This window comes from Phasianus colchicus, chromosome 21, assembly GCF_987193195.1.
Source record: "Phasianus colchicus chromosome 21, bPhaCol1.hap1.1, whole genome shotgun sequence".
Classification (NCBI taxonomy): Eukaryota; Metazoa; Chordata; class Aves; order Galliformes; family Phasianidae; genus Phasianus; species Phasianus colchicus.
The window spans coordinates 71,788-141,431 of NC_143456.1; the positions used below are offsets into that span (position 1 = coordinate 71,788).

The window sequence follows — 69,644 nt, forward strand, 5'->3', positions numbered from 1 at the left end:
TCCTCCTCTTTTCCTGCGATTAGCAAGTCATCCACATACTGGATAAGGGTGATTTCTGGAGCTGGTTGATATTCTTGTAAAATCTGTTCTAGGGCTTGTCCGAATAAATTTGGGGATTCGGTAAAGCCCTGTGGTAATACTGTCCACCTCAACTGTTGTTTCCTCCCTGTGTCCGGGTCTTCCCATTCAAAGGCAAAATAATCCCGGCAAGACTCATCTAGAGGGCAGGCTCAGAATGCATCTTTTAAATCAATCACACTATACCATAAATTTTCAGGGCCTAATTTGCTCAACAGGGTGTAAGGATTAGCAACTACAGGGAAGCGAGAAATGGTTCTTTTATTTATTTCTCGCAAGTCATGTACCAGGCGATACGTGCCATTAGGCTTTTTAACCGGCAATATGGGAGTATGGAATGGGGACATACAGGGTTCCAATAACCCTTGCTTTATGAGTCTTTCTATTTCTGGCTTTAGGCCTCTCCTCCCTTCCAGCGAGATGGGATACTGTTTTATTTTTATAGGGATCTCAGGATCCCTGAGCTTAATGGAGAAGGGGGGTATTTCTAGACGCCCTACACTTTCGGTTGTATACCGTACTTCAGGGTTAATCCTTTCTTCATGTCTCCGCCCCCGTTCGCCACCCCGCTCGCCGTCCTTTGTTCGCCGGACCTGCAAGATTCCAAAGTCCCGCTCCCCGCGGCCCCTCCCCCTTAGCCGCCTTAAGGGCTCCAAGTATCAAACCCCACGTTTTAAGTTCCATGGCTTTCTGGTTGTTCATGGCACGCTGGCACAGTGCCGAGGTGAGTGAATCCCACCTGCATGAATCTAACACTTGTTGGGAAGAGTCCAGCTCCCTTTTTTTTTTTTTTTTTTTTTTTTTCCTTCTAAAAGCGACAGCACCGCGGCGATCTCCTTCCGTGAAGGAGTATTTTTACCGCAGTGCTCTTTACAAAACTGCAAAAGTACCTTAATCATTTCTTTCTTAAATTCCCTAACATCCCCCGAACTTAAAGGTACCGACATAAATCCCATCTGTGGATTGGAACCCCCCATAGGTACTTCTCGCAATGGATATAGATTTTGTTGACGAGCCCTTCTCCTGGTTTAGGGACCCGAGTTAGGGTCTATTTCCTGATTATCTGAATTATCCTGGTTATCTACCTCGGGCTGTGGAGGGGGAGGAGCTGTCGGTGGTGGTGGAATATATGGTGGGGGTCCCATGGGGCTATCCTCCTCCTTCCTAGGTTTCTGTTTCTCAGTCTTTCTGTCTGCCTGGGATAGTTTAAGGATCGGGATTGCTGGTCCCCCTGGGCGTGTAACCCAGACAGCTGCATATTCACCCTCTTCCTGACTAAAGGGTGTCTTAGCATTAACACAAAAGTTTAATTGTTGCTATACCCAATCTTCACTGGACTCAAATTTTGGCCACCGGACATTGGGGCCAATCTCCTTATCTCCCCATACTTTCATGCAATAGTGAATCATCTTAGTCTTCCTCCACATTTCTAACCTGAATGCTAGAGGGGAACGTTTCATGGTCACAGGGTCCTTACTCTTTCCCTGTCCCATCTTCCGGAGTGCCTTCACTCAATCGTGTGTGCGTTTCACTCACTTCCCCTCGTTTGTGGCTCACGCCTTCGCAGGCAATGAGAACCGCACTACTAGAGGGTCCACACTCGCTTGGGTTAGTCCGAGCTACCGGCCCCCTCTCACACACACACCACTCGTCACACTCCGGGAAACCCGACCCCGACCGAACGGAAAACCCTTGCCAAAACGGCAATTACTTACGCATCCTGCGTCTTCGTCCGGACTTTTGTGCACAAAATTTAAGGGGTCGACCGGTCCTTCCTTGCCTCTTTGCTCTTAAATTTCGGATCGTCGGTAGGAGTCAGGCAGGGAATCAGGAGCGGGGCCGCCAGTTCTGGCGGGGCGCCTCCCCAACTCTCAGAATCCAGCCACTATTCCTATCCGAGTCACGGCACCAATTGTTATCGATAAAATAATGGACCAAAGGTTAAGGAGCCAATAATTGAATTTATTGATTATAATGAGCAAAGAACAAAGAGGCAATGCAGCGCTGGGCGACAGGGGACTCTGCGTTCCACCAACTGCCGCAAAGTTTTAACCCGTACGCGGTCCTTTTATGCAGTTCATCTTCAGTATTCGCGTCCTCCCCCGCATTCCTATTGTGGCGTACTCTGCGCATGATCTGGCTGTTGCTAGGGGGTCTTATCTTATCCTGCCTTCTGGTGGTCGTATGGGCCTCATACCCTCTCCTTAACCCCGACTGGTGGTTTCCCTTTTATGGTATGCAAGTTTCCTGCTGTGTGAGGAAACAATTGTTGTTCCTGCATGGCTGCTAACTTGCTGGCTGATTGATACTCAATACAAGGCAAAGGTCATCCTGAGCAAGGCAGGCAAACAGGGGGAAGAGAGATACAGCTCGGGACAAACATTCCTACTTTTTAACACTGTAGAGCTGTTCTGTTACGATAAGAAACTCTTAGCAAAAGAAAGACAGATTTAGCAAACATCAAAGAAGTTAGGGCCTCTACACAAGGCCGAATTGTCTCACTCCATGAGAAGGTTGGGGTGTGAAGGCAGGCACCAGGATACTCCCCTGCCTCTCTCCCAAGCTTATCTTTGTATAAAGAAGGACAAGCAGATATCCGCAAAATAATGATCAGGTGTGGAATAAGTTAATTAACTACAGATTTACGCTTAGGCAGCAAAAATTTATGTTTGTCCAGTGTTTTCATGTTTAGTGAAGCATCGAGAAGATTGTGAACCTGAAGTATTCAGCCAATGAGGAACCAGGGGAGTAAGAGATAAGCGTCGGGGAATAGGGAATAAAAGATGTAACTGTTTTCTGTGGGTTCTCCTGCTTGCAGGAGGCCTGCCATTGCAATTGCAAATAAAATCTGCTTTATCAGAGATACCGTCCTAGAAAATTATTTGGATATTTCCTACACTGGAGAGCACTTGGAGTCAATACACTGAGTGTAGATGAGCTGTGACACTGGGATGGCACCTCGTCCCAGTTCAGTCCCTGCTTCCCACTTGGCAACAGGCATCCCCTCCCTGGCTCAGAACCCAGCAGTGAAACCATTTCTATGCTGCTCAGCTGTGGGTGTGAAAATGATAACACGGTGAAACATCCATGATTCCCCATCACACAGCCAATTTTAATAAAAAAGAGATTATTCCAGCACAAAGAGAAGGCAGGTTTTGGTGTCAAAAAGCACAACATACAATAGCCAAAATGTGAGTACTTTGTATTGAGGGCGGTCCATACCTCTTGTGGGGGAAATTATGTGGAAAGGAGAGGGAAATAGGCTCAAGAAAGCAGCAGGAATGCAAAGTGTGTCTCTGGTGCCCACATTTGGAAATGCTCCTCTTTAAAAGAGCAGCACAAATGTTCTGTGGTTTTGTGTGTCTCTGGAGTAGGGATTTTCTTTCTGGACTCACAATATGTCTCATAATTATCGAAAATAGGGGTTTATTTTAGTTAGCAATTTGACTAATTGTTTTCCATAAAAGTACCGTGCAGTTTATAAAGGAGAGGACGGGGGGGGGGGGGGGGAGAGGAGGGGAAAGGCTCCGTGCGGGCCTTCCTGGAATGCGGGCTGGTGGCTGCCCACAGGTGGGGGAGCGGTGTGTCCGGGCGCGTGGCGGGGCCCAGCGATGGCTCTGGGGAACTCGCTGAAGATGAGCAGCTCTGCGGGCACCTTGACATCCTGCTGCTGGCGGCGGTCGTGGAAGTTCAGACAGTTCAGCCCCACGCGGATCGCCTTCTCAGGGTCGTCGATGGGCGCGGACTGCCGCCCTCCCGCCCGGGGCAAACAGTGCCGGCCCAAGGCCAGCGCTGTGCGGGGCGGGGCTGAGCGCGGGGTGATCACCTGCTGCAGCTGCTGGCTGCGCTGCTGCCGGTACAAGTGGGCTTCTTGGCCGGCTGGGCGCGCTGCTGGCTCGTGTTCAGCTGAGCGTCGATCCGCACCTCCGGATCCTTTTCCTTCAGGCAGCCTGTCAGCCACTCTGCCCCAAGCCTGCAGCGATGCCTGGGGTTGTTGTGACCAAAGTGTGGGACCCGGCATGTGCTGTTATTGAGCTTCATACCATTGGCATCAGCCATCGATCAGCCTGTCCAGACCCCTCTGGAAGGTCTTCGTATCTTTAGGCAGATAATAGGAGGATGCAAGAGCTGAGAGGTAATGGGAGGGAGGGGAGTATCCTGCTCTGCCACCAGGAGCCTGGGAACCACAGGCTGTGGGTGCCGGCACAAAAATCCTCCATCCATCACCACAGGAGCTGCAGTTCTGGCTGCAGCAGCAGGAACTCAGCGCAGCCCTGCAGAGAGCGGTCCGGCAGCACAAGAGGAAGATGACAGCTGTGGAGTGTGAGTGCCTCAGCAGCCTGCAAGGAGCTGAGCGGTGCTGGGGGGAGGAAGGTGTGGGAGTCTTGGGGAGGGACACACAATGGCAGCATTAGTGGCAGGATCAGCTGCTTCCTCCTCCATTCCTGACACCATGCACCGGTTTCCTTTGAGAAGCACCCAAGAAGCCAGATCTCATTGTCACATCTGTGGGGTTCCACAGAACACACAGACATGGGGTAAGTTTAGGTTGGATATCAGGACAAACTTCTATACAGAAAGGGTTGTTAAGTGCAGGAATAGGCTCCCCAGGGAGGTGGTTGAGTCATGTGTTTAAAAACTGGATTTGGTGCTCAGGGACATGATTTAGAGGGGAGTTGTTAGAATTACAGTAGTATAGTCAGGTCGTAGTTGACTCAATTATCTTTAAGGTCTTTTCCAACCAGAGTGATTCTGTGATTCTATGGGATGCTGTGTGTTGGATTGCTGTTTATTGCAGAGCACCAGTACAGGGCAGGACTGGGGACTGGGAAGATGGGGATGGTGAGGGCAGTGTGCGGCTGTAGGCTGCTCAGATGGTACCGGGAAACGTTTGTAGCTGTGTGGAGGTGTGCGTTTCTCCTGCTGTAACAGAGATGGAGGGGATGGAGCTGACTGAGGGGCGGTGACCGGAGGCAGCACGAAGGCGCCGTGAGGCGGCCACAGTCAGCCCGGCCGCAGCACAGACGGACGGCACTGCGGCTCCCCGTCGCACGTAAGGCGGCTCTCGTTCCCTCCGCGAGGGGGCGCTGTGCTGCCGGCGCGCTCTGACAACGTCACGCAGCCGTCTGGCACTGGTGTGCCTTATGGCGCCGCGTCCCGCTCCCAGCACTGCGTGGGCAGCGTGCACGAGTCGCCATGGAGCCTTCTGCCCTCGGAGCCTTTCTTCTGTGCTGCGATCTGCTTGTTTAATAGCCCTGCTTCCGCTTACACAGCAACCGAATGGTGAAACTGCATCAGAAAAACATCTATCAGATGCAAAGCCGCTACTTGATGCCCAAAGGAAATATGAGTGCACAAAGTGGTTGGCCTTGCATTTCTGCCAAGGATTCAAGAAGAGTGGAAACTTTTTTTCTGATGCCTGGGTCGTAGTTTGTCCACTGATATCTGCTTCCATGAAGGAGAGAACGAGTGGAGCGCTGAGGAGCAGCTGTGTGGCAGTGTCATGCTGACCTTGCTTGCCTGGGCAGTGCAGTGCCGTGATGTTCCAGATGTGTAAGAGTCATGTGCAGGGCGAACATAGGCACTGCTGCTCCTACACAGGGGCTGGGCTCACTGACAGCAGCATGAGGGCAGCAGTCTACTTCTGCTTGTAACCTCAGCCAGGCTGTCACTCTAGGGATAGAAAAGGCATTTCTTACCTACTGGTTCCTTTATCTGCTTGTGCGTCCCTCTCTCGTGCAGAGCTGCTGTTGTGCTGCAAGGCAGCCCTTGTTGGTGCAGTGCAAAGCAGGCGGGCAGTGTGTGTTTGTGGGCATTCTGTAGTGCTGTTCAGGCACTGGTCTCAGACGGGGAAATCATGTGCTTATCGTCATGCTTTACAGTCGCAATGACTTAATCAGCACCATTAAATTACCATCAAGTTCTGATAACTGTTTGCTAGAAAACTAATGCTCTCTCTGGTTTTTATTGCAGTTGCCAGCTGCTGGTGGACCTGAATGTGAGTGTGTTTGTTTGCTGTACCATGCTGTGCCAATTTTCTCCAATTAGATAAACGTAGGGAGTGTAAGTAGTGCAGGAAGAGCACTGTCTGTCTTTTTATTAGTGGTAAATTTGTAACTTCTTTCTGTTTCCTCCTATAGAGGACAATGCCCCATGTATATATGCTTTTCCTGCTCAAGAGATAATGAAAATTCCAAGAGAATGTTAGCTCACAGAGGAAGTATTTTTCCAGATAAACTCTCTGGGCATACTGCTCCCTCCTGGTTCAACCCACAAGGTTTCACCCATCCAGTATTTATTCCTGTGCCTGTTTTCCAAATCCCAGGCTCCATGAAGGTCAGCACTGTTTTGCTGTTGAACTTTGTTGGAACAGAGATGGATCATAGAAGGCAGTGTGATTCCACAGAGATCCTGAGCAGGAGGCAAAAGAAACCTGTTTGTGAATGGCCATCTTGAGCCAATCACAGCACGCTGTGGTGTCTTGTGGAAACACAGGATGGTTGATGTGCGAAGGGACCTTTGGGTACATCGGGTCCAGCCCCTGCTCCAACAGGGCCGCCAGAACTGGTGCCCAGGACCACATCCAAATGGATTTGGAGATCTCCAAGAGGAGACACCACAACCTCTCTGGGTCCCTGTGTCACTGCTGCAGCGTTTACACAGCACAGGAGTGCTCCTGATGTTTGGTGGCAACCTCTGGTCCTGGCACTGGGCTCCACTGGATGCAGCCTGGCTCTGTCCTCTCTGCCCCTCCCTGCAGGGTTTGATGGTCATGAGTGGGTTCCCCCTGAGCTCCCTTTCTCCAGCTGAGCAGCCCCCTCTCTCTCAGCCTCTTGTCGTAGAAGAGATGTTCCAGTCCCTTCACTGTCTTGGTAGCCTTCCATTGGACTCTTTCCAGTATGTCCAGCTGTCTCTTGTACGGGGAGCCCAGACCTGGAACTGTTCTCCAGGTGCAGCCTCACCAGTGCCAAGCAGAGCAAAAGTAATGGTGCAGAATAATGGTCCTTGCCTGCTACAAGAGAAATCAGGACTAGGGCTATGATGGGAGCACACTGCTTTATGATTATATGGAGAACTGCTAGGAAGAAGGCCTGGTGGGCCTGAACACAGATGGCAGGTGGTCCAGCTTTTGTTTCACTGGAAACCAGATACACCATGGGCAGCACTATGGAGATATGTTCTCCATGTAGTTGTGCCCCTGTGGCTTCTTTCTGATGTGCTTGGGAAGTCCCACTAGAATAGACTGCTGCATGAGACGGAAACCTGATACCACACCACTTGTGTGGGTGAAGTTTTACTATCATCTTTTACGTTTGGTGTTTTTTTTTTTTTAGTTCAATTCTGTGTGTGCATTGGTGCGAGTCACAGAATCACAGAATCACAGAATCGTAGGGGTTGGAAGGGACCTCCAGAGATCATCGAGTCCAACCCCCCTGCCAAAGCAGGATCCCTACACCAGGTCGCACAGGTAGGCGTCCAGGCGGGTCTTGAATATCTCCAGAGAAGGAGACTCCACAACCTCCCTGGGCAGCCTGTTCCAGTGCTCCGTCACCCTCACCGTAAAGAAGTTCTTGCGCACACTGGTGCGGAACTTCCTATGCTCCAGCTTCTGGCCTGCCTTTGCTAAATCCTTTTCTTGTGACCTTAGGCAACAATCAAGGGGATGTCAAGTTTCAGTGCTGAGCAAAAAGCGCAGGCACTCAGGAAGGCCATAAAGGGCTTTGGTAAGCTGATCTCCCTCCATGGGTTAACTTTTATTTTTTCCCCAGCACCGGAAATGGCTGCTCTGGTGGTTTGATAGAGGGAAGTGTAGCTGCTTGCATTGCTCCACTGCACAACTGCCCTAAAAATCATTGGAAACAGAACTTCATGTTCCAAAATGCAGCTGTTCTAGTGGTGTGGGTCCTGGCAGCTTTGTGTGCATAGATGTAGTCCTGGGGTTGTTGAGAACTGGTTGCGTAGGGGACTGGAGGTGGCACAAGATCAGAGGGCACTTTTGATTCTTGTGCAAGCAGCTTGACTAGCTTCCATTTGTTTCTTGCACAGATGAAGATGCCATCATTGACGTCTTGACCGAACTAAATGTTTCCCAATGTCAGCAAGTTCTGATCACCTATAAGAGCACTATTGGCAAGGTAGGTGGTCTTCAGAGACGTGTGTCACTTGGGTGAAAAGTGAAAAACGACCCAATCTCTATAAGAGAAAGCTCAGCAGAGACTTTACCTGACTAAGGTAAAGTTTGTTTTTGTTCAGTTCAGAGCAGTTGTTGATGCAAGGAGGGTTGGAGCCTGAAGAGAAGTGGTAAACAGCTCAGTTCCTTCTGTCCTTGAAGGCCGTACCTTCTGCCAACTTCATTCTCCTCTCTTGGCCTTCTAGGATTTGATTGATGACTTGAAGTCAGAGCTGAATGGGAATTTTGAGAGGGTGATTCATTGGGATGATGATTCCCATCACCATTTATGACGTGCATGAACTAAAGAGGGCTGTGAAGGTTTGGGAATCTTCCTTTTGTATTGCTTAAGTTTTGGCCAAGGACTTACTGCTTTGTTATTTATGTCTTCTTATTTATTATTAACTCTTAAAGAAACCTGGTTGTATGTCACAAGCAGTTGCTGGTAGCTTGGTGATTCCCTAGGGAGCAGGAACAGATGAAGGTTGCCTGATTGAAATTCTGGCTTCTCACACCAATGAAGAGATTTGTCACATTAATGAGAACTACAAGCTTCATAAGTAGTGCAAAAAGCCAGGCCTTATCCTACTGTCTGACAGTCAGTTTGTGTATGTGCAGGCAGGTGTGAAGAGGAAGGAGTCTGGGGAGCTTTTAGGTGTGACACACTGGCCAACTTAGCTGTTGCTGTTTGTCTAGAGAGAAGCTAGACTAGAATTTCACCAGCAACTGAATTGGTGTAAATAAAATGGGGAGGAACATTCTGTCTGTATGGCTCTCTTGTCAGTTTCTTACTGTCTGTCCTTCTTAATTGGAGGCTGTAGCACTAATTATGATGGCGAGGAGTGCTGCGGTGATGCTGAGAGCCCTGGGCACAGTTCTGTACTTAGCTAGGTTATGGCTGGTAGATGTTGTGGGCAGCACCTAGGTGATGGCCCTGCTCCTAATGGATACTCTGTGTTCTTGCTAGAATATGGCTGCTCCCTTGAGGATGACATCGTACCTGACACATCTTCGATCTTTCAAAGGGTGCTCGTGGCCCTTGCAACGGTGAGCTAAGCTGAGAGGAGAAGGGGGTGAATCTTCCTGTGGGCACAACTCTGCACTCAGTGGTGAGGAGCTCCAGGCTAGCTTTTTCTCACCCTGAGTGTCCCATGGCCTGCTCCTCAAACCCAGCTTCTACAGGGAGGGAACTCTGACTCTGGGTGTGCATGAGTGCTGTGGGCTCTTCTTTAAACAGAATCACAGAATCACTAAGGTTGGAAAAGACCTATAAGATCATCCAGTCCAACCATCCACCTATCACCAATGGTTCTCGCTAAACCATATCCCTCAACACAACATCCAAACGTTCCTTGAACACCTCCAGGGAAGGGGACTCCACCACCTCCCTGGGCAGCCCATTCCAGTGCCTGACCACCCTTTCAGAGAAGTAGTATTTCCTAATATCCAGCCTGAATCTTCCCTGGCACAGCTTGAAACCATTCCCTCTAGTCCTATCACCGGTTATACAGGAGAAGAAGCCGACCCCCAGCTCGCTACAACCTCCCTTCAGGTAGTTATAGAGAGCAGTAAGGTCTCCCCTGAGCCTCCTCTTCTCCAGACTGAACAATCCCAGCTCCCTCAGCTGCTCCTCATAAGGCCTGTGCTCCAGACCCCTCACCAGCTTTGTTGCCCTTCTTTGAACACACTCCAGGGCCTCAATGTCTTTCTTTCAGTGAGGGGCCCAGAACTGGACACAGTACTCAAGGTGCGGCCTCACCAGAGCTGAGTACAGGGGAACAATTACTTCCCTACTCCTGCTGGTCACACTACTTCTGATACAAGCCAGGATGCCATTGGCCTTCTTGGCCACCCAGGCACACTGCTGGCTCATGTTTAGCCGAGCGTCAACCAACACCCCCAGGTCCATTTCCTCTACACAGTCTTCTAGCCACTCCGCCCCAAGCCTGTAGCGTTGCTTGGGGTTGCTGTGGCCAAAGTGAAGGATCCGGCATTTGGTCTTATTAAACCTCATCCCATTGGCTTCAGCCCAGCTATCCAGCCTGTCCAGATCCCTCTGTAGGGCCTCGCTACCCCCAGGCAGATCGACACTTCCAGCCAACTTGGCGTCATCCCCAAACTTACTGAGGGTGCACTCAATGCCCTCATCCAGGTCATCAATAAAGATATTGAAAAGGACAGGCCCCAGCACCGACCCCTGGGGAACACCACTCGTGACCGGTCGCCAGCTGCATTTAGCTCCATTGACCACCACTCTCTGGGCCCGGCGCTCCAGCCAGTTCCTTACCCAGCCAAGAGTGTACCTGTCCAAGCCACGGACTGCCAGTTTCTGCAGGAGAATACTGTGGGAGACAGTGTCAAAGGCCTTGCTGAAGTCTAGGTAGACTACATCAACAGCCTTTCCCTCATCCACCAGGCGGGTCACTAGATCATAGAAGGAGATCAGGTTGGTCAAGCAGGACCTACCCTTTGTGAACCCATGCTGGCTAGGCCTGATCCCCCGGTTGTCCCGCACTTGCTGTGTGATCTCCCTCAAGACAATCTGCTCCATAACCTTCCCTGGCACCGAGGTCAGGCTAGCAGGCCTGTAGTTCCCCGGGTCCTCCTTACAGCCCTTCTTGTAGATGGGAGTCACATTGGCAAGCCTCCAGTCTTCTGGTACTTCACCCGTCAACAAGGAGCGCTGATAGATAATGGCGAGCGGCTCGGCTATCACCTCCGCCAGTTCCCTCAGCACTCTCGGGTGAATCTCATCCGGCCCCATGGACTTGTGACAGTCCAGTTGGAGTAGCAGGTCTCTGACTGTTTCCTTCTGAATCGTGGGTGGTTTAGTCTGCTCCCCAGCCGAGACTAACAGGTCAAAAAGTGGAGTATCCTGAGGATAACTGGTCTGACCTTTAAAGACAGAGGTAAAGAAGGCATTCAGGACCTCTGCCTTTTCCTTATCGTCTGTAGTCACATTCCCAGCCTCATCCAGTAAGGAATGGAGATTCTCCTTAGTCCTCCTCTTACTGTTGATATATTTGTAAAAGGATTTCTTGTTTCTTTTTATCCCAGCGGATAAACAGCCCAGTAAGATGGGTTGCTGCTCATTTCAGAAGCCCAAAACACATCTGAGCTGTGTTTCACTGTTTGTAAGTTTGTAAGCTGCGTTCCCTTTGAAAGACTCCATTATCCATGTCCAGCAGCTGTTCCTGATTTGGAGTTCTCAGGAGTTGCTTCCAGTAGATGCTCTGGTGAACTGAGTCTTCTATCCTTGTGTCTTTGCAAGGAAACAGAGACGAAGAAATGTATGTGGATGATGCCCTTGCTCAGCAAGATGCTCAGGTGTGTAGTAATATGCTTCCCAATCTATTCTCGTGCATGTGATGCATGGTGAAGAGAAGCCAACCTGTGACATGGGGATGATGGTTCTAGTCTTGTTTGTGAGTCTCTAAGGAGAGATCTCTAAACAGGCTGGTTACTTGGCAGGGGCAGTGACATTTTGGTTGTGGGTTGCCGTGCCTGGTTGCTGCTTGTTGGAAAATATCCATGATCTAGACAAGTATGGGCCAGCAGTGCTCTAGCTCCAAGGAATTAAAGATCTCCTGTACACCCAGTCTTTTCCATGAGCCTTACTTTGTCATCCAAAATGTCTTTAAGTGCCTGTACTAAGCGGGGGAGAAGAAATGGGGAACAGATGAGGTGCAGTTTATGTCCATCCTCTGTACACGGAGCAGGTATCACCTACTGAGATGTAGGACCCCTGCACAGTGTCCTGGGCTTTTCTTTCCTTCCTTGTTTGTGTGTGATGCTTTTGTAGGAGGTCTGTAGCTGTTCAGTAGATGTGAACTCTTCTGAGGCAACAGGTGTCTTAGAGAGAGCTCCATTGCATCCATTCCATTCAGGCTGTTTTATTCCCTCCTGAGACTGAAAGTGACTTCAGAAACCTAAGTACAACTTGCTGCTGCTCAAGCATGGAAATCAGAGATCATGAAATGTGACTGCCCTTGGGGCAGGGGACAGAGGAGCTAAGAAATTTGATTGGCAGCACAAAGTGCTAGGTCTTGAAAATGGTAATAGCTGTGATAGGCCAATTAGCAAGACTGTTAACAATGAGAATGAATTATTTTTGTGGATGGTCCTGATTTAGCTGACAGTGCTGCAGGAATTACTGATCTTGCAACCCCATTACGCTGGGACCCCAAAAACTGCATCAAGACCCCAAAACTGCACGAAGACCAGTCAAGAACAGCACCCCAAAAAGTGCACTAGAGCTATCTAAAAAAAGCATACCAGCAGCACCACAAAATGCACCAAAAGGCAAACAATGGGTCGATCCAAAAAACATCACCAGGAACAACCCCAAACACTAAGATGGGACACGTAAACTGTACCAGGACCCCACCCCAAAACTGCAGCACGGTGTCATGTCAAGCTAAAAACCAGCCTTTTGACAGCATTCCACTGAACAAAACAGCACTTCATGGCTGTTTTACCCTGCTAATCTGTGGAATACAAGAAAAACTGTTCAGAGCAGAAGCTGTGGAGCTAGATTAACAGCATGAGAACAAAGGACACCTCTGAAAGAAGAAAGAACATCTCACGGCTCTGATTGGATAAGTGCCTGCGTGAACAGTTGAAGAATGTTTTGTAGAATGTTCTGTTGACATGTAGAGGTGGATGGGAAAGTTGTAGGGGTGGATGGGAAAGCTAGAAAAAGAAAACTTGTGAAGGTATATAAGTGATGTGAGAACTTGTAATAAAGGATTTGGATCATTCACATCTGAGTCCGTGCATCAGACGCTGCACTAATCTATCTACTACACTTCTCTATCCTACTACCTACCATCTTCTTGCTCAGCACAGTGTCACAAAATCATGAAGGGGTCGGAAGGGACATCTGGAGGTCCTTATGTCAGCATGAGCTGAGGAAGGATACCCCTGAAGTGGTACAGGGAGTTGGAGCAGGCTGTGCTGGGACATCCTACGCTATATTGCGTCCTTGTGCATCCAGGCCAAGAGGTCACTTCTGTCTTACGAATGGACTTGTCAATAGCAGAGAGACAGATACTCTGAGGGGACAAAGGCCATCAGAGAACAACAAGGTAACACATTTTGGGTGGTATAGGAGAGGCCAAACAAAAGCTGTGGGAAGCTTGGCAGAAGAAAGAAGTAGAGCAACAGAGGTGAGTTATATTGAAGGAGAGGTTGCCTCATCTCTCACCCTGAAAGAAAACCTGTAATCCTTAAACATTAATCCAAACCCGAAAATTTCAGTTCTAAAATCTTTTATTCTCCGACTCTTATCCCACCACCATCAACACCTCTCCTAGCCCTACACTAAGCTTTTAGTGAGGGTAGGGAGACCTCAATAAAGGTATGGAGATGCCAGGGCAAGAGGTCCTTTCCTGCTAACACAGGAGACTTTCAGGATGCCAGAGCCCTTTGGGAGCTCCAGGTGGACTTTGGGCAGGGGTCTCCACGTCATCTGTTAAGGCACCAGCTGTCTGTGCGCCAGTAATTGCACCCCATCCCAATTATATATTCACTCTGTTCCCAAAAAAAGTCAACACAAGATTCCCACTAGGGCCAACCCTCAACACAGAGATCACCTCTACCTCCACCGTCCTGCTTCCTTCTCAAGGAGCTGTTCTCTCCATGGCCACCCTGCCAGCACTCAAGCTTTCAAACTATGGCTCTGCAGATCCTTTTGGGGGAGCACATTGCTGCCTGCTCAGCAGAACTGTCAGAACTGGGGAGGGGAAAGGGAGGGGCAGACAGTGGCTAGTGGCTGTGAGAAGTAACTTTTGTAATGTGGTCTAGTGGAAGGTGTCCCAGACATGGCCTGAGGTTTGGAATTTTCTTTAATGTCCCTTCCAAATCCAGGAAATCCTTCCAGAATCATCCAAAATGATTTTGTGGTTCCATCATGATAGAATGAGGAAGACCAATAAATGGTTAAGGGAGTGGTATCATGTCTGCTATTTATGTCAAGGAACTAGCTTTGAGAACTCTGGTCTTCTGGGGGAGGGTGGGGAGGGTAAGATCATCTTCAGAACAAGCTTTCCAATTTAGTCAGGAGAGTTTTAAACAAGAATCACCAAGAGAGAGAACCCATCCCACACTGAGGCTGATGACGGTAATGGGTGCCCCGAGTCTGGAGCTGGATCACATGCCAGGAAGACAGCACCTAAAGTGCAGGATAAGGGAACTTCTACTGGTAAATCAGCCTTACTCAAATGCCTGTACACTAACACACAGCATGGGGAACAAGCGAGAGTCACAGATGTGCACGTGCCTACAGGGCTATAATATAATGGCATCACTGAGACATGGTGGGGTGGCTCTCATGATTGAAATATAGGAATAGATGGGTATAAACTCTTAGGAAGGATAGGCATGGAAGAAGGGAATTGCCCTCTACATCAACAACCAGCTGGAGTCCATGGAGCTTCACCTGGGGATGGATGAGGAGATGACAGAGAGCGTATAGGTTAGGGCTAAAGGGAAAGCAGAGGAAGGAGACATCGTAGTGGGGATATACTACAGGCTGTTGGACCAGGAAGACTGAGTGGATGAGGTCCTCTATGCACAGATAAGAATAGCTTCACATTCACAAAATATGGTCCTCAAGAGGGATTTCAACCACTCTGATATCTGTGGGAAGGACAACACAGCAGGGAATCAACAATCAAAGGGGTTCCTGGAATGTGTTAGTGATAACTCCCTCTTCCAAGCGGACAGGAACCTGCAAGGAAAGGTGCTATGCTGGATCTTGTCCTTACCAACCAGGAGGGGTTTCTGGGCAGCGTGAAGCTCAAGGGCAGTCTTGACTGCAGTGACCACAAAATGGTGGAGTTCAAAATCTTTAGGGCATCAAAAAGGGTACGCAGCAGGCTTGCTACTCTGGATCTCAGGATCTTCGAACTCTTCAGGGAACTGCTTAGTAGAGTGACATGGGAGAAAGCCTTGGAGGGAAGAGGGTCCTACGAAAGCTGGTTGGTATTCAAGGACCATGTCCTCCAAACCCAGAAGCAGCGCAACCCAAGAGAGATGAAAGCAGGCAAGAATGCCAGGAGGCCTCTGTGGATCAACAAGGAGTTCCCAGACTGACTTTGTTACAAAAATAAAGTCTATGGGGAGCAGAAACAGGAACGGGTTACCTGGGAGGGCTACAAAGAAGCTGTCTGAGCAGCCAAGGGTTGGGTTAGGAAAGCTAAAACCCAGACAGAATTAAATCTAGCCAGGGACATAAAGGGGAACAGGAAATTCTACAGGTGTATCAGTGATAAAAGGAAGGCCAGGGAAGATGTGGGCCCTCTCTGAAACTGGAGACCTATCACGAGGGATACAGAGAAAGCTGAGGTGCTCGGCTTTGTCTTTGCAAAAAAAAACAAAAATCAAAAAACAAAAAACTGAGGTCTTCCTTTGCCTTACTCTTAACAGACAAGTGCTCTAGCCATACTGCCCAAACTGCAGATAGCAATGATAAGAACTTGGAGAAGGAACATCTGCCTGCTGTAAGTGAAGATCGGGTTCAAGACCCTGTAAAGGACCTGAAGGTGCATAAGTCAATAGGACTCAAAAGATCCATCCCTGGGTTCTGAGGGAACTAGTGAACAAAGTTGCCAAGTTGCTATCCATCATATTTGAAAGGTTGTGGCTGTCTGGTGAAGGTCCCACTGATTGGAAAAGGGGAAACATATCCCCCATTTTCAAGAAGGGAAAAAAAAAAAAAGAAGATCAAGAGCTCCATGTAAGTGTCATCTGAAATCCAGGAAGAAAACTCTCTAACTCCAGTGTGGTGTTAGAAAGCAGCATTCCTTTATTCCTCACGATGCGCACCGGGCAAGTTGACAAGCAAGCGCACTCTCTCAGAGTTCAGGTTCTACATCTGAACAGTGAAGACATACATATGCAGTACACTGGCATATATATTCATTCTTTTTCAAGGTCCCATAGATATGTGGTAACGTCCCTTTGGGCATGCTCAGTGGTATCTGGGGTGGTCAAGTGCCCACCTACTTCTTCCCCTTTTTTCCCCATCAGCTTCATCGTTGAAGCCTTTAATCCACTTCCATCCACTTTTCCCCAATTTGGAACATTTCCATTGTTTCCATTGCACAGTGAATCACTTTTTAAAAACAATGTATGTGGAACCCGAAGAAAATGGCCTTGCACATTTTGAGGCAAAAGATAAAAGTATTCTTCTGTGACTCCAATACTTCTCGTGAGGCAAAATCATTGAGGTAGAAGATAAAAGTATTCTATTATGTCCCCAGTGCAAAGTTATTGAGGAAAAACAAGGCTGTTAACCCACTAAAGCTGAAATGGAAAGTTTCACAACTATCACTTATGTATTCCTTTTGCTAAACTGATATACTGGTACTTAAACTACTGTACTTTAACGTGCCCCACTGCTAAAGAAACCAACCCATATCACAAGTGATATTGCTGTTGAGGTCCAGCATGTGGATGTAGTGGTAGGGGAGGTGTGGATCATGGGATCCTCTGTGGTGCAGGAGACTTCTTCATGGCAGGGCAGGAAACATTGCTGGAGCGTGCTGTGGGGCAGAACAGCTCACTGAGACTCAGTGTGGGTGGCAGATCTTGAAGCAGGGTACAAAAAGTTGCTATGGGGCACCTTGAAATGAGGTGAGGAACGCTTCCGAACGGGGGGCAGGAGCTTTCTGCCAGGCAGATCAGGGAGAAGGAGGTCACAGCTGGGGCCGAGCACCACACTGTGAGGCGCAGCACCCCGCAATGAGGCAGGCGGACCCGGAAATGCCTTTCTTTTCCTCTTCCCCTTTGCCCAGCACTGCAGACCAATGGGATCCGGCCCAGCAGGGCCGCCACAGGGCCGGGGTCCCGCACCCGAAATGCCGCACCCCGGGCAGGGTTTGCTCTCGGGCTGGATTTATCCCCACTTAGGGCATCCATCCAAGTAAGGGATTAGGGTGAGGACTATGGGGTTGAGTTAGGCCCGAACAGGATTTGGAGCTTCCCGGTGGGCGCGAGCGCTGTTACGAGGCAACCGGCGCTGCCATTTTGTCCATGGCGCCCAAAGGGAGGAAACGGAGAGGGTGCGGCCGTTCTCTCTGCGCCTTCACCCCGCCGCCTCCGCAAGCTCTCATTGGCTGGGTGCGCTGCCATTTGCTGAGCGATGGCTGCCATTGGCTGGGAGGGCGGGCAGGAGGCGTGGCCGAACAGGTAAATCTGGGGGTGGGGAGGCTGCAGCCTGCTTGCGTGGTGGGCACGATGGGCTGGGACTGTTCAGAACGGCACCGGGAGGAGTCGGAAATTGTGCTGAGGACTCCGGGAGACGCGGCGTGCGGCACCCGTTGAGGGCTTGCGGCTGGTGTCTCCCGGTACCGCCCACTGAGGGGCTGCCACCTCGGTACCGCCTGGTGCCATCTCCACACCTCGACCCAAATGAAAGTTATAATCATGAATAATGAGGTTACTGCAGGGATAACGTAATGGTGTCACTATAGGAATAACAGGGTTACTCTACAGATAACGGGATTACTGCAGGGACGATGGGGGACAGATGGACACAAGGACAAAGGGACATATGGACACGGGGATGTGGGCTCAGGAGCTTTGCAATAAATTGATATTTATTATGGAAAAACAGGCTGTGTCCTCCAGAGGATCTGGTGGGGACATCTACGGATGGTCAAGTTTTCATGCAACAGAGAGGGGGCAGCACAGGGGTCACACAAATGTGCCATCCTGAAAGACAAAGTACAGGAGGTGACCTTATGGGGTCCTCTATCCTATATGGCCCTCTCTTGGACTGAGGGAAAATCCCTGCTTCATAGATTCAATTGCTCCCAGGTCTCATCAGGAATCTCTGGAATACAGGGACCTGGAGGGGGGGGTGGAGACCAGGAGAAGGGGACCCAAAGAAGGAACAAAGGTGCTGGAAACATTCAAATAATTTTCTAGGACAGTATCTCCGATGTATAATCAATGAAAGTTATATAAAGGAATATTATATAATTTAATAATATTAAGATGTTATAATAGTGAAATAAGCAAGAGAGTTAGGCACAGCGAGACAAAGAGAATAAATAGGAGGCTTACCCAAGTCGTGGGCTCGCTCAGGAAACTCCAGTGGAGTGGATCTTCCAAAGAGAGAGAGAGAGAGAGAGAGATCCTTCCCCACTGGTAGTCAGCTCTTAAATGGGTGCAGGAGAGGTGGAGCCAGGCTCCACCCCTTCCTGCAGCACAGGTGAATTGCTTTCACCTGTGCTCCCAGGGCTGACTCATTGCTCGCCTCAGGTGACTAATCAGAGGTTCAGGCCGTGACTCAGCAGTTCCCATACACTCTGATAAAGCAGATTTTATTCTCAGTTGCAATGGTGGGTGTCCCACAAGCAGGAGAGCCCACAGAAAACAGCGTTACATCTTTTATTCCCTATTTCCTGATGCTGATCTCTTTCTCCCCTAGTTCCTCATTGGCTGAGTACTTCAGGTTCACAATCTTCTCGATGCTTCACTAAACACGGAAACACTGGACAAACATAAATTTTTGCTGCCTAAGCATAAATCTGTAGTTAATTAACTTATTCCACACCTGATCATTGTTTTGCAGATATCTGCTTGTCCTTCTTTCTACAAAGATAAGCTTGGGAGAGAGGCAGGGGAGTATCCTGGTGCCTGCCTGTCACATCCCAGCCTTCTCACGGAGTGAGACAGTCCAGCCTTGTGTAGAGGCCCTGGCTTCTTTGATGTTTGCTAAATCTGTCTTCCTTTTCCTGGGAGTTTCTTATCCTAACAGAACAACTCTACAATATGTTTTCTAATCCTTAGCACACTATACTCTCATTGTTTGGAACATTTAACAACTATTACAGTTTTGCAAGAAAGAATTAATCACATAATTCAGTAATAATGTTTCTAAAACATGCCGCTAACGTATACAGTATTTTACTTCTTAGATCAAGTATTTCTAAGGATAAGTTACAGAGTACAAATGCATTATGTTCTACTTCTTCAAACCAACGGCTTTTTTTAATATCAAATTAAAAAAACCAACATTCCATCATTCCATTCCCACAATTCCCCCGTCTTTTTCTTTCACAGTGTTGATTTCTGCAATTCCCTTTTTTTTTTTTTTTTTAAAAAAAGGTATGATTCTAAAAACTTCTTCACTTTCTTTGTTCTCCACTTCGTCTAGTATCATTATTTTATCTGAGTGCAGTGGTGGTTCCACTACTGTTTGCTTCAGCAGCGCAGTTTCAATTAATCGCTGCACCCATCCCCTCACGCAGGGGATAATACAGCAACCGATGGCTGTCAGGACTCCTGCTACCACAGTCAAAGAAGTAAATATGGACATGGATAATCAATGAAAATTATATAAAGGAATACTATATAATTTAATAATATTAAGATGCTATAATAATGAAATAAGCAAGAGAGTTAGGCACAGCGAGACAAAGAGAATAAATAGGAGGCTTACCCAAGTCGTGGGCTCGCTCAGGAAACTCCAGTGGAGTGGATCTTCCAAAGAGAGAGAGAGAGAGAGAGATCCTTCCCCACTGGTAGTCAGCTCTTAAATGGGTCTAGGAGAGGTGGAGCCAGGCTCCACCCCTTCCTGCAGCACAGGTGAATTGCTTTCACCTGTGCTCCCAGGGCTGACTCATTGCTCGCCTCAGGTGACTAATCAGAGGTTCAGGCCGTGACTCAGCAGTTCCCATACAGGACACAATCATTTTCAATTTGCCAAACCAGGACTCCAACCATCTGGTAAGGGAACTATCTATTCCTGAGTTTTCTGCTAATTCACTGGCACGAGTAGTAAGCCCCGTAATGCTCTAGTTATTGTACCATCTGGTGCTGTGTTATTTGGGATAAAAGTACAGCAATGAGTGTCCAACATTACACACACACCCTTTTTCAGCTAATATCATGTCTAGGGCGATCCTATTCTCCCAGACCATCCTGCTTGTAGCATCCAATTGTTCTGCAATTCCCTTTATTGCCTCCTTTGTATAGTTTATAAATCTCTGCTGATTGTAATAGATGTAATTTATCCAATCTACATTTTTGTTAATTGTCACCCACCAGAATAGAGATTCAAATCCTGCAGCAATTTGATTTCTAGCCTTAAATTCATCAGGGACACCTCTAGGCACCCCAATTGACTCTATATATATTGTATCATCATCAAATGGGACTCCTAAACCTCTTCTGTTCCTTTTGTGAATGTGAGATAGATCCTTCTCAAATGCCAGAGTGAACGGTATAGCTAGTTGAACAAGCGCACAGGTACCTCCCCAATGAGATGGGAGAATGGACCGTAAGATCTTCCCACCGCAATACCACGAGAGATCCGCTCTGGGGATTCCCAGCCTTGAATAGTTCCTCACTAAATCTTTTGTAATGTCCAGGGTTTCACTGCATAGTGAGAAATTCCCTATAGGCCTGGTAGCCTTCATACCCTCTCTTGAGAGACAAGCTGTATGGTTACCAATGGCCATAGAGAATGCAGGAGGGTTTCTGGCATCCATCTCTGATATCAGGGGAAACAATAGGGAGAGTGATTTACAGGCTTCATTTCCCCAGGTGGTTTTCTCCTGGTACAGGGCGATCATACATTGCATCCCTCGGGAATCCTTGGTCCATCCCAGAGGAAGGGGTACTACCTGAGCTACCGGCTGTCCCGATGCACAAGCATAGCAGTTGCTATGGTTGAGACTCCAGACAGTATACTTTATCCATTCTACCCAGGCATTCACATCCCTGTATCCTGTCTTAATTCCAAATGTTTCTCTGAGATCTTTTATTTCCATAATTACTGCAGCTGCAGGACTTTCAGAAGGATTTTTCTCTCCCTTTTTCTTATCCTGGACTTTTCAAGTATGATCAGGCAATGAATCCCATACAGCTACTCTGAATCTAGCTACTGGGTCTCTTCCCCGAATGTTTATTCCAATCCCAAAAGTGATGTTAACAAGGCTGTCAGCTTTGCTAATTGTTATTGTCACCGGATTGCACTGCAAGGCCTGGCAGTCTGGTTGGATAATTCCCTTAAACATACTAATCTGTTCTTTTAGGGTGTGTGATTACATCGTATCAAATATCCCTGGGGTGTATGTCCAGCCTTGGTAGGCAGTTGTCCACCATACATTACTCCATCCCCCGCAAGGGGATCTCTTATTCATGCCTAATTCAGAACACAGGTAATTCTCTTCATGACTCAATTGTCATTGGGCACTTAAGCCCCTGCAGGCTATCACATTGCAAGCATTGAATGTGACAGTCTGAGGCATTTCTTGTTACATTTACACACATCTTAACAGGGTATCCTCCTGCTCCCCTCTGCAGGTCATCCTTTTCCCAGGCAATCATTTGACTAAGACATTCTTTAAAGGTGATCACTGTCAGAATCAAAACTACTAATTGGTCCCTCTCCTGCATCATTATTAACTCCTAAACATCTATACCGTTACTATAGTGAAGAATAGGATATATTCCAGTAGAAATACAAATATATATATATATCCTAAACGCCTCCTTACCTGCACTGGTTATGAAAAGAAAAAAATAAAAAATTACAGATTAGTTTATTTACAATTTCTTTCTAATTTTTATCTTTAGAGGATCCTCCATGACAACAATTTCCCATGCTTCAGGATTAGTGGAGGGTTTTACTCGAGTGTAGTGAGTCCAACCTTTCTTGGCTGTCCTGACAGCTGTTTCCGGTGTCAGAAGTACTTGGAACGGTCCTTCCCAGTCGGGTTGCAGCTTTGCCTCCTTCCAGGTCTGGATGAGGACCCAGTCTCCAGATTGGAATGGATGAATTTGAAATTCCAGAGACGGTGTCTGTGCTAACAGTCCTTGGATCCTGAGAGATGATAGTGAGGAAGACAATCTGAATATATAGTTCTGAAGAAACATATCGTTAGTTTCAAACTGCAGTACCTCATTTTTCCTTCCAAGATATGGTAACCCAAATAACATTTCATGTGGGGAAACCCCCATGTCCCTTCTCAGTGCTGTACGGATTCGGAAAAATGCCAGAGGCAAACATTTAGTCCAAGGTAGTCAAGTCTCTAAGACCAGCTTAGTGAGGTGTTTCTTTATTGTCTGATTCATTCTCTCTACTCTTCCTGACAACGATGGGTGCTAGGGAGTATGAAATTCCCACTTAATCCCTAAAGTGTGCATTAGTTTCTGTAATATGTGTGAAGTGAAATGGCTACCTTGGTTCGAATCAATATATTCTACAACTCCATATCTAGGAATTATGTATTCCAAAATTATTTTGGCCACCGCATTTGCAGTGGCAGATACTGATGGAAATGCTTCTACCCACCCAGTTAAATGGTCGACTAACACTAATAAATACTTGATTTTTCCTACATGTGGAAGTTCCATAAAATCTATTTGAATACTTTGGAATGGTCAAATCCCTGGCTCTCTTCCCCCTTTAGGCCAGTTTCTGATAGCCTTATTATTCACTTTCTGGCAAACTACACATCCCCTACAGACCTGTTTAGCCAGAGTATTGAAGGGTGACATACATGGTTCCAACAACCCATCTTTCAATAATCCTTGTATCACAGGTTTAAGCCCAGTACGTCCCTCAAAAGGAATTGGATATTGTTTCTGTCTTATGGTCTCATATTTTTCCCGCAGCTTTATAAAAATAAAGGATAAAATAGGAGTTATTTTCAACACCCCCCTGTTCCCTTCCTTTGCCCAGACCATGGGATCTATATCTTTCTCATCTGTCTCAGTTAACACATTCATTGATACTGTCATTCCCTCCTGACAGGTTGTTATTTGTATTCCTAATTTCATCATAAGATCTCTCCCCAATAAATTAGTACTTGCATCAGGTACATACAGTAATTGTCCTGTAATTGTCTTACTCCCTAATCTCAATTCAGTGTTTTCAAAAAGCGGTACTCTCATCCCCTTTCCCTCTAACCCACTTGTACCCTGTTCCTGGTACTAGGATTGTACAGTTACTTTCTGGTGTCTGTACCCCCCCATATGTTTTATTACATTCCCTTAGAATCAAATTCTATAAAATACTAAAGGGCACAACAATGTGTCCATCTGGGTATACATCCATCTGTCAGCTTGCTCTCTTCCCTTCTAAATCATTAATTAAATTCCTATCCTCTTTAGAATACCTTATAGGTTCTGACTAAGGTTCAGATATTTTAAGTTTACCATCTGGAATTAAAGCCAGTTCACCAATTTCTTTTCCTTCAGCTGCCTGTTTTGCCACCTGATCCACCATCATATTCCCAGTTTCCTGTACAGTGCCACTATTCTGATGTCCTCCACAATGTATAACAGCCATGCTGCTCTTCGGTAGATTTACATCGTGCTGAATTTGTTTTCCTTGTGTGTAAGCAACTCTCGCTTTTTGCAGACAGTACCATGAGTGGGTACCACCCCAAAAGCATATTTAGCATCTGTCCATCTATTTAAGGTTCTTGTCAAGGCAGTTATTTCAGCCTTCTGAGTGGAAGTCCTCACAGGTAATGGTTTTGCTTCATTTACCTTGTCAGTAGCAGTTACTGCATATCCTTACAGTCCCCTTGTCTCACAAAACTGCTTCTGTCGATGAATCCAGGAATCCTCAGTGTCATCCAATGGTTCCTCCTGTAGGTCTGACCAGCTGGCACAGACAGCCTCCATGCAGTCGCACACTGCTGGCTTGGAGGTAGCCCTCCGTTGGTGTTCTGGGTGTTCAGCAAATTGTTTCCTTCTCTTTGATCAGTCATGCTTTCTGTTGAGAAACTTGATAGCCATTTAAATCAAGAAATTCAGCATACTCACAGTCCATTGCACACAGTCCTCCTTTGTTACTGTGGCATCCACATACTGCAGTAAAGTTCCACCATGGGATAAGGGAACCCAAATCTCAGGCTCACAAGCTGACCAGTTCTCAAAAATCATTGGACTGTTCTCACAACCCTGGGTAACACTGTCCAGGTTAACTGAATTTTTATTTTTTTTTCCCTTCTTCCTATATTGGAGTTTTCTTATTCAAAGGCAAATAATTTTAGGCTAACACTAACACTATACTCGCATTGTTTGGAACATTTAACAACTATTACAGTTTTGCAAGAAAGAATTAATTACATAATTCAGTAATAATGTTTCTAAAACATGCCACTAACATATACAGTATTTTACTTCTTAGATCAGCTATTTCTAAGGATGAGTTACAGAATACAAATGCATTATGTTCTACTTCATCAAACCAATTGCTACTTTTTAATGTCTAATGCAGAAACAACATTCTATTCCCACAGAGGGAACCCAAGGACGAGAAACTGAAAGGATCCAAGGAGAGGAGACAGTGAAGATCCAAAGAGAACAAAACAAGGTAACCCAAGAGAAGAACTCTAGGAGACCCAGAGAAAGGGAATAAGTGGGACCCAAGGAGAAGCAAAGGAGGACACTCAAAGAGGAGGGACTCAACTAGAAAGAACCAGGAGGATCCCGAGAGAAGGAACCCAGGGTACAGAGAGAACCCAAAGAAAGGGAACTGAGGGCACGAAAGGAGGAAGAGGTCCCCAGCCAGCCATTGTCACTGAGACCTGATCCTCACACCTGAGTGTGTACATGGAGGCACATGGAGGAACAGTGTGAGGCAGAGCGTGGCTGCCTTCATCTTCCTCTGTAGGAGCTGAGTGAGGCTGCAGGAGGCCCTGCATTTATCCTCCCAGGACTCCTTCCAGCTCCCCAAATGGCCCTGGGCTTTGCAGAGCCCCCCTGGCATGGGCTGAACCATGCCGCCAGCCCCCGCCCCTGAGTATGGGAAGGAGCCAGTGTTCAGGGGACAGGCACTGAGCACTTGATGTTGATGGCACCCAGATTCAAAGCCACCGAGTCCCAGTGCCTGACATCTTCTGACTTCAGGGATATGGGGAAAAAGGGGTATCATGGAGACATGGAGACATCGTGGAGACCATGGGAACATAAAGCTGGTATGAGGGCATCATGGGGACATCATGGAGATATGACACACATGAACAGATTGGTGACAGGTTGGAGTTGCAGGGATGGGCAACTGACTTACTGGAAGGCAATGGTCAGGCTGTGTCCCCTCAGTGCCCCTGTCTTCAAGCAGAAGTTCAGGAGTGAATAACAAACCTTGGCTATGGCAGCTGGGCTTCCTTGTTATATATTTCTGCAAAACCAAAAGACCACAACTATTAGAATAATCAAATCTCAGATTCATGGGGTTATGGAATCATAGAACCACAGAATCTCTGAATCATAAAACAATAGAATCATGAATCAATCAAGTGGGTTTCATCAGGAGATACGTCACATATTCTCTTTTTTAATAGCTGACAGTCAGAAATCACCATGTTATATCCAGAAGTCTGTATCACATACCGTCAGTGTCTCTGTCTGTCACTAGGATACACAGACTGGGAATCAAAGGCTGAGAGTGAAAAGGTTAAGTTTTGAAGTCATTGGACCATGTGCCTGATTTTCAGCAGAACAAAAGTGTCCTACTGGTTTTGTTCCCATTATGATACAGTCTCCTGTCCTAGTTTCAAATAAAGTGAGTCTTATTTTATCCAGATGAAAAGAGAGGAGTAATGAAACACTGATAAATAACTTAAAACTGTAAATGACTCGATGATTCTTCAAGGAAACACGATACGCCAATGTTAAGTGTTACATCTGACAGAATATGTATCTGCTCACAGCTTGACTGGACATTTACCATAAGAGATCTATACGTTTGTACAGTCAACAAACGTACAGTTGAAAGAGTAGTGCAGTTAGGATGGTACTTTACAGGTGTTATAAAGATTATCGTGGTGGAAAAGAGACAATCGAAGAAAAAATGCTTGCTCGTATCCAAGGATCTAGGCTCACGTTGGAAAACTCCAAAAAGGAGGGATCTCCAGAAAGAGATCCTTCCCCAGTCGTGGTCAGGCTTAAATGGGGTCTAGGAGGGGTACAGTATATTCAGAATATATCACTTTTTATTTCAAAATTTTTAACAGTCATCCCTTATTTCACAAACTTTTTTCTTTTACAGATTCATACAGATGCTGCGGTCCCTTTTCACGCCCCCGACCCCGCACATCCCGTCCCACCGCCGTTCCCCTCCCGGGACAGCCGCGCTGCCGCCATTTTCCCCGTCAAACGGCGGCTCCATGGCGGCGGCAGCCTCAGGCGGTCGAGGGCCGCAACGGCCGAGGGCGCCGGCGCGCAGCTCGTCTCCGGGCGGCTACCCGAGCTCCAAGCCGCTCGGCCGGGACGGCTTCGCCTCTCGACGCCAGAAGGGGTCCGCCTCCCCGGGCCCTCGGCGGGAGCTCCCCGGGCACCGTCGGGGCGAAGGAACCGCGCGGAGCTACGGGGATGGAGACGGGGCCAGGGCCGGGGCCAGACCCGCGGCGGAGGCCGTGCCGAGCGCTCCCCGTCGGTTCCCGTCCGCAGAGCACCTCCGCACCAGCGAAGATGAGGAGAGCGAGGAAGAGGAGAGAGGTGCGTGCGGCCCCGAGTCCGGCTTTGGGGGCGTTGGGGGGTGGAGCCGCGCTGCGAGGGGCCGGGCGGGCGGCGGGCTGCTGCGCCTCGTTTGTTCGTTAATTGACCACACCTTTTTATTTGTACAACTTCATTGCTTTTTTTTCACAGTTTTGTCACTTTTTTTTCCCCCCAAATAATTTTTCCCTATTTTTTTCAGATTTGTTATTTTTCCTTACGATTTTCAGAAGTTTGTCACCTGTTTTCAAGAATTTATTTTACAAGTTTATCCCTTTTGTTCCATGAATTCGTTTTTTTCACTAATCTTTCGAAGTCATTGTTTTCACAATTTTTTTTAGAATTGATCAGCTTTTTCATGATTTTGTTACATATTTCAGGTTTTCTAAACAAATTCATTTCTTTAAACAGAATTTGCAAAAATTCATTTTCACTTTTTTCAACAAATTCGTTATATTTTTTCATGATGTGTTACGATTTCTTCACAAAATCATTCTAGTTTTTTTCAACAGTTTTTTCATAAATTCATCACATTTTCTGTTACAACATTTTCCCACAAGCTCACTTTTTTTTCCCATGTATTTATTCCTCTTTTTTTCTTTTTTCTTTTTTTTTTTCACAAAATTGTGTGGTTTTAATGAATTTTTCACAAATTTATCTTTTTCTGAATGAATTGCTTTTTTTTTTTTTCTAAAATCCTTTTTTTTTTTAGAATGTTATGGCTTTTTATGAATTCATAAGTTTTCAGTTTTTGAATTATAATTCATCACTATTTTTTATCATGGACTTTTTTTTTACATCATGGGTGGGTTTTTTCCAATGATTTTTTCTCAGATTTATCTTTCTTTTTTTTTTTTTTTTCCCAGTAATTCGTTTTAATGACTTCTCATTGAGTTTTTTTCCTTTTTCCAGAAAATATTCAGAAATACATCTCTTTTTATCTCAAAATTTTTAACAGTCATCCTTCACGGACTTTTTTCTTTTACAAATTCATTACTTTTTCATGTCTTTTGCATTTTCTTGCACAAATAAATTGCTTTGTTTCACAAATTTTATGAATCCATCACTTTTTTTTTTCATGAATTTCTCTCTTTTCCCAAACAAATTTATCATTTTTAACCTAGTGATGTTTTCCCCACTGTTTTTTCATGATTTCGTGTATTATTATTATTATTATTATTTAATTTTGTAAACCTTTGTTCATGAATTTAACATTTGTTGTCATTATATCATTATTATTCATTCATATTTCATATCACTATATCATATTAGTCGTAATATCACCATGTTGGTTTTTCATGAATTCATTCCATTTTTTCACCCTAATTTCTTTGTGAAGTTTTAACTTCTTTTTTTCAAGATTTCATCATGAATTCACCCAAATCTTTCACAAATGTGTTACCAGTTTTTTTCACCATGCATTTTTTAAAGAATGCATCATTTTTTCACACATTTATTGCATCCTATCTCACATTCTTTTCACAAATTTATCTATCATTTAAGTCTTCTTTTCATACAAATTAATTGAATTTTTCTTTACCTTTTTTCACTTTTTTTCTAAGTTTTTTTACTGTTTTTCCATGATTTTTTTCACTTTTTCGCAAATTCCTCACCTTTTCCTGCAGATTCATGTATTTTCCCCTCACATTTATTATTTTTTTCACCTGTTTATTTCTTTTTTCATAACCTTTTTCATGAATTTATTATGTTTTTCATTTTTTCACTTTTTTTCATATTTCTTCACTTCTTCACAAATATATTGCTTCTTTTACATGCTTTGTTCTCCCTATTTAGAAGACTGATTTGCGGAATCAAACTCTGTAACCCATGTAAGGTTATAAGAGCAGGTACGTCTTTATTTCAGCGCTGCGCCACACGCCGGGTGCAAGGGGGATCGCTCCTCCTAGCTTGCACACCGGAAAGTGAGATCCCGTTACATTTATAAGTCAATCCATACATATTCAGGAGTGTTACCCAAGACTCACTAACATATTCATCACCTTTCCGGGAGTTCATTTACATACTGTCCCCCTCCCCAGTGCATGCGCAGCAGCATCCATTGGATGAAGGCCCCACGTCTTCCTCCCCCTCTGGTGGTCGTTCCGGGATGAAGTCAGACGTCTTCCTCGCCATGTCCTTTCGACCTTTGTCCCAGTTTGGGGCTCTTCTCCCGTCCTGCATACCTCAGCAATCTCTAATTCTGCCTATCCTTGCCTCCCCCTCACGTTCCAGGGGCCCTTTTCTGCTGACTAGAGACGGCTGTCTGTTGGGAGCGTATTTTGGGCTAGCAAAGGTTAAGCAATAAGTTCCCCTTAAGCTCACAAGAGGTTAAACTAAGAAACGAATTCCCTAAGCTAAGCAATAAATTCACAGAATCACAGAATGACCTGGGTTGGAGGGGACCTCAAGGATCATGTAGTTCCAACCCCCCTGCCTAGCAGGGCCACCAAACATACACCTTTACTAGATCAGGTTGCCCAGAGCCTCGTCCAACCTGGTCTTGAACACCTCCAAGGACGGGGCATCCACAACATCCCTGGGCAGCCTGTTCCAGGACCTAACCACCCTCCTAGTAAAAAACTTCCCCCTAACATCCAACCTAAATCTTCCCTCTTTTAACTTAAAACCATTTCCCCGTGTCCTGCTATTATCAGCCCTTATGAAGAGTTTACTCCCCTCCTGGGAGTAAGTTCCCTTCAGATATTGAAAGGCTGCAATGAGGTCGCCCCGCAACCTTCTCTTCTCCAGGCTGAACAAACCCAACTCCCTCAGCCTGTCCTCATAGGGGAGGTGCTCCAGCCCCCTGATCATCTTCGTGGCCCTCCTCTGGACCCTTTCCAAAATCTCCATGTCTTTTTTGTACTGAGGGCTCCACACCTGAACACAGTACTCCAGATGGGGCCTCACAAGAGCAGAGTAGAGAGGGACAATCACCTCCCTATCCCTGCTGACCACCCCTCTCCTGATGGAGCCCAGGATCCCATTTGCTTTCCGGGCTGCCAGAGCGCACTGCTGGCTCATGTTAAGTTTCTCATCTATCAGGACCCCTAGGTCTTTCTCTGCCGAGCTGCTCTCAAGGACAACTCCCCCCAGCCTGTACAGGTGCCTGGGGTTCTTCCGGCCCAAGTGCAAAACCTTGCACTTTGCCTTATTGAACCTCATTAGGTTCACCCGAGCCCAGCTTTCAAGCCTGTCAAGGTCCCTCTGAATGGCCTCCATTCCCTCCACCGTATCGACTGCACCACTCAGCTTGGTGTCATCAGCAAACTTGCTGAGGGTGCACTCCATTCCCTCATCGATGTCATTAATAAAGATGTTAAAGAGCACCGGGCCCAAGACAGACCCTTGAGGGACACCGCTCGTTACCGGCCTCCACCTGGACATAGAGCCATTGACCACCACCCTCTGTCTGCGGCCTTTCAACCAATTGCTTATCCATCTAGTTGTCCACCCGTCAAATCCACTTCCCTCCAGTTTGGAGATGAGGATGTGATGGGGGACCATGTCAAAGGCCTTGCTCAGGTCCAGGTAAATGACATCAGTTGCCTTCCCTTCATCCACCAATGCCGTCACTCCATCATAGAAGGCCACAAGATTAGTTAAGCATGACCTTCCCCTGGTGAAGCCATGCTGGCTATCTAGGATCACGTGCTCGTTCTTTATGTGATCAAGCATATTGTCCAGGAGGATCTGTTCCATAATCTTCCCAGGCACGGAGGTGAGACTCACCGGCCTGTAGTTACCCGGGTCCTCCCTGCTCCCCTTCTTGTAAATGGGAGTGACGTGACCCTTCCTCCAATCGTCCGGGACCTCACCTGACAGCCACGACTTCTACAAGACTTTCTACAAGAAATTCCTCCTGAGTTAGCAAGAAGGGTTAAATTACGTGATGCTAATTTCTTTGAGTTAGTAAAGCCAAGCGATGTTACAGACCCCCTTTCATCTTTCCCACTTTACTGTCTCAATTCCCCCCTTTTCATTGCAACTTAGTGAATTCTTTCTCTAGATAGCCCCATTTTGGAAAAGGGAGGACTTAAAGTAACTCCCGCTTTCCACCTTTTGTCTCAGCTTATGCATTTTCCATGTTTCGTAACTATTCTTTGGTCCCGATGTTTTACACAGCCATAGTACACACCTCGTTGCAATGCATGTTAATGCGAGCAGAAAGATTATGACAATTCCGGATACAAATAGTTTCTTGAGCCAAGCGAAGTTAGGCAGCCAGTTAGTCAGTGTTTCCCATATCCCTTTTAGTCCCTCCATAATTGGGTTAGTTTCTATTTGTATTTCTTGTATATTATCTTTTATCTTCATGAGCCTCTTGTGTATTGACTCCGAGTGGTCTGAAAGGTTAAAGCAACACATTCCACTAAGATCCTCACAACCGTGGCCCTGAGCAAGTAATATGAAATCTATAGCAGCTCAGTTTTGGAGTACTGCATGGCGTATGTTATCCACATCGTATACCAGATCTGATATTACTGCCGAGGTAAGATTTAATTCTTTTGCTGTAAAGCACGCCAGCCTTTCCAAATCCACGGCATTCTTTGCAGCAAGTATTGGAGTGAAAAGGGTGGCTATTATCCTAGTAGGAGAATTCCAAAATGTAATCTGACTATTGCAGGTTTCTGATAATTGGTGTACGCTCCTGCCGCCCCTATGTGACTTACTGCTTTTCCAAATGGTGCTGTTCAGGAGGTCTCTCATTCTGGAAGCAAACAGGGTTAACTTACCAAGATAACAGGGCCCACCTACTGGCCTTACTGGTATACCAGGCCAGGCTCAATCCCCACATATTAGAAATATCCCAGGTGGCAGTTGTTTTGCTTGTGTACTGTTGTTCCACACATTATCCGTTTCTTCTTCACAAGGGAGGCCATTCCCAGATACATAGGTGAAGGTCGAGTCATGGCTTATGCGATTCATGGTCCTCCAAAGTTCTAACTCGTTTTTACCCCAATACTCAGCCATGGAGGCTGCACTTGTTGCTGTTTTGCCTCCAAAGCGAAAGCACCGCGTTCTATTTGGGTCACGTCTGGATTCACTATGCACTACTGATCCCAACAAATCTAACTCCTCTGGGTCTGGGCGGCTAATATTCAAACTATTAATTATAACACTCATACGAAAGGCATCTTCTGCCCCCGTATTTGCTTTGTACTTCGGGCAAGTCAGAGTGGATCCTGGGCTTATCCCCAGTGTACCACATAGAGTTGTGAGGTTTGCAGACAAGCCCGCAGTGTTGCTCACATAACTTTGGAATACAGACCACTGAAAACCCCATGGAACCCCAATAAGGCATGTTCGAAAGGGGTCTGAGGCTGATTGTAACGCGAGGCAAAAAGACTCTTGGTTAGTTTGGTTAGCCCAAGTAACCCACATGTTAGTTCTAACATCTATGTTATGTATGGCTTCCCCTCCCCCTCCTAGCAGTAGTTTCAACAACACCATTATTAATCTTTCAATGTCCCTCATGTTATTGCTTCCTTCGGAGTGTCACTCGGAGGGGTCCCCTGGTCTCCGCAGTCCAAAGTGGTTGAGTCACTTTCTTCAGGCGGGTATGGTGTATCCACGGAATTAGTCCCTCTACTTTAGCTGCTGTGTAGGTGGTCAGGAGTACTTGATAAGGTCCTTCCCACTTTGGTTCCAAGGGTGAATCTGAGAGGGATTTAACATAAACATAGTCGCCTGGCGAGATATCATGTATTGGACCATCCAGGCCTCGTGCCCTGGTCCCAAATACTGCCTTTTCCATTCTCCTTAGTTGTTTTGCCAAGCTTATCATATACTCACTCAACACTTCGTTCCCCACTTGCATTGAAACCCCCTTTTGTACAGCATAAGGTCTTCCATAGAGAATCTCATAAGGGCTCAACCCTTCCTTGGTTCGAGGTTTAGTCCGGATTCTTAATAAAGCCAAGGGCAATGCCTGGGGCCATGGTATTCTAGCCTCTTGCCCCAGCTTTACTAGCTGTAACTTTATCAGGTGGTTCATCTTTTCCACTTGACCACTGGACTGAGGCCTGTAAGGAGTATGTAATTGCCAATCGACTCCCAATAGGGTACTTACTTGTTGCACTATTTTGGCAACGAAGTGAGGCCCTCTATCTGAAGATAACACAGCCGGCACCCCGAACCTCGGAATGATTTCATGCAATAACGCTTTAGTTACTTCTCTTGCCTTATTGGTTCTACATGGGTATGCCTCGGGCCATCCTGAAAAGGTATCGGATAAGACCAACAAATACCTATGCCCCCCTTTTCTTGGGAGTTCTGTAAAATCTACTTGCCACTGTTGTCCAGGGAAATTTCCCTTTCCTATCTGCCCTACCTGGACCTTTTGACCTGTCTTGGGATTATTCTGCAAACAGATCTCGCATTGCTGGGTTACCTGTTTTATTGTGGTATATAAATTTCTAGCTACCACTTGTCGCATTAGGCTCTTATGCAAGGCTTCCGTTCCCCAATGGGTTTTCCTGTGCTCTGCCATTACTACAGCCCATAATATAGCGGATGGGATAATTAGCTTTCCTTGTGGCGTAAAGGCCCACCTGTCTTCTCCTACCTGTCCCCCTAAATCATTTATCAAATTCCAGTCTCCCTTTGAATATTTTGGCTCACCATCTACTTGAATTTTACCATCCGGAATCAAGGATCCCTCTGTCACCGTGCTCTCAGCTGCCCGTTTTGCTTCTCGATCAGCTAAGGCGTTTCCCATTTCTTCAGCGTTGTTCCCCTTTTGATGAGAACGGCAATGCATGATAGCCACTTTCTCAGGTTGCTGTACGGCTTCCAAGAGTCTGAGTATCTCCTGGGCATGTTTAATGTTCTTTCCCTGGGAGGACAACAAGCCTCTCTCCTTCCATATTGCCCCATGAGCGTGCACAACGCTAAAGGCATATTTTGAGTCTGTCCATATGTTTATCTTCTTCCCTTTTGCCAGTTCTAGAGCCCTTGTCAAAGCTATTATTTCAGCCTTTTGTGCTGAGGTATTTGGAGGTAGGGCCTTGGCCTCTATTACCTTCTCAACGGTAATGACTGCATACCCTGCCTTGCGGGTTCCTTGTCGGACAAAGCTGCTGCCGTCTGTGTACCAGGTGTCTTCTGCATCCTCTAATGGCTCCTCTTTCAAGTCCTGACGGCTAGAATATACAGCTTCAATAGTCTCTAGACAGTCATGGGATACAGGTTCCCCTGTAACTCCACTGAGAAATGAGGCTGGATTAATGATGTTTGTTACTGATATTTCTACATCATCCTGTTCCACTAAAATGGCTTGATATTTTAGAAATCGCTGAGGGGAAAGCCAATGTCTCCTTTTCACTTCCAACACTGTGGAGACCGTGTGGGACACTAATACAGTCATCTTTTGCCCCATTGTAAACTTTCGAGCCTCCTGGATGTTGATTACTAGAGCAGCCACGGCCCTTAGGCATCCTGGCCAGCCCTTGCTTACTTCGTCAAGCTGTTTAGAGAAATAGGCTACCGCTCTTCGGTATGGCCCAAGGTTCTGAGCTAATACCCCCAGAGCTATTCCCTGTTTCTCATAGGAAAATAGCAAAAAGGGCTTGGTTACATCGGGAAGGCCCAGAGCTGGGGCTTTCATTAGTTCCTGCTTTAGTCGTCGGAATGCCCCTCTAGCCTCCCCGTTCCATATTAAGTCTTTGGGATGAGATTTTATCAGCACGTAGAGCGGTTTTACCAGTATTCCATAGTTGGGTATCCATAGACGGCACCATCCGGTCATCCCCAGGAATGTTCGAAGCTCCTTAGATGTATGCGGTTCGGGGGTCTGGCAGATAGCCTCCTTCCAGGCGGTTCCCAATGTTCGTGTTCCTGCAGCAATGCCATATCCCAGGTATGTTACCTGTTGCCGGGCTATCTGTACCTTCTGGGGAGAGACTCGATAGCCATTAAGTCCGAGGAAATTCAGTAAGCTTATTGTCCATCCTAAACAGACCTCTTTAGTCTTGGTGGCTATTAAAAGGTCATCCACATACTGTAGTAATACCCCTTCACCAGGTGGACGCTCCCATTGCTCTAGGTCCTTAGCCAGCTGGTTCCCGAATATGGTGGGGCTGTTTTTAAATCCTTGTGGGAGTACAGTCCAAGTGAGTTGGGATTTTCGTCCTGTACTGGGGTTTTCCCATTCAAATGCGAACAACGGCTGACTCTCTGCTGCAAGTGGCAAGCAGAAGAAGGCATCCTTTAAATCCAGGACAGTAAAGTATGCTAATTCAGTAGATAGTTTGGTGAGCAGGGTATAAGGGTTTGCTACTAAAGGATACAGATCCTCTACTATTTTGTTAACTGCCCTCAAATCTTGTACTATTCGATAGCTACCATCAGGTTTTCTTACTGGTAGTATCGGGGTATTGTATTTTGATTCACATTCCACCAACAGACCGTATTTCATAAATCGGTCAATTATTGGTTGTATTCCTTCCCTATCCTCCATCCGTAATGGGTATTGTTTAATCCTTGGGGTTTGGCTCCCTACCTTAACCTTTATAACCACAGGAGATGCATTCTTAGCTCGCCCTGGGATTTCGACTTCCCAGACTCCTGGAAAAACTTGATCTTTTATATCCTCTGGGATTTCCGTGTCTATTGGGGTAGTTATTAAGGCCAAGCTAAGTAATTCTATAATGGACTCATCTTTTACTTTGAGCTTCATTTCCCCTGCCTCAAATTTTATCTCTGCATCCAATTGTTCTAGTAAATCTCGTCCCAGAAGGGATTTTGGTGAATTTGGCATATACAGAAATCTGTGTATACCCACCTGCTTTCCTAATTTAAATCTTAAAGGTTTGAGAAAATATGCCTTTTCTGGATGACCCGTGGCCCCTTTTACCATGGTATATTCTTGACTGAGCGGTGTTAAGGATTCATTCAGAACTGAATATGTAGCTCCCGTATCAACTAAAAATTCCATACTTTGCTGTTTATTCCCTAGCTCGATTTTAACCAGTGGATCCGCTAGGGTGGATTTCCCTGGTCCCCATCATTGTTCTAGTGGGGCTTGGATTCTTGTCCATGGCCCTTTACCCCTCTGATTCCACTGAGGGCAGTCCCTCTTCCAATGTCCTTTCCTCCTACATATCGCACACTGGTCCCTACCAAGTCTCTTCCTTCCCAGTTCTCCCCTATCCATTCCTGCCTTGCCTATCTCTTCTAATGCTGCCACTAATATTCGCTTATCCTGTCTCCTACCTTCTTCTTCCCGATTGCTAAACACCCTCCATGCTTCCTCTAATAAACTTTCTAAGTTACGTGCATCAAGACCCTTCATTTTCTGCAGCTTCCGCCGTATGTCCCCTACTGACTGTCCTATAAACAATGATACAAGTTGCTGGATACCTATTTCTGATCCTGGATCTAAGGACGTATGCCTCCTCATGGTATCTCTCAGCCTATCTAGGAACTCTGAAGGAGTTTCTCTCGGCCCCTGCCTTATAGCATATAGAGCAGACCAATTGATAGTTCTAGGGATAGCCCTCTCCATTCCTTTTACTATCCACTCCCGGTATGCTATTAGGCGGTCTCGCTCTGCTGTTCTGTCCAGATCCCAGTGAGGATCCTGTCTTGGAAAATGATCTTTTATGTCCTCATGTTCCCCCCGCAAACTGTCCTCTGCCAGATTCTGAGCTGTTCTCAGGATTAAGTCTTTTTCTGTTTCTGTCATAGAGTCAAGTAATAGCTGGATATCATTCCAGTCTGGGTTATGTTGTCTAATCATGTATTGAAAATGCCGTGTAACTCCCCCTGGATCACTACGATAATCTTTGACAATCTTTTTCCAATTTTCCAAATCAAAGGAAGAAAACGGGACCTTGATTAAAATTCGTGTCCCGTCTGGTCCTACTGCTTCCCTTAAGGGAGCCAAGAAAACACCCTGCTGTTTTCTAGTCCTTGAAGCAACAGGAGAAGCCGGGGGAGTTCAGGGGAGGGAGGAATCCTCTCCCTCCTCCGAATCCTCCCTGCGTTCAGCACCAAGGCCTCTCGCCCCTGGAGCCTGATAGTAATCAAGCAAGTCGTCAGGAGTTCTGGTCTTTGTTAACTTAGTGCACTGCTGCCCTATACTACATGCGGAGCAGCAACGCTTCATTTTCCTGTTATTCGCTGTTTGTTGCTCCTTTTCTAACGCTAACACCAAAGGATCCTGCGGAGCCCCCATTCCACACCCCTTTTGCCATTCTGGGTGATTTCGGAGGGTAAAGAACATATCAGCATATGCAACTTCATCCCATTTGCCCTCCCTTCTTAGAAACAGCATTAGTTGCAAAATAGTATTGTACTGTAAGGTCCCATTTAGAGGCCATTTTTCTCCATCGTCTAGTTTGTATAACATCCACCAATGGTTACAGTATTTTATCAAGGTTTTCTTATCCAAAGTACCCCCTGGCCCCCCTGCAACATCCTTCCAATGTGCCAATATACACCCGAGGGGTGTTTTCTTAGGTATCTCTTTCCCTTGTGACCCTCCCATCGCACGGTTTCGTTGTTTTACCAGTTTACTAACGTTTCCACAGATTACCTCTTTTACCCTAAAGTTTCCCAAAAACAATCCCCAGAACTCGTTCCACCACTCGTATCCACACTCTGGGCATGAATAACACCAATTTCCCCGATATGTCTCTTTACAAGCTAAACAGAGTATCACATAATCTGGGCAACACACATTTGTTTGGTGAAATATACACCTTTCCTCTGGCCCGTCCCTGTAGCTCACGACATGCATATTTCCATATTCATCCCACTCCAAAATGCTCATTTGCCTTCACACTAAAATTGTTTGGATCCCTGTTTCCAATTTTGTTTAAAATAATTCATACAAAGAAATTGGGTAAACAAACAAGACATTTAACAACTTTCGCTTCGTCCGTCTCCGGCCGTTTCCCTCGTGGGAGAACGAAACCGCGGATTCAGGACTCCGCTCTCGCCCCGTAGCTTAGCTACGTCTCAATCACACCACACTCATCCTGACACTTAGGTTTGCTAGCTCAGGTACCACCTTAGTTCATATGTTTAAAGGATATCCCAAAATATCAATGACAGTTATTCAAATACACAGTACTGGACATTTACAGCAGATGACAACAACTGCGCAGATTACCATTCCTACCACCGCGGCTACAATAATGTAGGTTATCATTTGACAGGTATCAGCACTATACCTCGCTAACCCCGGGTGGGACTCTAACCCACAATCTCTAGAATTAGCGTGAGTTCCAGATTGTTATGAACTCGTGATTACTAATGCCCAAGTGTTAGTCTAGCTTCCAAGTGCTAGCCAGAGGTGGGACTCGAACCCACAATCCCTGCAATCAGATATAGTGCTTTACGATACCTGCCCCTCTGGTAATTACCTTCCCGTCCCGTACCTCTGGACTAGTCCATCCTCAGGGTAAAACCCTCCCGCGTGGGGCGTCCCCGCACGTCTTACGGAGTCCCCTGCTCCTGCGTACGCCTTACGGAGCCTTCCCTTTAAACGTACCTGGTCCGCTGCCAGATGGTCCTTGTCTATCCCCGCAGTGATCAGATGAGAAGGGGGAGTCCTTCCAAGAATTCTCAGGGCGCACCAAAGGCGTCCCCCTCCTCAACTGGTCCTGCAGCCGAACAGAGATGGTCCCATCAGGGGTGCCAAATTGATTTGCGGAATCAAACTCTGTAACCCACGTAAGGTTGTAAGAGCAGGTACGTCTTTATTTCAGCGCTGCGCCACACGCCGGGTGCAAGGGGGATCGCTCCTCCTAGCTTGCACACCGGAAAGTGAGATCCCGTTACATTTATAAGTCAATCCATACATATTCAGGAGTGTTACCCAAGACTCACTAACATATTCATCACCTTTCCAGGAGTTCATTTACATACTGTCCCCCTCCCCAGTGCATGCGCAGCAGCATCCATTGGATGAAGGCCCCACGTCTTCCTCCCCCTCTGGTGGTCGTTCCGGGATGAAGTCAGACGTCTTCCTCGCCATGTCCTTCCGACCTTTGTCCCAGTTTGGGGCTCTTCTCCCATCCTGCATACCTCAGCAATCTCTAATTCTGCCTATCCTTGCCTCCCCCTCACGTTCCAGGGGCCCTTTTCTACTGACTAGAGACGGCTGTCTGTTGGGAGCGTATTTTGGGCTAGCAAAGGTTAAGCAATAAGTTCCCCTTAAGCTCACAAGAGGTTAAACTAAGAAACGAATTCCCTAAGCTAAGCAATAAATTCCTCCTGAGTTAGCAAGAAGGGTTAAATTACGTGATGCTAATTTCTTTGAGTTAGTAAAGCCAAGCGATGTTACAGACCCCCTTTCATCTTTCCCACTTTACTGTCTCAAGACGTGGATGAGATCTTGCTGCTCACCACTTTTTTTTCTCTTTTTACACAGTATTTTCATTAGGTTTTTCACCTTTTTTTTTCCAAACAATTCGCATATTTTTCACAATTCCATTTGTTTTTTCATGAATTCATCACTTTTTTACATGAATTTGTTGCATTCTCTTCAGAAATTTTGTAAGAAGTCATCATTTTTTCATGTTATTCTTTTATTTTACAAATTCATGGTGCTCTATCTAAGGAATTTTCATGGATACATCTTGGTTTTAGTTGGTTTTGGTTTTTTTTTACTGAATCCAGTGTGTTTTTTTCTTACACAATTTCTTCATGAGTTTTTTCCTTTTTTCTTTTTTCCCCACAATTTTATCACGAATGAACCTTTTTTTTTTTTTTAACAAATTCATCATCAGTTTTTCTCATGCTTCTTTTTTTTTCAACTAATTCGTCCCTTTTTTCATGGATTCATCGCTTTACATATTCTTCTCACAAATTTATCCATTTTTTCCACAAATTCATAGTTTTCTGCAATGTGTGTCCCTGCTTTGCAGAGGACCTGGCTGAGAGTTCACTGCTCAACAAGCTGCTCCACACCTCGCTGGTAGAGAACAGCCACCACGTGGAGGTGCTGCAGCAGGACCCCTCCTCCCCGCTCTTCTCCATCAGAACCTTCGAGGAGCTGCACCTGTGAGTCCCCCAGCACCTGGCCTCGCACACCCCACTTCCTATAGAATGCCCCAGGCTGTGCTTTTTCACAGGAAAAAGGAGCTTTTACAGGGTGTGTACACCATGGGCTTCAACAGGCCATCAAAGATCCAGGCAAACGCTCTGCCCATCTTGATGGCACATCCGTGAGTCCTTACCCCACAGGAAGTGATGAACCAGCCCCAGTGTTCTGCCTCCCTGTGAGGTGCCAGCGCACAGACCCCAGACTTTTACTGCTAACATTTCCCTTGCAGTCCCCAAAATCTGATTGTGCAGAGCCAGTCTGGGACGGGCAAAACAGCAGCATTTGTCCTGGCCATGCTGAGCAGAGTGAAAGGTGCTGAGAGGTACCCGCAGGTATGCAGCAGGAGGATGGCCGCTGGGTAGGGGCAGAGATCTGGGTTTGCTCCTGTTACGTATGGCTTTGGGGTGTTGCAGGCATAGCTCTGGGTTTGTGTCCGTTTTGTAATTGCTGTTGATTATAATCTCAAGTATCGTCATTGCTGCTCATCATAAACTCAAGCATCCTGGTTACTGCTCACTGTAATCTCAAGCATCCTGGTTACAGTTTTTTGAAGTCTCTAATATTAAACGTCCTAATTGATGCTCATTATAATCTGCAGCTTCCTGGTTGCCAGTTGCTACTCATTTATATTTTTCAATGCTTTTTGATGCTTTTTGATGCCTGCCTGTTGCCTAATATCTCTCCCCCCCTCCCAGTGCCTTTGTCTGGCTCCCACCTATGAGCTGGCCCTGCAGATTGGCCATGTGGCAGAGAAGATGGGGCGGTTCTGCAATGACATCAGGGTCACCTATGCTGTGCAGGGCAACAGAGGTTAGTCCAGGCCTGATGAGAGATTACAGCAGTTAGCAATCCCTAAGTGAATATAGGAATGCTCCATAAGCCCTGAAGTGCCAGGGGTTGCGCAGAGCTTGCTGAAGGAGTCTGCATTCATGTGTGCTGCTGATAAGGAGTCACCCTGATGACCACTGGCTTCTTTTTGACACAGACACCCATTTTGCTGGTATCTAACCTTAAAAAGCTGCAGGGAAGCACTAAGCTCAAAAATTGCTACCTGCAATAGAGCTTCTCTTTGGAACTGAGGAAGTGAAGGACAAACATGATCAAACTGACAGAAATATAATTTGTTGAGTTTCCCACTGGAAACCTCTTTGCATGTTGTTTTGCCCATGCCTTGTCCATTCCTTCCTTCTTTCTTGTCCATTTCTTTACTGTTCCTTGCTTGTTCCTTTTCCTTGCTTGTTCCTTGTCATCCCTTTTCTTGTTTCCATTCCCATGTCTTTCCCATTTTTTTTGCCCACCCCTCACCTGTCTCCCATTTTTTGCCCACACTTGCCTTTTTGGCACCCCTTGCCCCTCTCTTTCCCTTCTTTTGCACCCCCTCTGGCAGTGTCCCCAGGCACCGTGCTGGAGGAGCAGATTGTCATTGGCACGCCAGGCACCATGCTGGACTGGTGCTTCAAGCGGAGACTGCTCAACATGAGGAGGATCTGCATGTTTGTGCTGGATGAGGCTGACATCATGATTGACACGCAGGGATTTTCCTCCCAGAGCATCCGCATCCAGAGGTGAGTCATGGAAATCTGCTTTTGGCATGGGAAGATGCAAAAGGGGGGGAGGAAGAAGGTAAGATTTTTCACAGAGGGCTTGCTTTCTCCCAAATGTGTTGATTTGTTTGTTTTTTTCCATAAGACTTGCATTCATTGTTAAATTGTAAGATTTTCACCAAAAAGTGCTAATGTACAAAGTCCTAGAGTAAATGAGTCCTCAATGCTAAATGAATTCCATGGGCTAACAAACTATCAGTGCTCTTGAGTCCACAGTGCTGTGTGCCTGTTTTTAATGAATCCTTAGTGCTAACGAGCTGCTAGGTCTGACGAGCTCTTCTCCTGCCCCAGGGCTCTCCCCAAGAACTGCCAGATGCTGCTTTTCTCTGCCACCTTCAAGGAAAATCTCTGGAAATTTGCCATGCAGATTGTCTCCAGGCCCATCATCATCAAGCTGCGACAGGAGGAGCTCACTTTGACCAACATTAGGCAGTACTATTTTGTCTGCAGGAACTGGGAGCAGAAGTATGAGGCCCTCTGCAACCTCTATGGCAGCATCACCATTGGCCAGGCCATGATCTTCTGCCAGGTACATCTCATCTGCAAACAGTGAGTAACTAGTATTCTGTCTGGCATGCTCAACCCAAGAGTGACCTCAATGCTGCTCCACAGATTGCCACAATGAATACAGGGGAGGGATGGGAAGCACACAGACAGCATTTAAAACTAAGTGTGGTAACAGCGCCTAATGGTTGAAAACACATTTACTTAACTGCCTTGGTGGGCATTGCTTGGAAACCATGCTCTGTTTCCTTAACCTTTATACTTTGTGTCTAGCAAAGACACTTTATGATCCAACTTCTTGCCCTGCTGCATCATTTTTGCTCCTTTGTGTCCCAACTTCCTGCTTGTTTTTGCCTTATTTCGAGGCTTTGTCTATTCCAAAGCACCAGGGGCTCAATGGAAAGGAGCACAGGCATTGGGAATGTGAAGGACTGGCACTGAGCAAGCAAGGATTTGGTAAAGTGATGTATTGGCATTAAGCTAGATGAGCAGTAGTAAGGACTTGGGGAAGTTGAAGGGTTGTTGATTGAGAGCAGCAGATGCAGAGCTGCTAGGGAAGCTCAGCCTTTTCCCACTTATGCAGACCCGCCGTAGTGCAGACTGGCTCTCTGTGAAGATGATTCAGGACGGGCACCAAGTGGCCATGCTGACAGCAGAGCTGTCCATCATGCAGAGAGCTGATGTCATCCAGAGGTTTTGTGATGGCAAGGAGAAGGTTCTCATCACCACCAATGTCTGTGCTAGAGGTCAGTCCCAAAAGCAGACACACTGAAGGGTGAAAATCTGCTTGCTTCCCCCATGAAAATTCCTTTGCTCTGCGCCCTGTCGTGTGGGAATCCCTTCACTTTGAACAATTTTAAGCACTTAGGTTTTATGCTTCATGTTTCCAACTGTGCAGTGACAGGCCGAACTTTATCATGAAAGCTGAGGCTTTTGTCAGTATGATTCTGTGAATTAGGAAAAATTGACCATGATGGGGACTCAAAGGCAAAAGGGATGATAAATGCAAGTTTATCACAGAAGTGATCACAAAAAGAAAAAAATGATCAGAAATGCAAGGAAAAATTGGTCAGAAAGGCAAGGAAAGAGGGATTTAGAATGGAAATTTCAGAGAAAAAGTGATCAGAAATGCAAGTGAAGCAGTGATCTTGTCCAACGTGCACAGCAATTAAGAGGCAGCCTTCAGAGGGGGTTGGTAGATGGCTTTTAGGGTGGTAGAAAGCTCTTTTTGAGAATCCTCTGTCACTCAGGGATTGACGTGGCCCAAGTCACGATTGTGGTGAACTTCAGCCTTCCCATCAACCGTCAGAAGCAGCCAGATTTTGAGACCTACTTGCACCGCATCGGGCGGACAGGGCGCTTCGGGAAGAGGGGCATTGCCTTCAATATGGTGGACAGCCACAGCACGCACCTTGTGCGCTGCATAGAGGAGCATTTCCGTGAGTGCCCCTGTTCCCTTGTTCCTCTGTTCCTCCAGTGTAGCCAAGGACTACGAGCTCACCACTTGGTCAACCACTTTTCACTTTTTTCACTTCCACAGTAGCTGGAACTTCGTTTTCGGTTAAAAAAACCTAACAAACAGGGAGAGGGACTTTGCAGAGACAGAGCTGAGAAATTATTTAATAAGAAGATAAGATATAATTTAATAAGATATAATGAAAGATATAATGATATAAAACAAGAAAACAGACTACAAGGATTAGAAGCAGGGCTAAGCACACTGACCTGCCCCATTTTGCAGGCCCATTTTCTGCTTTCTTTGGCCTCTCTTCTCTGTGTTTCTCCCTACTGCCTCCTCTTCCATGTTTGTTACAGGTTTCTAACAATTCTATTCTGTGATTCAGTTCCCTTACCCTTCTCACCACAAGAGTGTTTTTCTCATGCTTTTCCCAGTTATAAAATGCAGAGTGAGCCCCCTGGAGTGGTCCCTGTGATTTCCTAAATAACCTACCAATTAATGAGCTTTGTTCTTTGTAGTTGTCTCAATCTTTGTTTGTTTCTCTCAGTTTTCTTTCTCTTTTTCCCCTTTTCTCTTTGTTTCCCAAAGATGAGACTTAATGTGGCAAAGAGACAAGTGTGTGATTTCCAAGATGAAAAACCAAGTGGTGGACTAACCTCAATTATCTGATCTTATTTCTTCATTCTCTACAGTCAGTCATAATGTTGAGATTGAAGGGACAGGACTGTCTTACAAGGATTAAACATCTTCCAAATGTTGCTTGCTTTTAGGATAGAGCATCTTCCAAATCTTCCATTTTTTAGATTAAAATATTGTATAAATGTTCGTTGTTTTGGGGATAAAATGTCTTTCAAAAATTGTACCTTAATTCCTAGTGAGTGATGAAAATTGATGTGGGAGCCCAGATCACATCTAACCCCAACCCCTCTCTACAAATCTTGCTTTTTTTTAGCAGCCCCAAAGCAGTGGCACCTTGCCATTGCCAGAGACGTTTTTCTTTCTTGCACTGACATTTTTTTCCTTTCTACAGAGACCAAGATCAAGAGGCTGGACACAGATTGCATGGACAAGTTCGAAGAGCTGGAAAACTGAGCAAAAAACATGACTTAGCTTCAAAGAATTCACATTTTGGTTTAAAATGTGTGGAAAATCCAGGATAAAATCTCCCAGTTTTCGAAGTTCCTGGAGGTACTTGGTTTTGTTGTGACATTTTAGAAGGAGAGCAGGGGAAAAACCCTCAGCCTAAAAAAATTATTCTGATTGGTTTCTTTGATGTTTTGGGGGAGTGTACCTTGGTGTTTTGTGGAAATGCTCCTTGATTTTTGGGCAGTGTTTGCCTGTTTTGGACACTTGCTCTGTTTGGGATACTATTGCCCTGTTCTGGGCTCTGTTCCTTGTTTTGAAGTGGGGTGGTGGTTTGTGGTTCTGGGGCGCTGTTTGTTAGCTGAGGGTACGATTCCTTGTTTTGTTGGTTGTTGTTGTTTTTTTCTCTGAAAGAAATAAGTTTAAAGCAGACAAGTCCCAGTTCAACCATCTTGGTATCTTAAGATTTGTGCAGAAGCTAGTCTTGAAGAGAGGAAGCACTGTTTTGTAATGTGTTAATTTCAGAGAGTGTGAAGAGGAGTTGGAAACTGGGGAACCAAAAAACAGTTCATTAAAGATAATAAACACAAGGGAAAAATGCTGTTTTTTTTCCTAATTTCTTTTTTTCCTTTTAAATAAAAGCAGTTTGGTTTTATTTAGCATTTAGCTAAATGATCCCTTTGTTTTGGAGGGTGTTCAGCATACAACATCAAAAACATTCAGTTACTCCAGTAATTTTCTCAGGTCAACACTAAAATGTTTTACATTATTAGTAAGTCTTGGCTCTTAATGGTGGGCCTGATTTTCCTCTCACTGACATTAGGATTGAATTAATGGAAGGCTATGAATTTGCAGTGCAGTATTGCAATGAATGGGGTTATACCACAAAAATTTGCTGTGTCCAGATGTGGACAGTAACAACTAAAAGCCTCTTTCATCTCCATTTCCTACAAATTCTGCAGGAAATTCCTAAAAATTACCTGCTCTCACCCCTCTAGTTATTATTGCAAAACTTTAATTGAGGAATTAACTTCACCTTTTTTTGTTGGTGGTGCATTGTTTACTGAGTTGTCAATCTTAAGGCAGGTAGTGTCACATAATAAAGGTTTAACCAGTACAGACTTACCAAATACAGACAGAGATTAGTAACAGAGCTGAATTTCAGCATGCCAGGCATCTGCATCTCTCACCTTCAGAATATTGTTGTTAACATTTACAGTTGTTTTTTTTTAAGTTCTAGGTTTTAAGGGAGGGGAAGAAAGACAATTTTTACTCTGGAACTGAATGTTTGCTTTCATTTTGCCAGTTGCACTGTCTTCCAGTACTCTAACAGCAGACAGATAAGCAGGAAGTCAGCTGTTGTACAGCACGACACACTGACAGTTATTTCCTGACTTACAGGCTCAGCATTGTCTCCTAAGACCTAAATTGAGTTCAGTGAAGCAATGAGAGGCTGCTGCTGATTTAAATTGTATTTCTGTCAGTTAGAATGTGCTTTCTTGCTCAGTTTTTCTTCCCGTATCCAGTTCACAGTTTGCTTTCAACTATTCCCATCTATCAACAGGGACAGTGGATGTAATACCCTCGCTTCTTACCTGTTTTTGTCATTTTTATATTCTTTCTAATGCATTCCTTTTAACTTTCATATAAAAGCCATGTTTAATGCAACTCTCCCCTTAGCTACTCCATGTTTTTCATAATTAAAATCTTCAAACACATGGACGTTAGTTAGCAGAAGGTGTTTCTGCAGACCTATGCCAATAGCCTGCCAAAATTGTCACAGCACAGCAGAAAAACAGCAAGAAAGGTGTTGACAGAAGCATGTAAGGCACACAGCTCGACATACATGGCTTGCTCTGTGCAAAGACTGAGAGAATTGTATGCAGGAAAATCTGGGGGTGCCAGGCTCTGTGCAAGACACAAAGTGAACTTTTTTTGAAGCTGTAGATCTGGAAGATGTTAATTAATGTCAGTAAAATAGGAGCAAAGAATTTAAGGCAAAAATAGAAATAAAATGTGTCAACAAACTTTCCATTCTCTAAACTGCTTTGGGGTCTTAGTTTAAAAAGGTGATAGTTTTTGAGAAGATTTAATGTCTTTTTTCTTCCTTTCTCTTTTTTTTTTTTCTTTTTTATTTTACAAAAAGTACAAAGAATATTTTCCAGAACTGTGTTTGGAAGACACAGATGTCTTCAGTCACAGGGGCACAGACACCTGGTGCCAGAGTTTATGCCCTGCAGCCCACACTCAGCTTCCACCTCAGCTCTACCCTGCTGCTTACGTGATCTCCCTCACCTTCTCAGTGCTTCCGGCTCTCCTGACTGTGGTTAAGGGTATCTTTTCACCAGGCAGTCTGTATGTATGTCCTTTCCACTGCTCTCCACATTTTCTTTTCCCTTTGCTCTTTAGCCATTCATATACTTCCCATCTATTTGGCTGCTGTATGAGAGTTAGAAACTTGTCCCATCTCAAAAATCTAATGAACTCTTTAGTCAACTTCTTAATTGTGTTTATCATAGAACCATATCATAGAATCATTGAACAGGCTGGGTTGAAAAGGACCACAATGACCATCTCGTTTCAACCCCCTGCTACATGCAGGGTCGACAACCAGCAGACCAGGCTGCCCAGAGCCACATCCAGCCTGGCCTTGAATGCCTGCAGGAATGGGGCATCCACAGCCTCCTTGGGCAACCTGTTCCAGTGCCTCACCACCGTCAGAGTGAAAGACTTCCCACTAATGTCATACCTAAACCTCCCCATTCCCCCTTCTCCTATCACTATCATCCACCCTTGTAAACAGTCATTCCCCCTGCTGTTTATACACCCCCTTCAAGTATTGGAAGGCCACAGTTCCAGAGGTTTCCCTGGAGCCTTCTCTTCTCCGAGCTAAACCAGCCTGGTTCCCTCAGCCTTTCTTCACAGGAGAGGTGCTCCAGCTCTCTGATCATCTTAGTGGTCCTGCTCTGGACTTGTTCCAAGAGCTCTGCGTCTTTGTTGTGCCGGAGGCCTCAGGTCTGGGCACAGTACTGCAGATGAGGCCTCACAAGAGGCAGACAATCACCTCCCTCTCCCTGCTGGCCACCCCTTTTTTAATGCAGCCCAGAACTCAGCTGGCTGCCAAGCTGTGAGCGCACACTGCTGGTTCATGTCCAGCTTCTTGTCCACCAGGTCCCTCAAGTCCTTCTTCACAGGGCTGCTCTCAAGGAGATCTTCCCCCAGTTTGTATAAATACCTGGGATTGCCCTGACCTAAGTGCAGCACCCTGCACTTGGCCTTATTGAACCTCATTAGGTTTTTATGTCCCCACTTCTCCATCCTGTCCAGATCCCTCTGGATGGCTTCCCTTCCCTCCAGTGTATCGACTGCACCACTCAGCTTGGTGACATCTGCAATCTTGCTGAGGGTGTACTTGATACCATCATCTGTGTCACTGATGATTACGTTAAAGAGCACCTGTCCCAAGACCAACCCCCCCTTCCTGTCTCCAACTAATACATTTCTTCTACAAATATTCCATGTGGAAGGTAGACCTTCTTAAATGCAGCTGGGATGTGGCAGCCAATTGAGGAGAGTGCTTTGCTGTTCATTCAGTTGTATCATGTACTTATGTTTGCTGACAATAAAGAGAAATGCTGTGCCTATGTGCAGCCAGGATCCACCCCCTCCCAGACCTTGTATAAGGGTTGGCAGTGGAGGCAAGAATGTTTTTCTTGAGATCTCTGCCTACTTGGGGCCTTCTGAATTTTTCCTTTGCTTCTGCATCCACAGCTGCTGCACTTAGGCTTATCCTCACTTGCTTCAGCCTGGGACTCTGCTACCCTGCTATCATAGCTTTGTTTTCCATCGCATTATAGCGTTACAGCTGTTTTCCCTTATGTTCCTTAGTTTCCCATTTTTTTCCTCCTTTTTATTGTCTTCCAGTTTCCAGCAGCACAGGGAGCAATGCAATCAGAAGTTCTCTCTCCTCCCTTTTTTTTTTTTGTTTGATTTATTATTCTTAATTATTCTACATTCTCTCACATTCCTTTTAATAAATCAATTCTACCTCAGTTGGTTTTTTTCTTCTATCTTCCCCCCCTTCTCTCATGGGGAGAGATGTCATGTGATTAACTCCTCAAACTGCAACACAATTCAAAGAAATTATCTGAAATTAAATGCAATCCAATGTAATGGAATGAAATCCAATGTAACCCTTGCCCTAACCATAAACCAAACACAATACAGTGTAATGAAATACAATGCAATGGGATGAAATGAAATATAACATAATGGAATGTAATACAGTCATAACCCCAACCATAAACCTAACTTAACCCTAATCTTTTCACTAAGTGTAATCTACCACAAACATTAAACCAAACAAGTAATACAATGGGATGAAAAATAATGCATAGCAAGGCAATTAAATGCATTATAATGGAATGCAATGCAATCCTAACCCTAACCATAACCCTTATCCTAATCCTAGGCCTAGCCCAAACCTTAATGCTAAACCTAACCCTAACTCTAACCCTAACACTAACCCCAACCCCAACACAAACCCTAACCTTATCTCTAAGCCTAACCCTAACCCATAAGTAATACAATGGAATGAAACCAAATGCAATACAAAGCTAAATCCTAGTCAAGTTAAAGTTCATGAATTCAACAGAAATTTCATCTGTCTAGTTAGTGTTCACTATGAACCATGTGTAGTACCTTAAGAAATCTCCCTACAGTTTGTCCAGCTGTGTTATGCTGAGCTACTACTTCCTTCATCATGTAAGGCAATAGAGGAAGGAGAGTAAACCAGCAAACTAACACGTGCCAATATAAAGAAAAATGCAAGACTCAATCATATTTTAGAATTCATATAAAACATCTGCCCTTCCTGTCCAGACATTCTGCCATGTCAACCACTTTTATATATCACTTTTACCAAGGACAGAGAGAGGTAACATGAGCAGCATTACTGGAACTCCACAACAAAATGCCCGTTTCCCTCTCTTTGGCTTTATTGTATAAAATCCATTATTTGCTTCTGAGTCTGTGGTTAGACATTCTATATTAGAAAAAAAAAAAGCTGCATGCAATTCTTATTCACATTGAGAGAGAATTGTGAAAAGAGACATCTCCATGGAGAATGTCATGTGCCTTTTAAATTAATGATTTTGATCTCTCATTTTTTGTAGCAACATTCATTGAGAGGAAGAGAAATTTTTATGGGTCTGGGGAAGAAAGAGTTTAGAGGTCAATTGGTGCAATCTTATTGAAGTTAGAAACACATGCAGAAATACAAAGAAAAAAAAAAGAGAGAGTGGCTCTTTTAACAAGTGTGTTGAACTATGCTATATCTTTTCATCCTCTAAAACAAAGTTGCATGTTCTTGTTTAATGATTACAGTTAAACTTACATAAAATGGAAAACTGAAAAAAAAAATATATATATATATATATATATATATATATATATATATATATATATCTGCTTCTGGTTGTCAGATATTGGTGCTCCTAAGTCACATAGAGATACAGCTGAGGTATTAAGGAATATCTCACACTTGCATATCAACTTAAGAGATCTTTTTTTTTTTTTTTTTATGTAAAATGAGTCTATTTTAATTTTGATCTAAATTTTGGCTTTCCAAGCTGGAAGAACAAACCTTCTGTATACTATGTCAAGGAAAACTATCTAGTAATGTGTTAAATAAGACAGTAGTTACAGATATTTTCATTTTTATGAGTTGTTAGAAAACAATATTTGCAAATATATCTTTTTCTGCCACTATTCTGTGCTTCTTTTTACTTGGTCTGATAGTTCCACACTGTCATCTGACATCTGAGAAGAAAACTCTCTATCTCCAATGTAGTGCTGGAAAACAGCATTCCGTTATTCCTCCTAATCTGTACTGAGCAACATGACACATCAAGCACACGCTCTCAGAGCTCAAGTTCTACATTTTAAAAGTTAAGACATGCATATGCAATACATTGGCATACACATTTGTTCTATTCCAAGAACTCATTAATATACAATAATGTTCTTCTGGGCATGCAAGGTAGTGGCCTGTCCTTACCTTAGACCACCTACTTCTGCCTCATTTATGCATCATCAGCTTCATCACAGTGTCCTTTCGCTGACCCTTTAGCTGTTTTTCCCCAGTTTGGCAAGTTTCCATTGCCATGAGCAACTTCCTACCTTGGTGCACTATAACTCAAAACAATATATGTGAAATCAAAGAAAAAGTCTTTGCACTGTGTGGACACAGATAAAAGTAGATTACTGTGCCTCCACTGCTTCTGTGAAGTTCATCCATTGAAAAAAAATCCAGATGTTAAGATCGGCGGCACTGATTAGAACCACCACTACAGTAAGACCGAGCACGTACAAGGACACAGAACCCTCGGTTAGTGATTTCAGGGAAAGTACTGACTACGTTTGTGCCATCTGGGAAAACCATGACATGCATGACACAAGAGATGCGCATCAGCTGAAGAAGATCTTCTGTGCAAAGTAGGCAGAATGATTCCCAATGTGTCAGCACCAAAAAAATGAATGCCTGCTTCAAAGCAACAAAGATCACCTTGAGAGCAGCCCTGCAGAGAAAGACTTGGGGGTCCTGACAGACAAGAAGCTGGACATGAACCAGCAGTGTGCGCTCACAGCCTAGAAGCCAGCTGTGTTCCGGGCTGCATTAAAAAGAGTGGCCAGGAGGGAGAGGGAGGTGATTGTCCACCTCTTATGAGGCCTCATCTGCAGAACAGTACCCAGACCTGGGGCCTCCGGCACAACAAAGACGCAGAGCTCTTGGAACGAGTCCAGAGCAGGACCACTAAGATGATCAGAGAGCTGGAGCACCTCTCCTGTGAAGAAAGGTTGAGGGAACCAACAGCCGCTCGCGGAGCTCTGATCCGAGCAAGGTCAGCTCCGCAGCTGCGGATCCAGCAGCCCGCGAAAGCACGTCGCTTTTAACGCAGCTTGTTTCCCTTCATTCGATTCGCCTCCGAAAGCTCCTCCTTGCCCGCGCCCCCAGCCCCGCCCGGGGAGCCCCGCCACGGGAGGCTGCAGGCGCCGCTAGTAGTAACGCTCCGCGTCCCGCAGGCCCTCCGGCGCGTCGGCCAACGACGGGCAGCGCGGCCCGCGTGGCCCGCGCCGCAGCAGCTCGGCCAGGCCAGGCCCGGCTCCGCCGCTCGCTCCTCGTACGGCCGCAGCACAACGGCCGCGCCGGCCCGGCCCCGCCGCGCCCGCCATCGTCATCACGCCGCGCCGGGCGTCATCACGCCGCGCCGCGCTCCCATTGGCTGCGCCGCCGCTCGCGGAGCTCTGATTGGGCGGCGGGCGCGCGTTGGGCGGCGGTTGAACGCGGCGCGGGCGGGCGGTGCTGTCGCGCCGTGCGGGAGCGGGGCTCGGTGCGCTCGCGCCGCTCCTCGGCCCTCATGGCTCCTGCCCGCAGGAAGGCGGCCGCGGCCACGGGCGCGCGCGGCAGGAAGCTGAGCGCCTTCCTGAAGGACTTCGACCGGGAGGGTAGGCCGCTCGGGCCGCGTCCGACGCCGCGTCCGTCCCCGCAGCGAGGAGCCGGGTCGAGCAGCTGCGGGCGAGCGGGGAGCGCCTGGTCAAGGAGATGGAGAACCTGTACGACGTGGAGCTCCTCCGGCTGCCCGTGGCGCTCCGCGAGATGAACTGGCTGCAGTTCTTCGGTAGCGGCGGGGGGCGCGGGCTTCCCCTGGAGCGGCGCTCGGCGGCCGTCGCTGAGGAGCGGTGGGACGCGGCGTGCGGGGCTCGCGCGAACAGAACGCGAGTGGGCGCGGGCGGGTGCGCCGCCCCCTCTGCCCGGGGCCGCTCGCTCGCCGCCGGAACGCCTGCTGTGCGCCGCCCGCTCCTGCGGCGGCGTTGCGGCGCGGCTGCGGGTGTTGCGGGAGCTGTCCCGGCTGCGGACCGCAGCGACGCTTCCGAACGAGTGCGTCTTCTTTCTAGCTGAAGGGGGAAGCCGGAAAGTCCTGGAAGAGGCGGTGACGGTAGGTATCGGGCACGAATAGGAAACTTTCCGCGGCGCGTGGTGCGTTCCTGGAGGAGACGAAGGCTTTGTGTATCCGCAGGAGCGCTGCTGCGATAGCGCGGGTTACGCACGCGGATCTTAACTGCGTTGAGGCTTAGCGGGAGGAGATGCTGTGGTGTCCCCTGCAGGGTTTGCATGCTCGTGCTGCTCCTTGCCCGGCTTTGCGGGCCTGCTTAGTTTCACGCTAAGGGATCGCTGAGGTTGGAAAGGACCTCTCAGGCCGCTTCCAAAATTCCTGGATGATTGCGGTTTCCCCTCTGAGCCCGTTGTGTAATCACCGCAAGCCGCTTACTCCAAGTGGCATCAGAAGCACGTCATGTGGAGGGGGCCTTTCCTTGAAACGTCCAGTTTGAACTGGTAATCAAGGTGTTAAAGGGAGCCGCGCTTCAGTGCTGATTGTTGACGAAGCAGCTCCTCAAACTCGCTCATATGCTGTTGGGCTGTTGGGCCAGGCCCCAAATAAATTGTGCCTCCGTAGGTGTGCTGGGGCCGCAGCCTTCCCTCTCTTCAATACCTGCCTAACCTCTCAGGGTTCCACGGGAGTTTGGGAGGGGAGTTCCGTGACACCGGGAGTGTCTGCTTCTCTAAGTTTTCTCCTGAGTTCCTCCACACCCTCTGCCACTCAATGTTACCCGGCTTTGCAGAAGATCCCGCCGACCGATACCGATACTGAAAAGCACATTCCGAAAACATGACAGTGTGAACAATGTGATTGTGTTGGTTGGGACGTTCCAGAAATGTCCAGAGATGTTGAGGGGGAGAAAAGGAAAAGCGTGGGAGGAGGGAAGCTTGGAAACCTGTTGAAACATCTCTCTGCCCATCGACAGATTTGCTGGGAAGGCAGTGGGGGGCATACAAGCAAGTACTTCAACATGGGCGGATGCTCCCGCAGCACTGCCCATGGCTCAAGGCAGGGGAGGTGTCCCTGCGGAGCTGGAAAAGAAGCGCGTTGGAAGTCTGGGGAGACGGGTGCAGTTTGGGCGTCCTGGGTGAGGTTTGGGGTCCTGGGAAACTTTGTGGCCAGCGTAAGGGCTTTGGGGAGTGTTGGGGGGATGGGCCACTGAGGATTTCTGAGGGGGGTCTTGGAGCGTTCTGGGCATTTGGGGAGGGTTTTGAGGAGGTGTGGGGGCATCCTTGGAATTCTGGGGAAAGGCTGCATAGCTCGGTGTTGCCATCGTGGATCCTATTCTTCTTCAGGGTGAGATGGGGGTGCAGCGGGAGCCAGCAGTGTTCTGGGCTGCATTAAAAAGGGGTGGCCAGTGGGGAGAGGGAGGTGATTTGCCCTCCTCTACTCGGCTCTTGTGAGGCCTCATCTGCAGTACTGTGCCCAGACCTGAGGCCTCCGGCACAACAAAGACGCAGAGCTCTTGGAACGAGTCCAGAGCAGGACCACTAAGATGATCAGAGAGCTGGAGCACCTCTCCTGTGAAGAAAGGTTGAGGGAACCAGGCTGGTTTAGCCCTTAGGAGAAGAGAAGGCTCCAGGGGAACCTCTGGAACTGTGGCCTTCCAATACTTGAAGGGGGTGTATAAACAGCAGGGGGAATGACTGTTTACAAGGGTGGGTAGTGATAGGAGAAGGGGGAATGGGGAGGTTTAGGTATGACATTAGTGGGAAGTCTTTCACTCTGACGGTGGTGAGGCACTGGAACAGGTTGCCCAAGGAGGCTGTGGATGCCCCATTCCTGCAGGCATTCAAGGCCAGGCTGGATGTGGCTCTGGGCAGCCTGGTCTGCTGGTTGTCGACCCTGCATGTAGCAGGGGGTTGAAACGAGATGGTCATTGTGGTCCTTTTCAACCCAAGCCATTCTATGATTCTATGATACGGTTCTACGACTCCTGGCCTGTCTGGGCCGGACTGGGCAAAGAAAAATTGTCTGGTGCCACGTATGCACTCCAGAACAGAGTGAACGACAAGAACACGTGTACTTCATTTACATGTATCTTTGGTACAAGCTAAAAAAGAGGGCAACCAAATCATCATGCTGGTGGCTGCACACGGCTGAGCTGGCCGTGCCAGGCGGAAGGGACTTTCAGTGCACTTCCCCGCTGGGATTCTCTCCCTTGCAGGTGACGCTGATCAAGCCCCAGGAGCCCCGGGCGGCACGGGGCTGGAACTGAGAGCTCGGTCCAACTGCAGGTGCCGGCAGCGTGCGCTACAGCTTTTTCCTGGCTGGGGTGCGAGGTGGAAAAGGCGTGGAGGGCGCGGCTTCAGGCCAGCCGGGAGATGTCACAGCACAGATGACATCACCCGGAGCCCGCGTGCTGTCACAATGCACTGCCATGACGACGCCGGGCCCTCCCCAAGGACAGCTGCCCGCCGGCTCCAGGCACCTCATTCGTGAGCTGTGCTGCCCGCAGCCGCTCGCCGTGCGCTGTGCCCGAGAGCAGCCCCAGCAGCAGACCAGCTCAGCCTCTTCGCGCTCGTCCTCCAAGGCTCTCAGAGGTGAGGGAGAGCTCCAGCACGCTTCAGGCTGCAGAGCCCGGCCGCAGGATGCGGGCTTAGCTCCGCTGTGCGTGAGGGGCGTGCAGCACGAGACTGGCAGGACTGCCGTGAGCAGGAGAAATTGCTGCTGGCCCTTCTGGCTCGGGAGCTGCAAGCCATGTGGCGGGCGGCTCGCGGCTGGGCAAAGGAGACAGCCCTCTCCTGCCTGCCCCTCTGGGCTCCGAGGGGCGGGGGGCAGGAAGCAAAGCTCACCCGTGGCCTCTGCCGGGGCAGCCCGTCACTAACTCCTCTGCTCTTGCCTTTAGGTTTGGAGGCACGTGCCTGCCAGCATGGACGGAGCCTGGGTGGGGACGTGGAGACCTCATCGCCCACGCGGCCTCATCTCGGCCCAGTTCCCCAGCCCCGGGCCCCAGTACTCCATCCCGGGGACAACAGGTACAGCGGCCATCCCCAGGGCGGGGCGCGCATCAGGGACATCACGGGGCAGAGCAGCTCCCGAGCCTTTCCCCGTTCCGGCAGAGCCTCCCACAGACTCAGCTCGGCAGCTGCACAGAGGCGCTCTGGGGGCTCTCGCTATGGAGTGCCTGCACGCGTGGTGCGGGAAGGCCTTTGGAAACTGCTGGCTACAGGCAGCGTGCTGGCCAAAGCTCCGCTCTCTTTTTCCGGTGACTTTGCAAGGCGCTGGCTCAGCCGTTTGCACTCAGGGGCTGACTCTTGTGCGCTGCGAGGCCCCGCACGGCTCGCCTCCGTTGGTCTGGGAGGAAGAAGTCACGTGGGAAGGGAATGTCAGGAGGCCAGGCGCCTAACTGCGCCTAACTGCTCCACAGGAGCTTGAAACGTGCAGCTGCTCAGGGGTGTGCTCTCTTCTGCTTTTCCTCCTAGGTTTCGTGGGCCACAGCCCCACCAAAGCCCGTGCCCCCGCATACACGTTTCGCGGGACCAAACCGCCTGCGGCCGAGAGCTGCGGGCCAGGTCCCTGCTACTTTGTGGAGCCCGCCATCACCAGGAACGGGAAGTACGTGGCTCCGGGCGCCCACCTTTGCGGACGACCCACGACGGAGACCACCGTCACCCCCGGACCCAGTGAGTACCACTTCTGCAGCGCTTCCCCCACACAGGACGAGCACGGGGCGTTTGCCCTGGGTCAGCTCGCGCCCTGATGGAGCTGTAGGTCTTTTGCGAGAGAACACAAACGGCTCTGAGCAGCGATAAACGCCCTCGGAGAAGGACCGCTGCCCAGCACCACGGGCTGAGGGCACAAGGACCCCGCGTCCGAAAAGAGCAAAGAGCCATGGGCTGACAGGAGGGACAGCACGGCAGGACATAGTGGCGGGGCACGGAAAAGCGTCCCCGCGTGCTGCCTGGGTCCCCCAGCAATCCTGCAGCTCTTCAGAAGACCCTTTCCTCGGGCCATTGTCTCTGCGGCTGCAGAGGGAGACCAGCGCTTCACAGCTTTCTTCCTCTTCTCCTCCGCCCCAGGTGACTACCGCACCGAGGCAGCCAACAGGCACATCTTCAAGTGCCCCCCGGTGCAGTCCATGGCCTTCCGGCGGGAGCCCCTGCGGACAGACCGCCCTCCAGGTACGCCGACCCTGGCAAAGGCAGACCCTTCAGCCTGAGCATCGTCCAGGGACGGGCTGCTGCTCTGCACCAGCAGCGGGCCTACTGCGCAGCCTGCGCAGCGCTGGGGCCGCAAGCTTTCTGGCATGACCAACACCTCTCGGCCCGCAGAGGCTCCGGCTGCTCGGGCTCAGAGCTGCCGGCACTGGCCCAGTGCCAGAGTAGAGGGAGGAACTGGCAGAGGGGCGAGACCTCCCAGCAGCAGGCTGGGCAGGCTGCCCCTCTCCGCTGCTTCCGTCTCCTCCAGCCCCTTGCGCACACGCTCTCTGCTGCTCCTCCTGCAGGTCCAGGCACCTACACACTGCCCAGGCTGATGGGCCCCAATACGGCCTACACGTTGGCCAGCCCCTGCTACTCCATGAGGGGAAGGAGCCAGCGCGGCCGCTTTGACGAAGACCTCGCCAAGGTGAGCTCTGCTGCTTCTCTTTTCCATGTTAGCATCCAAAGCTGGGCTGCTCTCCCTGTGCCACAGGGGCTTCCAAGCCTGCTGCACCTTTGCTTAACGCAGGCTTCCAGGGAAAGAGAGAGCCTTGAATGTGATCCCAGCCCCGTGCGCCCATGACTCTCTTGCAGACTCCGGGTCCTGCGGCGTTGCCCAAAGTAGCTGTGGATGCCTACAAGACCAGGGCGCCCGCGTACACCATGGCGGCCCGACCAAAACCCGCAGAGGGCAAAGCAGCAAAGCCCGGGCCGGCAGACTACAGCGTAGGCCGGGTAAGGCAGCTAGCTGCTCAGCTCTTCCCCTCTGTTTCACAAGCACAGCCTTCACGCCTCTCCCCCTTCCCCGAGGCTTCCTCCGGCCAAAGAGCTTCTGGCCGCAGGGACCAAGTGCCAGACAGCAGGCCTGCTCCCTGCCCTCGTGCCACCTCCGAGCAGAGGAAGGGACAGACAGCACAGCATGCAGCTTTTCCTCCCTCTGCTCCCTTTCCCTTCACGGGGCGTGCTGGTCCTTCACAAGCTCTTCTGGGGGACGCAGCACAGAAGGGCTCCAAGCAGCACGCCCCCAGGGTAGGAGAGTTAGCTGCGAGGTCCCAGGTGCACATCCAGCCCTCTCCGAGACAGGAGGTGCCCGTAAGCGCACCTCCTGTCAGGCCAGCCCAGCTCCCTGAGCCAGCTCTGCTCCAGCTGCAGCGGCCCTGCGCTGGCGCTCAGCCCTGCCCAGAGAGGCACCCGGGACTGTCTGGCATCGGGAGGGGTGCGGGACAGCAGGGTGCGAGGGCAGCAGAGAAGACAAGGGCCCTTGTGGATCTGCCTTTCCTTTTCGCCCTTCCAGGTGACGCTGATCAAGCCCCAGGCGCCTGCATCCACTTTTGGAATCCGGCACTCCCTCTACACAACCCCTCTGATTGTGGAATAAAACAGCCAAGTCTGGAAGGCCGCCTTTGCTTTCCTGGGACGGAAGGGGACGGGAAGACACCAATCAAATGCCGATTTCCACTTGATTCCATTTCTCTCTATCGACTTGGGCTTTTGCCCATTTTACTCTTGAACGTTAACAATTGGAGTAAGTCATCAATAAAATCAACTCAACACCTATATGTATGCTTTCCTTTTTCCTCGCCGCTGCACACAGGAATGCACCAGCGCTTCCTGAAGCCTTTCAAACTTCAGTGCGTTGGAAACCGCTGATGCTTGCTTGGTCAGCCGTTTGCATTACTGATGTCTGCCACGTGCTGAAGTAAAGACTAAACGAAGCAAATAGCAAAGGGAGGCTGGCCGTGGGCGGTGCATCCCTTCCAGCGCCGACAGGTAGATTTTAGGGAGATGCCCGGGGCTTACAGGACAATGGTTCCAATGTTGGTCCGACCAGTTTATTGCAGATCTTAATCAGGGAGATGGGGAAGGGGAGGACGGACACTATTATGAATGAGGGGAACGGGGAAGGGAAGGGGGGCGATAGGACAGATAGGAAAGAAGCAGCAAGGAGTCTCTATAGAAAGCAAGAAGGAGATAGTCACCAGCGTGGATGCAGCGTGGTTCATAGTTCAGTCATTGATCTTCAGTAGTGGTGGGTCGTCGGGCATTGTTGTTCTGTTGACGACGACGGTGACACCACGGCGATGATGGCAACTCCTTTCCAGTGGTAGTACCAACTTATAAATTTATAAGTCCAAAGTGGTTGAGTCAGTTGTTTTTGGGGTGAGAGCTTCTGGCTTTTGGATCTCGGCAGGAACTCCTTTTGTTCCCATCTTCCGGGCCTTGCCAGCAGATAAGAGGGAGCAGGGAGGCGCCCACTTGTATCTTGCCTTCACAGGATAAAATGGGATCATCCCCCAGTCTCCTGTAGCAAGCTGGACTTCTTTGGTCACAGCCTAGATCTTCCACCAGTAAACAGTCCTGAGCACTCTCTTCCGAAGGCAAACAGCTAAAATTGTCCACACAGTGATGTTGATTGCCACACGGCAACACCCATCACTCATCTCCTAAACAAGTCAGTCAGTCTCATCACAAGAAATACCTCAGGAAGCAAGCTTTGAGCCCAAACAAGATTGCTTGAAACTGCTGTGCAAATGACCGTTCCTGATGGTTGGGAGAGAGAGAAAAAAGAAAGAAAGAAAGAAAGAGAGAGAGAGAGAGAGAGAGAGAGAAAGAGAGAGAAAGAGAGAGAGAGAAGGAAAGAAAAAGTAAGCAGAGGGAAAAGAGGGGTGGGGAGTAAGGGGGGTTAAATGTTACACAGTTGTTAGAAGGGACTTCTTGGCCTTGGTTACAAAGGTTGCCCTGATCTGTTGGACTGGTTCATCATCAGTCGAAGTGGTTACAAAGTCCATGGAGGATACCGCTGGTTGTATAGGTTGAATCCACCATGGAACCACACAAGGAACAAACACAAGAGTTGCAACAGCACACAAAATAGGATGCGTTTCACCCGTGGGCAATTTGTTTAGCAACTTCTTCATTATCATTCAATTTTTAGACAACAATTAGAATCATTCATTTTGCCACAAACACCAGCCGGTGGCTCTTCAGCAGTGGTGACACCAATGTTTCCTAACGAAGAAAAGGTAGAAAGTGAAAAGAGACAACCATCCATTTGGCAACAGCCATACATTTAACAAGAACCAATAATGACAGATCAATAAGTAAAACAAATAGAGCTCTTTGTGTCAGCTGCGTAGCCCACCCAGGAACTCCCAGTGGAAGCCAGGATCCAGATGGGAATTCTTCAGTAGAGGTTGTGGTGTTTCTCAACGGCCATACAATAGGACACTTCAGTTAATTCACCAAAAGCGTATCTAGTCCAATTTGACAGTATGTGGACTTGCCATGGAATGTTTTCTAAGATGATTTAGTGTCATGAGAACTCTCCACTTGAGCATTTCCAAAGCAATTCAGGTGCTGAGAGATAGAGCTCCTAGTTTGGCAAGTTCAAGTACTGTTACAGTCTACAGAACTTTCCACAGGAAAGCGTGCGACAGTAGAAAGCGTCAAAGAGGAGTAATCCCAGAAACATACACATCTCTTATCAAAACTTAGGCACTTTCCAACAGCCGTGTTTGGGATGGAGCTCCTGGGCTGGTGTGACACTGGAAAGCATCGGTGCAAAAGGCTTTATGACAGATTTCTCTTGTGCCCACATCTGACAGATATTAGATGGGTCCCTTGATTCATTTCCCAGTTTGTTAGGAATTTGGAAACACTGTGGAGGACTTACGTGCAAATCATAATCAGTTTGATAAGAAGCGCTCAAAGGAAATGCTATCACTGTGCAGGGAGTATCAGGAAGCGAGGATGACCTCTAAGAACTCTGAACCCAGTTGTGAAGTTTATCAGATCCGAGCACTGATGTCAACCACCACCCACACCCACACCAACGCAAAACATAACACTATTGCAACCACAACATGTCATCAAGAGGTATATTCAGTATTCTAGCGTGATCAGATCTTCTGTCACAAAACACGAATCAGCTATCAGCCTTTCTGTGTCCAATCAAGGTCCTGCGGGGATCTTCTGTAAAATGAAACAAGACACCGACTGGCCCTTTTTGGGCTTTGTTAATATGGTTAAAAAATGAGGGAACAATCCAGCAAGTGTTGATTTTATATTCCTTTTTCGGGGTGTCTTTAGCCTCCCAAGCACATTCGTTAAGGGATTCCATTAGGGTTAGGGAAACCGGCCTCAGGTTAGCTGAGTCAATCGACACAGTCTGGCCAGGGAGATAAGAGGGTTTCCCTTAGCTTCTCAGCCACTGAACTGTGTGTGACTCACAGGGATAACTGGCAAGAGTGGTGAGGCCTTTGGACAGAAGGTGTTAAATCGAGGATCTCTTTGTTTCGCTTTGTGGTGAGCTTTCTAATGCATCCACTCTTCACCGCCCCCACCCCGCTCACTTGGGAGGGGTGAAGACATCAGGTTTCTAATGGCTTGGATAGCCGCTCAGGTTCCTCGGGAGAGGCCCTAGGACCTGGGCTCAAGATGGTGCTTGCCTCAAGATTCTTGAGCCTCTGTTCTGGCCACCAGTTAACTAATGTCTCTAACCTGACAGTGGCTAATCCATTCATCAGATCTCGTGGAACACCCTTGTGCCAGCCCTGTGTCCCGAGACAATTACCCTTATGATCAATATGTCGCCTACCTGTTTTTGCTGACAGTGAGACCCTTCCAGTCCCACTGAGCTTTGGCCTAGGAGGCCTAGGGGCAAGGCTGACCGCTGCAAGCCTCACTGCCCTTGGCTCCAATTTCCTGGAGGAAGAAACCGCTGGAAGAAACCATATTTTCTCCCATAGTTAATTGACTCCTGGGCAACCTCCCCCCACGTCCGTCCTCTGTATCCTGACCGCAGATGGTTAGAGGTTACAGTTTCCTCTAACACTGCCCGGCTTCTTTCTGCCTGAGACGTAGCCTGTATCTTTCCTTGCAGTTGTGTGCCTATGGGTTTCAATGATCCTGGAAGCCCCCTAGTTAAAGTAGGCATTCTCTCAGGATCAACAGGCATCATCATAGATGATTCATGGTGTGGCTGCAGCTCTCTATCATAACACCATTTGGAGACAAGCAGCCTTTGGAACAGTCTCTACTAACTGATCAACTGTTCCAGTAATAGCAACTCCAGTAGCAATGGGGGGTTGTTGCTGGAGGGGGGAGAAGCTGAGAAGCGAGACGACTAACTCCTGGCTTCTCCATTGCGCTTGGCACAGCGTGCCTTTGTTCCGCACCTTTCCTGTGGATATGACAGTACGGTGGTTGTTCTGAAGCCTTGACAAGACTGCCACGGCTCTATTACGGTGCAGAACCAGAACTGTAAAGATCAGGGTAAGGACTGACAAGGCAGACTTCCTGGTGGGTGTCTGCTACAGACCACCGAACCAGGATGAAGAGACAGGAGCAGCACTCTAGGAGGTTTCTGGAGTGTTTGGAGGATAACTTTCTGACGCAGCTGGTGAGAGAGCCGACGAGAGGAGCTGCCCCGCTTGACCTGCTTTTCGCAATCGGAGAATGTCTGGTGGGAGATGTGGAGGTCGGGGGCTGTCTTGGACAGAGTGACCATGAAATGGTAGAGTTCTCAATTCTTGGTGGAGCCAGGAGGGGGAACAGCAAAACTGCTACCTTGGACTTCCGGAGGGCGGGCTTTGAATTCAGAAGGCTAGCAGGGGGAATCCTCTGGGTTTCAGACTTAGAGAGTAAAGGGGTCCAAGACGGCTGGTCGCTCTTCAAGAAGGTAGTCCTAAAGGCGCAGGGCTGGCTGTCCCCCCGAGCCACAAAATGTGCCGGCAGGGAAGAAGACCAGCATGGATAAATAGGGAGCTATTCTTGAGGCTCCGGGAGAAAAGAGAGTCTACCTCCTGTGGAAGAAGGGACGAGTGACTCAGAAAGAGTACAGAGAAGTTAAGATGTGTAGAGAGAAAATCAGAAAGGCAAAAGCCCAGCTTGAACTCAACCTGGCCGCTGGGGTTAAAAGGAACAAGAAACCCTTTTAAAAATACATCAACGATAAGAGGAGGACTCAGGAGAATCTTCATTCTTTACTGGATGAGGCTGGGAATGTGACCACTGAGGATAAGGAAAAGGCAGAGGTTCTGAATGCCTTCTTTACGTCTGTCTTTGAAGGTGACACCAGCTATCCTCAGGCTACTCCGCTCTCTGACCCGGTAGTCTGGACTGGAGTGTGGACAGAACCCCCCGCGATTCGGGAGGACGCAGTCAGAGACCTACTAGTCCAGCTGGACTGTCACAAGTCCATGGGGCCGGATGGGATTCACCCGAGAGTGCCGAGGGAACTGGCGCAGGTGATAGCCGAGCCGCTCGCCATTATCTATCAGCGCTCCTTGTTGACTGCTGAAGTCCAAGAAGACTGGAGGCTTGCCAATGTGACTCCCATCTATAAGAAGGGTTGAAAGGGGGATCCGGGGAACTACAGGCCTGCTAGCCTGACCTCCCGGTGCCAGGGAAGGTTATGGAGCAGATTGTCTTGAGGGAGATCACGTCGCATCTGTGGGACAACGGGGGATCAGGCCTAGCCAGTATGGGTTCATGAAGGGCAGGTCCTGTTTGACCAACCTGATCTCCTTCTATGATCTAGTGACCCGCCTGGTAGACGAGAGAAAGGCTGCTGATGTAATCTACCTAGACTTCAGCAAGGCCTTTGACACTGTCTCCCACAGCACTCTCCTGCAGAAGCTGACAGCCCGTGACTTGGACGGGTACGCTCTTGGCTGGATAAGGAACTGGCTGGAAGACTGGGCCCAGAGAGTGGTAGTGAATGGAGCTAAATGCAGCTGGTGACCGGTCACAAGCGGTGTTCCCCAGGGGTCGGTGCTGGGGCCTGTCCTCTTCAATAACTTTATTGATGACCTGGATGAGGGCACTGAGTGCACCCTCACTAAGTTTGGGGATGACGCCAAGTTGGCTGGAAGTGTCGATCTGCCTGGGGGTAGCGAGGCCCTACAGAGGGATCTGGACAGGCTGGATAGCTGGGCTGAAGCCAATGGGATGAGTCTCAACAAGACCAAATGCCGGGTCCTGCACTTTGGCTGCAACAACCCCAGGCAACGCTACATGCTTGGGGCGGAGTGGCTGGAAGACCACGTAGAGGAAATGGACCTGGGGGTGTTGATTGATGCTCGGCTGAACATGAGCCAGCAGTGTGCCCGGGTGGCCCAGAAGGCCAATGGCATCCTGGCCTGCATCAGGAACGGTGTTGCCAGCAGGAACAGGGAAGCGATTGTGCCCCTGCACTCAGCTCTGGTGAGGCCGCACCTCAAGTGCTGTGTCCAGTTTTGGGCCCCTCACTGCAAGAAAGACATTGAGGCCCTGGAGCGGGTTCAAAGAAGGGCAACAAAGCTGGTGAGGGGTCTGGAGCACAGGCCTTATGAGGAGCGGCTGAAGGAGCTGGGATTGTTCAGTCTGGAGAAGAGGAGGCTCAGAGGAGACCTTATTGCTCTCTGTAACTACCTGAAGGGAGGTTGTAGTGAGCTGGGGGTCGGCCTCCTCTCTCATGTAACTGGTGATAGGACTAGAGGGAATGGCTTCAAGCTGCGCCAGGGGAGATTTAGAATGGACGTTAGGAAATACTACTTTTCTGAAAGAGTGGTCAGGCACTGGAATGGGCTGCCTAGGGAGGTGGTGGAGTCACTGACCCTGGAGGTGTTCAAGGAACAGTTGGATTTTGTGTTGAGGGATATGGTTTAGTGAGTACTACTGGTGATAGGTGGATGGTTGGACTGGGTGATCTTGGAGGCCTTCTCCAACCTTGGTGATTCTGTGATTCTGTGAGGTGTGGGGGCATCCTTGGAATCCAGCACAGAAGGACCGAGCACGTGCAAGGACGCAGAACCCTCCGCTAGTGGAAAGTGAAAATGTTGTTTCTGCATTGAACATGGAAAAAGGGCAATTGATCTAAAGAATTAAGCTGTAACACATCCTTGGCAATAGCTGATGTGGAAAGTAAGAATACCATATACATATTAGTAACATATTTTAGAAACATAGTTACCGAATTACCTAACAAATTCTTTCTCACAAAGCTGCAATAGATTTTAAATGTTCTAAACAATGTGGGTAATAGTATTCTGAACTAGGAAACATACTGTAAGGTTGTTCATTGGACGGGCAGAAGTGAAATACACGCAACAAACTTTCAAGGAGTCAGGGCCTTTACACAAAGCAGAACTGTCCCACTCTGTGGGAATGTTAGGGTGCCACAGGCAGGCTCCAAGATACTCCCCTCTATCCTCCTTCCGAGCTTATCTCTATGCAAGGACAGATGAATGATCAGAACAATGACCCAGTGTAAAGGGCGCAAATGTTAGGGGGGTAATTAAACAATTAAGAGGCTATGTTTATGTTTATGTTGTAAAACAGACATCCGAAAGTTATGACCAAATGTTTGTTAAGAAAGCAATTGTTAGAAGGCAATTAACCAATTAAGACAGTTGTGTTTGGGCGGCAAAGATTTGTGTTTACTTGGTATTTGTATGATTAGTGAAGGGTGGCAAAAGAGTGTGAACCTGCAGTACTCAGCCAGTGAGGAACCAGGGGAGAAAGAGATAAGCGTTGGGCAATAGGGGATAAAAGACGTAACACTGTTTTCTCTGTGCACTCCTGCTTGCAGGAGGCCCGCCATTGCAATTGCGAATAAAATTTGCTTTATCAGAGAAACCGTCCTAGAAAATTATTTGGATATTTCCAACACGCTGGTGATCTCAGGGAAAGTACTGAGTACGTGCGCACCGTCTGGTTCTTAACGCTAGGATAGCGCACAGCGTTATTCGGAGAAACGGGACAGCCGCCGCCTGTACCAAGCGCCTAAGTCTGCAGAAAAGCATCTGCTCTCGGCAGCCAACGCCCGGCTTAGCAAGGTCAGCTCCGCAGCTGCGGATCCAGCAGCCCGCGAAAGCACGTCGCTTTTAACGCAGCTTGTTTCCCTTCATTCGATTCGCCTCCGAAAGCTCCTCCTTGCCCGCGCCCCCAGCCCCGCCCGGGGAGCCCCGCCACGGGAGGCTGCAGGCGCCGCTAGTAGTAACGCTCCGCGTCCCGCAGGCCCTCCGGCGCGTCGGCCAACGACGGGCAGCGCGGCCCGCGTGGCCCGCGCCGCAGCAGCTCGGCCAGGCCAGGCCCGGCTCCGCCGCTCGCTCCTCGTACGGCCGCAGCACAACGGCCGCGCCGGCCCGGCCCCGCCGCGCCCGCCATCGTCATCACGCCGCGCCGGGCGTCATCACGCCGCGCCGCGCTCCCATTGGCTGCGCCGCCGCTCGCGGAGCTCTGATTGGGCGGCGGGCGCGCGTTGGGCGGCGGTTGAACGCGGCGCGGGCGGGCGGTGCTGTCGCGCCGTGCGGGAGCGCGGCTCGGTGCGCTCGCGCCGCTCCTCGGCCCTCATGGCTCCTGCCGACAGGAAGGCGGCCGCGGCCACGGGCGCGCGCGGCAGGAAGCTGAGCGCCTTCCTGAAGGACTTCGACCGGGAGGGTAGGCCGCGGGCGGGCGGGCGGGCGGGCCGAGCTCTGCGCTCGGGCCGCGTCCGACGCCGCGTCCGTCCCCGCAGCGAGGAGCCGGGTCGAGCAGCTGCGGGCGAGCGGGGAGCGCCTGGTCAAGGAGATGGAGAACCTGTACGACGTGGAGCTCCTCCGGCTGCCCGTGGCGCTCCGCGAGATGAACTGGCTGCAGTTCTTCGGTAGCGGCGGGGGGCGCGGGCTTCCCCTGGAGCGGCGCTCGGCGGCCGTCGCTGAGGAGCGGTGGGACGCGGCGTGCGGGGCTCGCGCGAACAGAACGCGAGTGGGCGCGGGCGGGTGCGCCGCCCCCTCTGCCCGGGGCCGCTCGCTCGCCGCCGGAACGCCTGCTGTGCGCCGCCCGCTCCTGCGGCGGCGTTGCGGCGCGGCTGCGGGTGTTGCGGGAGCTGTCCCGGCTGCGGACCGCAGCGACGCTTCCGAACGAGTGCGTCTTCTTTCTAGCTGAAGGGGGAAGCCGGAAAGTCCTGGAAGAGGCGGTGACGGTAGGTATCGGGCACGAATAGGAAACTTTCCGCGGCGCGTGGTGCGTTCCTGGAGGAGACGAAGGCTTTGTGTATCCGCAGGAGCGCTGCTGCGATAGCGCGGGTTACGCACGCGGATCTTAACTGCGTTGAGGCTTAGCGGGAGGAGATGCTGTGGTGTCCCCTGCAGGGTTTGCATGCTCGTGCTGCTCCTTGCCCGGCTTTGCGGGCCTGCTTAGTTTCACGCTAAGGGATCGCTGAGGTTGGAAAGGACCTCTCAGGCCGCTTCCAAAATTCCTGGATGATTGCGGTTTCCCCTCTGAGCCCGTTGTGTAATCACCGCAAGCCGCTTACTCCAAGTGGCATCAGAAGCACGTCATGTGGAGGGGGCCTTTCCTTGAAACGTCCAGTTTGAACTGGTAATCAAGGTGTTAAAGGGAGCCGCGCTTCAGTGCTGATTGTTGACGAAGCAGCTCCTCAAACTCGCTCATATGCTGTTGGGCTGTTGGGCCAGGCCCCAAATAAATTGTGCCTCCGTAGGTGTGCTGGGGCCGCAGCCTTCCCTCTCTTCAATACCTGCCTAACCTCTCAGGGTTCCACGGGAGTTTGGGAGGGGAGTTCCGTGACACCGGGAGTGTCTGCTTCTCTAAGTTTTCTCCTGAGTTCCTCCACACCCTCTGCCACTCAATGTTACCCGGCTTTGCAGAAGATCCCGCCGACCGATACCGATACTGAAAAGCACATTCCGAAAACATGACAGTGTGAACAATGTGATTGTGTTGGTTGGGACGTTCCAGAAATGTCCAGAGATGTTGAGGGGGAGAAAAGGAAAAGCGTGGGAGGAGGGAAGCTTGGAAACCTGTTGAAACATCTCTCTGCCCATCGACAGATTTGCTGGGAAGGCAGTGGGGGGCATACAAGCAAGTACTTCAACATGGGCGGATGCTCCCGCAGCACTGCCCATGGCTCAAGGCAGGGGAGGTGTCCCTGCGGAGCTGGAAAAGAAGCGCGTTGGAAGTCTGGGGAGACGGGTGCAGTTTGGGCGTCCTGGGTGAGGTTTGGGGTCCTGGGAAACTTTGTGGCCAGCGTAAGGGCTTTGGGGAGTGTTGGGGGGATGGGCCACTGAGGATTTCTGAGGGGGGTCTTGGAGCGTTCTGGGCATTTGGGGAGGGTTTTGAGGAGGTGTGGGGGCATCCTTGGAATTCTGGGGAAAGGCTGCATAGCTCGGTGTTGCCATCGTGGATCCTATTCTTCTTCAGGGTGAGATGGGGGTGCAGCGGGAGCCAGCAGTGTTCTGGGCTGCATTAAAAAGGGGTGGCCAGTGGGGAGAGGGAGGTGATTTGCCCTCCTCTACTCGGCTCTTGTGAGGCCTCATCTGCAGTACTGTGCCCAGACCTGAGGCCTCCGGCACAACAAAGACGCAGAGCTCTTGGAACGAGTCCAGAGCAGGACCACTAAGATGATCAGAGAGCTGGAGCACCTCTCCTGTGAAGAAAGGTTGAGGGAACCAGGCTGGTTTAGCCCTTAGGAGAAGAGAAGGCTCCAGGGGAACCTCTGGAACTGTGGCCTTCCAATACTTGAAGGGGGTGTATAAACAGCAGGGGGAATGACTGTTTACAAGGGTGGGTAGTGATAGGAGAAGGGGGAATGGGGAGGTTTAGGTATGACATTAGTGGGAAGTCTTTCACTCTGACGGTGGTGAGGCACTGGAACAGGTTGCCCAAGGAGGCTGTGGATGCCCCATTCCTGCAGGCATTCAAGGCCAGGCTGGATGTGGCTCTGGGCAGCCTGGTCTGCTGGTTGTCGACCCTGCATGTAGCAGGGGGTTGAAACGAGATGGTCATTGTGGTCCTTTTCAACCCAAGCCATTCTATGATTCTATGATATGGTTCTACGACTCCTGGCCTGTCTGGGCCGGACTGGGCAAAGAAAAATTGTCTGGTGCCACGTATGCACTCCAGAACAGAGTGAACGACAAGAACACGTGTACTTCATTTACATGTATCTTTGGTACAAGCTAAAAAAGAGGGCAACCAAATCATCATGCTGGTGGCTGCACACGGCTGAGCTGGCCGTGCCAGGCGGAAGGGACTTTCAGTGCACTTCCCCGCTGGGATTCTCTCCCTTGCAGGTGACGCTGATCAAGCCCCAGGAGCCCCGGGCGGCACGGGGCTGGAACTGAGAGCTCGGTCCAACTGCAGGTGCCGGCAGCGTGCGCTACAGCTTTTTCCTGGCTGGGGTGCGAGGTGGAAAAGGCGTGGAGGGCGCGGCTTCAGGCCAGCCGGGAGATGTCACAGCACAGATGACATCACCCGGAGCCCGCGTGCTGTCACAATGCACTGCCATGACGACGCCGGGCCCTCCCCAAGGACAGCTGCCCGCCGGCTCCAGGCACCTCATTCGTGAGCTGTGCTGCCCGCAGCCGCTCGCCGTGCGCTGTGCCCGAGAGCAGCCCCAGCAGCAGACCAGCTCAGCCTCTTCGCGCTCGTCCTCCAAGGCTCTCAGAGGTGAGGGAGAGCTCCAGCACGCTTCAGGCTGCAGAGCCCGGCCGCAGGATGCGGGCTTAGCTCCGCTGTGCGTGAGGGGCGTGCAGCACGAGACTGGCAGGACTGCCGTGAGCAGGAGAAATTGCTGCTGGCCCTTCTGGCTCGGGAGCTGCAAGCCATGTGGCGGGCGGCTCGCGGCTGGGCAAAGGAGACAGCCCTCTCCTGCCTGCCCCTCTGGGCTCCGAGGGGCGGGGGGCAGGAAGCAAAGCTCACCCGTGGCCTCTGCCGGGGCAGCCCGTCACTAACTCCTCTGCTCTTGCCTTTAGGTTTGGAGGCACGTGCCTGCCAGCATGGACGGAGCCTGGGTGGGGACGTGGAGACCTCATCGCCCACGCGGCCTCATCTCGGCCCAGTTCCCCAGCCCCGGGCCCCAGTACTCCATCCCGGGGACAACAGGTACAGCGGCCATCCCCAGGGCGGGGCGCGCATCAGGGACATCACGGGGCAGAGCAGCTCCCGAGCCTTTCCCCGTTCCGGCAGAGCCTCCCACAGACTCAGCTCGGCAGCTGCACAGAGGCGCTCTGGGGGCTCTCGCTATGGAGTGCCTGCACGCGTGGTGCGGGAAGGCCTTTGGAAACTGCTGGCTACAGGCAGCGTGCTGGCCAAAGCTCCGCTCTCTTTTTCCGGTGACTTTGCAAGGCGCTGGCTCAGCCGTTTGCACTCAGGGGCTG

The 69,644-nt window shown here is 48.8% G+C and overlaps 3 protein-coding genes across 15 annotated transcripts; 2 read left to right on the forward strand and 1 right to left on the reverse strand.

The window, feature by feature from the left end:
- Positions 1–4,029: 4,029 nt before the first annotated feature.
- LOC149915278 (annexin A4-like) lies at positions 4,030–9,296 on the forward strand. Of its 7 annotated transcripts, none has more exons than XR_016459257.1 (6): positions 4,030–4,616; positions 6,052–6,076; positions 7,413–7,546; positions 7,727–7,802; positions 8,125–8,213; positions 9,216–9,296. XR_016459257.1 is itself a non-coding variant. In XM_090122632.1 (6 exons), the coding sequence occupies exons 4-6, from the start codon at positions 7,742–7,744 to the stop codon at positions 8,539–8,541; spliced, it is 237 nt and encodes a 78-aa protein (XP_089978758.1). In that variant the 5' UTR covers positions 4,030–4,616; positions 6,052–6,076; positions 7,413–7,546; positions 7,727–7,741; the 3' UTR covers positions 8,542–9,290. The 7 variants fall into 7 exon arrangements, 3 of the variants coding, with proteins under 3 accessions (XP_089978758.1, XP_089978757.1, XP_089978756.1); XM_090122632.1 differs by having other exon boundaries at positions 8,455–9,290; XR_016459260.1 differs by having other exon boundaries at positions 4,030–5,631; positions 6,052–7,546.
- A 6,719-nt stretch (positions 9,297–16,015) lies between these two features.
- On the forward strand, positions 16,016–44,695 carry LOC149915279 (ATP-dependent RNA helicase DDX25-like). 7 transcript variants are annotated; one of them, XM_090122512.1, is made up of 13 exons: positions 16,018–17,280; positions 17,313–17,440; positions 24,520–24,593; positions 26,271–26,719; positions 39,592–39,727; positions 39,799–39,891; positions 40,000–40,102; positions 40,466–40,580; positions 41,158–41,335; positions 41,666–41,903; positions 42,462–42,624; positions 43,129–43,317; positions 44,368–44,695. In XM_090122512.1, exons 4-13 carry the CDS (start codon positions 26,281–26,283, stop codon positions 44,427–44,429), a joined length of 1,716 nt encoding a protein of 571 aa, XP_089978638.1. In that variant the 5' UTR covers positions 16,018–17,280; positions 17,313–17,440; positions 24,520–24,593; positions 26,271–26,280; the 3' UTR covers positions 44,430–44,695. The 7 variants fall into 7 exon arrangements, with proteins under 7 accessions (XP_089978640.1, XP_089978641.1, XP_089978638.1 ...); XM_090122514.1 differs by having other exon boundaries at positions 16,016–17,440; positions 41,825–41,903; XM_090122510.1 differs by having other exon boundaries at positions 16,018–17,440.
- LOC149915280 (protein NYNRIN-like) lies at positions 30,454–38,398 on the reverse strand. The gene is made up of 2 exons (XM_090122553.1): positions 38,214–38,398; positions 30,454–34,894 (listed from the first exon to the last, which is right to left on the reverse strand). Exon 2 carries the CDS (start codon positions 34,461–34,463, stop codon positions 32,193–32,195), a length of 2,271 nt encoding a protein of 756 aa, XP_089978679.1. The 5' UTR covers positions 34,464–34,894; positions 38,214–38,398; the 3' UTR covers positions 30,454–32,192.
- Positions 44,696–69,644: the final 24,949 nt, after the last annotated feature.

Coding starts and splice junctions, on each gene's coding strand:
- LOC149915280 (XM_090122553.1), bottom strand. CDS start 34,463: ATGACCGGATGGTGCCGTCTATGGATACCCAACTATGGAATACTGGTA.
- LOC149915279 (XM_090122510.1), top strand. CDS start 26,281: ATGCTGCGGTCCCTTTTCACGCCCCCGACCCCGCACATCCCGTCCCAC. Junction 26,720..39,591: donor GAGCGAGGAAGAGGAGAGAG/GTGCGTGCGGCC, acceptor CCTGCTTTGCAG/AGGACCTGGCTGAGAGTTCA. Junction 43,318..44,367: donor CTGCATAGAGGAGCATTTCC/GTGAGTGCCCCT, acceptor TCCTTTCTACAG/AGACCAAGATCAAGAGGCTG.
- LOC149915278 (XM_090122631.1), top strand. CDS start 7,742: ATGTCAAGTTTCAGTGCTGAGCAAAAAGCGCAGGCACTCAGGAAGGCC. Junction 7,803..8,124: donor GAAGGCCATAAAGGGCTTTG/GTAAGCTGATCT, acceptor TTTCTTGCACAG/ATGAAGATGCCATCATTGAC. Junction 8,214..8,454: donor ATAAGAGCACTATTGGCAAG/GTAGGTGGTCTT, acceptor TTGGCCTTCTAG/GATTTGATTGATGACTTGAA.